Source organism: Lepidothrix coronata, unplaced genomic scaffold, assembly GCF_001604755.1.
Source record: "Lepidothrix coronata isolate B3197 unplaced genomic scaffold, Lepidothrix_coronata-1.0 Scaffold25, whole genome shotgun sequence".
Taxonomy (NCBI): Eukaryota; Metazoa; Chordata; class Aves; order Passeriformes; family Pipridae; genus Lepidothrix; species Lepidothrix coronata.
The window spans coordinates 1,128,762-1,200,850 of NW_016690205.1; the positions used below are offsets into that span (position 1 = coordinate 1,128,762).

A 72,089-nucleotide genomic window follows, 5' to 3' on the forward strand; every position below is an offset into this window, starting at 1 on the left:
GGCATGCAGCACAAAACCACTCACCTGCCTGGTTTTGTTTCTTTGTTTGTTTAGTTCCCTGAAGCAGCTCACCTGGGGACTAAAAAAAAAGAAAAAATACAAGAGGCACCAACACCATCACTTTGAACACCAGTTGTGCAGTAACAGTGAATACAAAGCACCACTTAGAGATGCTGATGCCCACAGAGAGACCCTTAAGGATGGCCCTGTAAAGAAGATCTGTACAAGAGCATAAACAGGAATTTCACACATGGAGTTAGGACAAAAGAGGAACAGAGACCTGTTCCATGAGGAAACCACACTGCCTGCTATTGCTTTCACACTGCAGGCAGCAAGGAACCCAGCAAGGAGAGGATTCAATGAGTCCTTGCATGGGATAACCACAGGAAAACACTCAGAGTGTGGAATTTACAGGGGTATGTAGTGATAGGACAAGGGGTAATGGCTTTGGGATGAAGGAGGGTAGGTTTAGATCAGATATCAGGAAGAAAATCTTTACTGTGCTGATTTTGGTGACCAACTTCTGTTGGTGACCACATCACAGGAGATGAATACCCTTCTCCTCCAGGCAGCTTCATCAGAGACACCCATGGGGGCAGGCAGGGGTGCACCAGTGGTGCTGCTTCTGCAGCAGTGCACACCCAGGGCACCTCTGACAGCAGAGACTGCTCATCCAGCTCCTCAGGGCAGAGAAATGCAAAGGTTACCCCATCTTTCTGTTTGTTTTAGTGCCACAACCCTGTAGTTTTGTCTCCTTCAGCTACACCCAAAGCAGAGCTACAGAGACAGACACCTCCTCAGAGCCCCACTGCCACCCCACGGGTGCTCACAGGGCACACAGGCAGGGAAGGCACCAAGCCAACCAGGGCTGAACATCAGTGATGTGACAGCCCTGACAAAAACCCTCTCCCCGGGTGTTGGAGGGCACTGCAAGGACCTGCCACGTCCCTCATGCAGGTGGGGAAGGGGCAGCTCAGCACACAGTGCCTTCCTCCAGCTACAGAGCAGGAGGCTGCACTGGGGGGGCCCATGAGCTGCCCAGGGCTGGGCAATGTGCCCACCAGCCTCCCTGGGCCCCCTGTCCTCACCTGGCACACACTTCTGGGAAGTTCTACTGGCAGAAATTACACCAAGTCCTCTTAACCACCCACATTGCACAGAACAAGGAAGGAACAGCTTGTGTGGCTTAAGACCTCCTGGTGTCAGGTGACTTTTTTACTACATTGGTCTAAAACCTCTGGGCAGCAGCCAAATCAAGTGGGCAGCAGGAGGAACAGCAGAGTCAGGACAGGATCTGTTCATCTGGCTGCAGTCACCACCTCCACATCTGCCCCTGAGGTGGAAAGAAAACATGACCCAAGAAAGGCAATTCCAGCAAATGAAGCCACTGTATGAACCAGCCAGCTGTGCTGTACAACTGCTCCTCTGAAGGAAAGGGACACCTCGTTGCCAAAAGCACCATTTCTGGAGACTGAGCAGCGCCAGCCACAGCTGGATCTGCTGCCAAATTTAGGGGGTGCAATCAGAACCCTGCTGTGCTTTGGAGAACACACTGCCTCAACCAGAGAACATGAGAGATGGCAAGGCAGAGGACATAAAAATCCAACAAAGACTAGCTCAAGCTTGTAAATTATTTAATGAAACAAGAGCCTCCATGTGCACTCTGTGCAGGGTCATCTAGGGGGAAACATCCCATAGGGCTGGCAAGACAACAGAGGCATCCTGAGGTGAGGAAAAGCACCTAAATGTCCTCTTTATGGGAAAGGAACAGAGGCCTAGTACGACTGAAAGTCCAATTTAATAAGTTAAGTACCTCAATAAGTGCAAAAGCATCTAGAACATGAGACACAAGTGGGCTAAAAAGTGTCTGACACTGAGCTCCAATAATTTCAGCAGCATTTTCACATTCAAATGGTTTTTTTACCAGTTGAAGTGGACACCAAACTGACTGGGTATGGCTGAGGCACAGCAAGAAGCGAAATACAAGTTTTCAAAATTACTGGCATCCTCCCACCCACAGCCTACCCTCCTCTTCCCCCTCTTCTCCCCCTCCCCCCCTTACTGGACTTCAATTTCTCTCCAAAAATTATAATCCATTTTCCATAATCTGTGCAGATTCAACAGATTCAACAGTTTGGGACATCTCCAAAAGATGGAGAAGGGGCAGCAGAAAAAGCACAAGCTGAGAGATTGCAAAGCATAAATCACAGAGCCATTGAGGTGGGAAAAGACCTTTCAGATCATCAAGTCCAACTGTTCCCCCAGCACTGCCAAACCCATCACTAACCCACGTCCCCAAGTGCCACATCCACATAGCTTTGGAATCCCTCCAGGGATGGGGACTCCACCACAGCAGGAAAACTACCATGGCAAGACCAGGGCTTTCCTACTTGACTTACTCCAGAAGGATTCGTGGAACTGTTGTGCAAGGGTCTGTCAGACCAGCAATCTGTGTGAGGAAAAGCAGATATGGTTATTTGGGTTCTTTTCAAACTTACAATTCTGTCCTAATTGTAAGAGCTGAATGCTTTTTTAAATTGTTCACAAATTGCATTAGTCCAACACGCACATTAATTTTGATGTTCACGAATAATTGTACTTTGTGGAGGTCACTGAGTTACACCAAGCAAAATCTCATTTTGAGCAAAGGAAAAGGAGATCTTGAGACAGGGACAAAAAGTCTCCTTGTGCTAAAGCCACAGCATTATTTATCCAAAGTCACTGAGGGTTTTCCCACAAAGGTACATGTTTTCTAATACAGAAGGTAACAAACAGCTTTTGATCTTGATGCAATCCCTGGGACTACAAGTAACTTGTGTTGGGTAACTGCCCCTGAACCCCCCCTGAGCACAGCCAGCCCCTCCAGCTGGAGCCCAGCCCAGGGATGAGGGCAGGGGCAGAGCATCCCTTCCTGCAGAGCCAAAGCAGAGGGATTGCAGAGTCCTTCACAGGGCCAGGGCACTGTGGCAATCTAATTATAACTTCAATTATTGTAGGTGTCTGTCACTGTGCTTGAAGAGTTGGGGACAGGGAAGGGACCAGTGATAGACCTGCTCAGAAATATGATCTTGAAACAGCAGCCACAGCACTGGAGCAGTGGAAGGAAGGGCTTCAGAGCAGGCAGGAGGGGGAAGGCTACAGAGAAAAAAGGTACCCCAAAGCAAATCCTTTAGACTCTCAGAACCCCACTCCACAGCAGAAGTCCTTTAAGAACCCCCAAAGTAAAGAATGCCTGTTTCTCCCCAGAAGTTCTCCTGGCAAGACCAGGACTTTCCTACTTGACTTACTCCAGAAGGACTTGTGGAACTGTTGTGCAAGAGTCTCTCAGACCAGCAGTCTGTGTGTCACCTTGTTTCACTGTTTTCCTTACAGCTGCTGCTTCGTTTTGTGGTGAGAGTTTTGCTTGCAGCTCTACAACTTAAAGGAACTTAAAATATATTTTCTTATTAAAATACAGACAAGAAGTTACTCTGTGGTGAAAGAAACCTCTGACATACTGAGGTGATGGTCAGACACATCCGTCTTCAGCACACAGGAATCTCTCTTATCATCTTTCAGTAATCAGGCAGATTGCTGAAAGTTGGGTGTTTTTATCTCCTCAACTTCCAGGAGTTTTTCCCCCAAGTGGGAATAAGCCTTTCTGACAGCTCTGACTCAGAGTGAAAGTCAGAAAAAGTGACAGGTTTGGATGGCTTGAAAATAAAACCAGAGAGAACACATCTGCAACTTCATACATATTGAAGTAGGCTACAAAAAAAGTGACAGCAGAAGAAAATCACACATTGTATGAACCTACAAATCAAGAGAACCTGATTGACAGCACAGCAACACCTAGAGAATAACAGACTAGAATTGCTGGTAGAAAATTTAAATGTATTTAAATTAATTCCCCCGTTCCCGAGAAAGCGATTATGTTGACACTAGAAGTACCTAAGATTTCAATCTGTTTTGAAACATCAAGCTGTCAATATTTTCGTCTTTTTTGCAAATAACCATTAGGGGGAATTAAAATGCAACATTGCTCAAGGATTGCCGGTGCATCATCCACCCAGCAGAGAGATCAAAGCTGCCTTGAGGGCTGCAGCCTCGCCCAGCTGCAGGAGACAAACGGAATCTGCTCCGGAGCAGCACCCAGGGAGAGGAGCTCAGAAGGAACTGGTGCAGGCAGCTTTAACGTGTCTAAAGGCTCTTCAGAGCACACCTGGACAGCCAGAAGCACAGACTGCAGTGGTTAAAACAGGCAGGATTGCTAAACCCTCATTGAGGTCCTGCTGTTTCTCCTCGGAGGCAAAGGGACCATCTCCCTGGGCTGTTGTTCCTCCCTAACAAAGCAGTCCTGTCCTGATCCAGCCTTTCTCCTCACACATGAATAGAGTAGCCCAAAGGTTGTGCTCTAGAGCTGGGAGGGAAGATGGGGATGTGCAGCTGTTCAGCATCACCAAGCCAGAAGACACTGGATGGCCAAAACAGAGACAATATTTGACAACCACATGAAAAATTACAAATGTCAGACGCAATTCAGGTGACACAGTGGACAGGCTAAAAAATGCTGAAATTGTGCCTACAGGGGCACACACAAGTTTTGCACAATCTTAGTATGAGGTCAGAGATAAACAATTCTAAGTGTTGAAGTGCTCCCTCTGTTCTGTTCATGAGTTGTCATGTCCAATATGACCCAGGAGTTTTATTATTAGCTCTTCATGATTCCGAATATTCTCAGAGATTAATGTTGAGGGCCAAGTCAGTTGTTTTCAGAAATTAATCTAGCCAAGAGAAGAATTATTTCTTCTGTATGAATCTCTCTCTTTTGCTTTAAATTCAGTTCATTAGCCTTAATTTGGCTGATATAAAAATCAAATAAGTTACATGGCTCAGTTAAAAGCAACCAGATATGCTGGGTTTTTTCCTGTGCATATGTAGCCCATAAACAAAGAGAATAACATAATAATGGCCAAAACATTTGTTTGTATTCAACACAAGATGAATTCATCAGACTAAAGTAATCTTGAACTAAGTCACTCTGAGGATGCAGACTAATAGAAAGTTAAATTAGCTCTGCTAGGAACAAACTTCACATGTATTATTTTTTCAGGATGCTTTTAAAAATCAATAGTGCTCTTGAAATTCTTTATATACAGTGAATGACTGGCTGCAAAGCAGCTAAATCAGCTTAAGAGTGGAGGTTTGTCCTGCCCTCTGAATAGCCAAATAGAAACACAAGCACCATTTGGTGGTACAAATAATTACATCCTTCCCAGCCCAGGCTGTGGAATCCTGCTCTCCTCAGCACCCCTGTTCCAGCACATAGCTCTAAACTTCAGAGCATGTGGAAAAGTGCCTTCTTCCAAGAGCAGAGTCACTGCTGCTCTGGTAGGAGGCTGGTTTTGTAGTTTGCCCAGCATGATTCAGCTTCCTACTCCGTTCTTCCCCAAAGTCCAAGGGAGAGTGGCCTTTTCACAGAATCCCAGAATGGTTTGGGTTGGAAAGGACCTTAAAGATCATCCAGTCCCACCCCCTGCCACGGGCAGGGACACCTTCCACTAGCCCAGGTTGCTCCAAGCCCCGTCCAACCTGGCCCTGGACACTTCCAGGGATGGGGCAGCCACAGCTTCTCTGGGCAACCTGTGCCAGGGCCTCACCACCCTCAGAGTAAATACTTTCTTCCTATATCTAATCTACACCTGCTCTCTTACAGCTTAAAGCCATTTTCTGCAACACCCGCAGCACAGTCCTGAGGGTGCTGGGGAGCTCTGCACCCCCAGCCCGTGCCCAGCTGAGCACAGACCCTCGGGGCAGCCCCGCCAATCCCACCTGGGATTCGGGAACAGCCACAGTCTGGATTTCTGACAGAAGAGCCCAGAGCTGACTCGGTTCAGGAGGGACATGGTGGCTTTGGGCAACGTGCCTCAGAGGCCATTCCTGACATTTGCAGATCACTGGCTGTGGCTTATTTTAAAGTAGCAGTCAAAGAAGCGAGTGTGATGACAAGGCAGCCAAGGGTCCTGGAGATGGAACAGACTGCTCTGCCTCTGCTCTGCGGATGTTAAACCTCAGCCACAACAGCTGAGGCTGCTGGACTGCTCTGCTCAGTCTCCTTCACTCAGTTGGGATCTTCAGATGCAAACAGATTCTCAGACAAGTAGCTGTGCTGGCAAAAAACAAGAGGACCTGGCAAATTATAAACTTGCTCTCTTGTCCTCTCATCAGCAAATCATGAAGTGGCCGATGACCAGTTAGTCCAAGTTCAGAGATTTTGCAGCAGATTTGCAGAAACTCTTTGCTAAATCAATTAAATATGCTCAAAGTTTTCCTTTTTTCCTTCTACCTAAGGGAATCATCTTGATAATCCCCAGTTCTTCAGCAGGATCAGAGCGTGACTCCACAAATTTCCATTTGAACTCTTGTCCCCTGCGACGTGAGAGATCAGACACCTGAGTCTGCCCAGCAATTCCTGTGTGCTGAAATGGTGAGCAATAAAACATGAGTGATGAAGGCTTGTTTCAGTGGTTTATAGCATGGACCCAGGGCTTCACAGGACAGCAAATGTGGCTGAGTTACAGTACAGCAGATCAGTCAACACACATGTACCAAGTGACATCCTTTGGTACAGATTTCCACGGGGTGTTTGGAGAACTCTCTCATCTAAAGCTCTTTACAAAGCTACCACGAGACAATGGAGAAGCTTTTCCACACAAAGAAATTGCCACTGGAAAGTTATGGAGCAGGAACTGAGAGTGCTCACAGCAGAGAGGGGTCACCCCGAGAATCCCACAGCACCGGGGTCCTGCTGGTTGCTGTGCTCACACATCTGAAGAGGAGGTGGAACATGAAGTTCAGGTGTTTTCATCCAGGAAGGTAAAGAAGAACACTGCAGAAGTACAAAGAGCTACAGGACTTGATTTCATCAAGCAATGGGGTGAGAGGTCCAGACTACATTACGTGGACCTACAAAATGATGCATTAGGAAAACGTGACCCTAATTCTGCTTTCACAAGGAGGAGCTGCTACTACCCACAAATGACATCTTGGCACTATAACAGATAGCTCCAAGAAGTGTCAGCTTAATATACAGCAGTTATTAAGGCAAATTCAAAGCTGGGAATTATTAAAAAGAAAGAATATAACATTTTTATGGCAGAACACGAATGAGGTGAGTGACTGCATGTGCAGTTTTTTATTTCATGACACTTTCCTGCAGGGAAATATGAAAGAGAAGTCTGGAAGTAGAATTTCACTCTACTCTATAGGCATCTGTCCCCTGCATATGTGTACTCTGTAACTACAGCATCTCTGAAGGAGAAGATTGGAGCCATAATGGAAAGCACATTATCACTTGAATATACATTCAGCAGTTGTAACCGAGGGAACAAACAGGATAATGAGATTATTTACAAAACAAGTAGATAACCACCAGGTCTGACACTTCCCTGTATTTTAAGGGAAATGATTCTATAGCTTGGATGAAATTCTGCTTCAGATTCATTCCAACAGACTAAAATATCCAAACTGCATGCCTTGAACAACTCAGGCTATCTAAGCAACTGGGAACAGCAGGTGCCTATTCAGTAAAGACTTAATACAAAGGTCATTAAGAAAAAGAACAAAACAGGCCTGTTTTCCTTCTGCTCCTGCACAGGTAGAACTAGTCCTGTGTGCCAAATTCTGCTTCCATGAGGTGGGTTCAAGTACCAGCAGGCCACGGCTAGTAAGAAAGACCCAAAACCAGAACTCTTGGAATATATTTCTTTAAACTTAAGAACTGTACTCTTATCCTGGAAATGCACCTCTTCCACAGGGCAGCATCTACCGACCATCCTAAGATATTAATTTATAAACTGCTCTCTGTACAAAATCATCCAATTTGCTGATAGATGGCAAATGGTGCAAACCATGGGTAACAACACATAAATCACCTGCTGCTCTCTAATTGAAACCGAGGATGATCCAGGTCATTGTAGAAACTGCAACAGTTTTTCTTAAGGAACAATCAGTTGAAAAACAATACTAATGAGGCAATAAGTGCTATTGCTAAATTCATTCTGCTGCCATCATTAGGGGAGTCAACATTCCTGTTCTGTGCTAATTAGGTCAGCTAGCAGGAGCTCAGAAACAGAAAGAACATTAACCAAGTGTATCCAGAGCATTCCAGAGACAGATGGAGACAGCCAGAAGGGATGCTGAGTACTCATTGCCTATGAAATTTTGGAATCCCCTTAAACCAGTCATTCCAGTTAGACCAAGATACATTGGTTTAATACTTTCACTCTCTCTAGCAAAGTAGAAAGCACTTTATCAGGGAGCTTTCAACTGTGGCCAAATCAGCAAGTTTGTCTTGCTTTGCTAATGCAATAACGCTCATCTTCTGCCCCTCCTGACAGAAGGGAAGATTCCCCCTCACAGGTGACTGGTCCCCATCCAAAACCAACCTATTTTGGTGCTGATAAGGACAAATTCCAGATTTTCTGACCTTTTCCTGTCAACAGGCACTACAGGTATAACAATATCTTCTTGGGCCAGTATCACTCCACTGGGGCAAACAAATACTGTCAGTAACAAGCCTATTTACAGCATCCAGCTGTGAATTTAAGTTTAAATGAGTTGTGAACACAAGACATCCCCCAAAAGAGGATTTTTCAACTTGAGTGGCATCAGCACAGTGACAATGCCCCTGTTACCACAGTCCCAGCAGAGCAGAAAGGGAAGGACCCTAAACCGAGCAGTGGCCATTCCTCCCTAGTAATACCTTTGTTTTGCAGTCAACTGATCCTAAAGGTTCACAGTGTGAACTGAACCACCTCTGGATACCTCATGCACCTCAAGGCACCACAAAAACAACCCCCAACCAAACAAAAAAAAAAACAAAAAACCCCAAACTTTGTTTTCTCTCTACTGGAGTTGGCTTGATGACAGGAGTCAAACTGAAGCAGTTGGTTTTTATTCCATAGTTCTACAAAATACTCCTTTCACTAGGGTTGTCAGAGTGTACACAAAAAACATTTTTCAGTCACTCAACACACAGCCTTGTAGCTCTCGGGGGTTTCGTTTGGTTTTTTATCCTGCAGAAAGTAAACAATCACATCTGTGGGGAAGAATTAAAAGGGGTGAATCTGGCTGATCATATTTCTATCAAATGACAGGAGTCAAAAACATTTTCTTCAATCTATTCATCTGTAAACACTTCCCCAACAATTGCAGAAAGGAGATCCAGCTGAAGAAGAGTTGAGTATTTTTCCAGTGAGCTCCCCCACCCTATCATTTGTATCAAAGACCATCTTGGCCATTTTTTGGCAATTGCCAACCATCCCAGAAGTCAGCAGGATGAACTTAAATATTTCAACTTCTCAAATCAAGAAATGCAATTAATCTAAAAATATTTTAATGTAGCAAGTTTGGCTGTAGAACCAGTGCAACATAGAGAGGACACCCATTGTATAACCAACTTTACTGCTTAATCTTAACAGAGTAAGCTACAGATGCAATGGATTCACCACAAGTTATTTGGTTAAATTAAATACTGCAGTTAGGATCATGCTGTTGGTAACTGTGGTTTTACAGTACCAATGCTCAAGTTGGCTGAGTTAGTTTACCTGTAAGTAAAATGCAAGTTTACAGAGAACCGAAATAATTTAGTATAGTATGCTGTATTCTGTTCCATGCTCAGTCACAACGATCATGTCTTCAACAGATAAACAATATTTCAGCATTATGTTGATAATGCCAAACCATACAGGAATTGTAATGCCAAATTTACAACATAACACAGAGCTTAACAAACAGATTTCTCAGGTAGGTGGCCAGTGGTGAGAATGCTACAGGACTGAGGAGCATCCAAGCACTCCTCAGTGCACACAAAGTGCTGACAGGAATGCTTTACCTTCGGATGGAATGATTGTTCTAGAAGTTTGTCCCAGAAACAACGTGCTGTAAAATGATTGTTAAACCCTTGCCTCGAACACGAAGCAAAAGCACTACATGTTATTTACAAACCTGAACCAGTAAAACCACTTTAGGAACAGAGCAAAAGTGTGATCACCTGACAAAGATGACAGAGCTTGGTCACTGTATTATGTGAGCTAGGATGGTAACCAAGTTGTAAACAAACTTTAACCAAATTAGGTTAATGCATCTATTCTTACCTCAAGAATATTGCCATTTCAGCAGACAGTGATTTTTAAAGCTAAGGACACTATCAGAGGTTTCATTTTTGTTTAAAGCCAAAACTTAAAAAGACCTGGAAGCTGGCAAATCATTTTTGTTCCCCATTAGCCTTCATTAACTTCACCACAGCATAATTCAGCAAAATTTTCAAACCCCCTGATTTTATCTAACTCTGCTCCAACTTTAGTAGCTGGTAGCAAAGTTGAAGCAAACACTATCAACACTGAAAATCCCTACTCAGAGTGGTTTGGTTTTCCACTACTGGGGATGAGATCAGACTGCTGGCATTCTGCTACACAGAAATAAAAACACTAAAAGCATTCGCTTTAATTTTAATTTTGAAACAAAAACTTCCTCAAAATCAAACAGGCTTTGCAAATACACCAAGAAATATATATGTAAACCAGATTTGAATCTGTCAATCCCAGCAGTGTTATCTTCATTCCTCTTTCCCCCCCACCCTCAAAATTAACAGCATTGCCAAAGTGGATGATGTGACACTGATGGAATTAAATTCACTTACAGGAAGCCTGGATAAAAAAAAAAAAAAAAAAAAAAGAAAATGAAACTTTGTCCCTGCCGCACCTATTTTTTTTCCTGCATTTTGTAATGAACCCATGCAAGCATAAAAGGAGCTGTGTTGGTATTTTGTTTTTCTTTAAACAGGCATAAGAGCTGTGCCAGACAAAACAGAACAAACTTTTATTTCGCTTCAGAAAGATCTTGTATTACCAACTCGTTTCTCTTCATAACTAAATGTGATAAAAAAATAAATCAATAGTAATGAAAAAAACCCAAACCCTGTAATCAAGCTGCTTTTCAAGTATGTTGATCCCCTAATGAGAGAGCTGCATTAGCCATACTACTGATTAAAACCTACATCACAATGATTAGGACACAGACCACAGGCCTGATCTCCTGGAATTGTGTCCAGCTGGATCTCCAGCCGAGTTCACACAAGCCTGGAGGCAGGAGGCCGATGGGTACACATGCACCCGTTACACCACTCCTCAAATCCCTGATTCTGGCTGCATCCACTGCCCCAGCCCAGCACAGCTCCTCCCCACACAGGGGAGGTGGCACAGGAGCCACACAGTGATCTTGGACAGGTACCGTAGTTTGCTGATCAACCCAGTGCAAATCTTGTGCTCAGGGAGATGCCCTTTGCAGACCTTCCAGACTGGAGAATTTTGCCCACAGTGTTTCTACAAAGCACAGCATAAACCCTATCTTAGTATTTCATTCAGTCTGGAATTCCCATCTCCACCTACTGCAACTGTGGAATCACAGAATATTCTGAGCTGGAAGGGACCCACAAGTCCAACTCCTGAAGCCAATGAAAAGTCAGTGAAGGGGGTTCTACAAGAGCTGGTCCCTGCATTAAACACTAATACAGATGAAACATAAAAGGGGACAAACTTCCAAGTCACTATTAGTGATGGTGATAGGTTCAACTTTTCTTCCTTCCTCCTTAAATTCACTTCCTATTTAATGCAAGAGAAAAGTGCAACTTTGCAGCATGTTTGTTCACATCAAGTTTTTCCTCAAGAACACATTTTGCAGTAACAAAATATGGTCTATAAAGTCGCAAAGTGCTCAAGCTGAAGGCACAGAGTACAAACACATAGGAAAACAGACTTCAAAATACCAAGTAACAAAACAAGAGATAAACCAAAGATCTGGAATCGAAAACTCCCTGACAGAAGATACATTTACATGGTGTTACCAAACAAGTTATATCTGTTTTATAAAAGGAGTCTATGCAGCAGTGGGGAAAGACGTTGGAAAATTCTTTTAACCTCAGTAAAAGTGTTTGATCCCTACATCTATGATTAATAGTCTTGTGCCAGCTATTGCTTCCTTATTTACCTGTATCAGTGATCAATATGAACTAGCAGATGTCTTAACTTTGGAGAACAAGGATTGTGTGTCGGAGCAAAGAATGATAAGAGAAGCACATTATAACCTGACCACATATTTGAGATATTCTCAAGGAGAAAAGATTCATTAGAAGATCTGGAACCACATCCAAATAAGTCCACGGAAATAATTAGCATATATGGATGTATTCAGGAAATGTAATGAATATGTAATAGAAACGTGATGAGTATGCATTAGTTCCATGAACATAAGCTGGTCTGTTAGGTTGCTGGTATGCATGCCTTGTGGAGCAATCCCCATGCACCCAGCACTGGTAATACAGTGATGTTGGCTTTCTAACCTACCAAATTGGTTGGAGAGTTTATTTCCCAATTTTCGGTGACAAAGGGACCAACTCTTAAAAGGTGACAATTTTTAAACTAACAAACAAATACTGCAAAATAATGTAACTTTATTCTTATTATTAAGTAGAAGCTCCAGAAAATAACTTGGAAGTTCAAAAACTAATACACTGACGTGTTAACTAGTTTTAAGAATGTCCTTAATATTAAGAAAAGAGTGCAAAAAGGATTCTTCCATTCTAATGCTTTTGGAAGCTGCTGATTTCGGCTGCCCACTTCCACTTTGAAAGGATTGTTTTTCAAGGTGCATTCCTCACAGAAGTCACAGAACATGAACTTGTTGATAGGCCAGACCAAGGAATCATGTCTTTCAAAGTCACCCCAACTGTAGCAGCAACTGACGTTGTACAAAGAAGAAAGTCCAAAACCCTTCTCTGAGGCAAAGTTCGTGTCAGAGCTTGAGTATCAGCAGTTGCCAAAGGAGGCTCCAGATACCATCTGTGCTCCTCCAGTGTCTGTTCTGGCTGGGAATAGAAGCTGATCCAGTATATTCACTATCTGTATCCCCTGGAGCTTGCACAAGCTGATGAGCCACCTGAAATTATAGAAAAAAGTTTGAGAAATTCTCTCATATTGAACTTCCACATTATGTCCCTTGCCCCCATTCCCCAAAAATACAGCCTTGCCTGTAAAACATTAACAGTATAAAGATAAGCTGATTTACCATATAAATGTCCATTCACTCATTTCAGCTTACAAAAAGAGTTCATCACAAAACTGTCTGGCATTTTATGGTAATAAATAAAGCCAACATACTGAGCTGAAAGCACCAGAGGAAACTTGGTGGAAAGAATGCCATAAAATGAACAAAAGTTAACAACAGTCCCACAAGAGATACTATTCCCCAATCCCCAAGGCTGTTCAATGACAATCAGGGCCTTGTACTTCAATCCTAACCTAGACTGTACAGGACTAGTCTTTCCTGGCCAAATGCTTAGTCAGCACAGAAGATGAGCAGAAGATGGATGAGATGAGACCTCTGACCGACTGCACCCAAATTAGGGCTGCCTGGAGTAGAGCAACCAACTCCTCTCTGTGTCTCTTCTCCTACACTGGAGGAAATTAAGGGAACAAAGTGAAGAACCTCACAGTCAATCATGCAGCAAGAGGCTTCAGCTACAAACAGAAGAAAACTTCCCTGCTGCATGACTCCAACACTTGTACACTGCCTTTAGTAACCCAGGGCAGGGGATCCCGTGCTGGATCAGACACATCTCTGAGGGTTCCAAGCTGAAAAGCACAACCCTCCAAACTCTCCATTCTGTCAAGAGTCAGAAACACACATCACCAGTGGGTGATTTACAGAGGTGGACTGGCTCACAGCATTGCCTGTTATGTGTATCCTGAGCAGGCAGAGACTTGGGAGAACTACGTTCTTTTTCCTCAAGACCTCAGCTTCCACTTAAATCAAGTGGAAGTATCTTGGCCTCAGTATCCAGGATAGTGGCTGTGGGACTCTGGCAGAGCTAGCCAGACTCTAGATCCAAGAAATTTGTATTTTTCCTTGGCGTGGTCAAGGTTACATTGCAAGCAGCTAGATACATGTGGAGGTGCAGCCTCTGACACATCACCACCCTGAACACCCACAAGTCCACCACCACCTGAGTCCCCACCTGGAGGGCACGGTCAGGTGCACACTTACTGTAAAGCTCTTCTCCAGGTCTCTTGCGTGACTGGTCACCTCTGGGAAAGAAGGGAGAGAAAGGTATTCTCATGAGAACCTCAATTAAAGATGTCCCTGCTCATTGCAGGGAGGTTGGACCTTTAAATGTCCCCACCAACCCAAACCATTTGATGATTTTCAAAACAACAGCAAAATACCTCAGCACAACCTCTACATCAACTTGTAGAGATTTAGAAACAAAATTCGAACATAGTAACAATAACACTACTGCAGGATTGTCAATTTACTAAAACAAAAGGATAAGCTATATTTTGTAGACTAAATTAGCTCACCTTTTTGTTACAGATTTCACAGGATAATGTTTGATATCATAAGATAATTTTTTAGAAAATGAAGATGAGAAAAACTGCTCATATTCAGCATGGTCTGAAGTCACACATAAAATTGTATTCCTTAATTCAAACTCCTCAACCAAACTTTATAAACTACGTGAAAAACTCTGTATCTATCAGTCTGAAAAGGTAAGATGCTCCTGGCAAAGCCCAACAATCAGACTCTAGGCAAGTCTGAGCTGACCATACTTGCTCTTTAAGCAGATTTTAGTACTTAATAGTGGTGATAAACTTCCTTCTTCAACTAGAGCCTGACATGCAATTAATGCTGCTGAAGACACCTCACTGTGCTGTGTTCCTTGTGGTTATTGTAGCAGGAAATGCAGCAGCAAAAACATCACCATTTTCTGGCACAATTAAAAGAGGACAGATGACATTTAATACTAACCCTGAAGAGACTTGGCATGCTTCTTGATAAAAGAGAAAGCCTTTTTATACATCTGTATGTGTAGGAATATAACCTCAGAAAAATTCTGACAAGTCATAAACAAGCATAACCTATGCTCGTAACAGGAAGAAGCATATTACATCTTGAAATACCTTTCAAGGCAAAATGCATTTCAAATACCACTGAAAAATGCCATGTAGCAAATAAAACTGAAGTAGAGATAATATCTTTTGCCTGTGTCCCTTCAATGATGACACTCAAATCTAACACTTTCTATAACCCCCATGTTTACCAGACTGCACTGACTCACCCTCAGCACAGCCCTATAAAACAGACTGTGCAAAACACAGTCATCAGACACTAAGTGCCATCCATCAGTTATTCCTCTGCAAAGTTTTAGTTTGCATTTTTATTTCCTAAAGTGAAAGCAAGCTACACAGAAACTGCAGTTACACAAAAGCATGAGCTGGGAGGGGGGCAATTTTGTAAACCTACAAGCAATACCAAAACTCTCCACATGTCCAACACCCAGCAGGTCCCATCCTCCAGAAAGCCAAAAAGAAGAGTCAGAATTTAGACTCTGCAAACAATATGTGACACAGAAACCTTTACTCAGCTCTTGCTTGCGTGACTGCCCTCAAGCCCCACTCTTTTCTTTGCCCACATCTATCACACAGGACAGGAACTGTTTCCTACAAATTTGCATTAGTCCCACAGTCAGAGAATTTTCTGCATAAAACCAGCAGTTGCTAAAATACATTCTGAGGATCCCACAAAGTCTGTAACAAGACAGCACCATGTAGGCATTTAGTCTTTGCAATGGTCAGTGTCCCTTACTACCTCTCCCAGCTTTTTATAGTCTCCTCCTTACAGAACCAGCCAAAGAACTGCACAGCCAAGCTAACAAAGCCTCTCATTTTCAGGTAACTGAAGAAAAACATTTTTGAAACCGATTGCTTTTGTGGATGTAGACTGTTACAACTTGAAACCTCATTTTTAATTCCCTAAGAACTGTGAAACTGGTGAAATGCACTTGTAAGCAGAACTATCATTAGCCACCCACAGAATTAGCAAGATTGAAAGTTAGACACAACTAAATTGTTCCTTTTTTTGTTTTGTTCTGTGCATTGTATCCTTTTGTCAGCATTATATTCCTACTCAGTTTCAAAGTGTCAAACTCCTATTTCTTGAGCCATATGCACTAGTTTTCTCAGCTCAAGCTCTTATGGCTTTATTTTTATGCATATCTCTCTAAAAAATTCCATTAGTCAACAGAAAGCCTTACAAGGAGAGTCTATACCAAACCATTTGCATTTGGGTCAACAGTAGAGCTTTGAAGCTCAATAATTTACCAAGCTTTGAAGACAGAGATTACCTTTGAGGAAAACTACGTGGGATGAAATCCAGAAATACATCTGACACTAAACACGCCCACACCTAGAGGGTGTTCAAACTACAGCACCAGATTTGGAGCATTGCACAGGTAACAGGAAAGATGAAGAGCAACAGGCACTGCCCAGAGTGAACAATGCACAGTATGAACATTTTCTGCTGGGACTTTTACTGTTTGTTCTGCCTCCTTTTGCCCCTCCCAGTTCAACACTCAGAAGAGAAATGCCTATTTAAAACAGACACCTTGTCTGTACGAGTAACTCTGAAAGTGGAATAAGGAGAAATCATCAACTGACATTTTCAGAAGCATCAAAAAAAACCAAAAAGGAGAGCTTATAAAAAAACAAACAGCCAAAGTAAATGCTGAAGTTGAACAAGAGCATGACCAGGCAGTAGAAGCACAACCAAAACACAGGGATGCATGAATTGAAAGCAATCTGTTTCATCAAAATATTTCAAGTCTTCCAATCATCTACTTTCTGGTACCATCTGCATGGTTGTTAGTGTTCCAACACATGGAAAATAAGGCCAATATTTCATATGGATACTGAGTTGTGGAAGTTTTTTATGAACTCTAAAATTATTTCTTCAGTATTTTTAGGTGTATCCATTTTTACCATTGCAGCAGTGTCCAGAACAATCACTACTGAAGACTAATAACTATTACCTTGTAAATCCATTCTGAATAAGCTCTCTTTGAAGTTTCTGGTCTTGAGCAGCATATTCCTGAAGCTCAGATTCCACAGCAGGGGGGAGAACATTTGGGATGAATTTAGAAAATAAAGCTGGTGCCATCTGTACCCATTCTGTACAAACACAGAAAGCAACAACAAAACATGTGGAAGAGATACGTTGTAAAAATTTTACTTTCGGCAAATGTAACTTTACTCTATTTTAAATACATATAGGTATCTTGAATTAAAAGAAAGAAAAAACCCAAAACCATCCCTAAAACCCACAGAAATCGTGTCTTAAAGCAAAACAAATAATCAGACTTAAAATCAGATGTTTACATGTAGATAAAGGAATCCACATCAAATTGAAACTTGGTTCCTGCTGCATCTCACAAGACCTTCTGAGTCTCTGGACACTCTCAAGGACAGGCAACTGAGGATCAGCAAATTCACCTTGATAATCAGATAATTGTAGACCCTTTACTCCAGGAAACTCATTCACAAAATGTACCTGAGCCTTACTTCTAAAAAGCACAGCAGCAGCATCACACAACCCTGCTTCTCCACTCTCCATTTTAAATGAAATAATGCACTTCTCTCCCTGCTCTTCCAAAGCTTAGATGAACAAATGCAATTCTAACCTGTACTAGTTCAGCTTCAGGACAGAAATGTGATTTAATTTCACTACACTGAACATTGCCTCACAGGAGCAAGACAGTTTACCTTAAAACTGCTTCACACCATTTCCATACTCCTTTATACAGATCTGCCCTTTGTCTCCAGAGCAGAGGGTTGGGTTGGTATTTTTAAGTGTATTTGGTATTCTCATGGTACCTTGTGCAGGGCAGATGGGCAACAAGAACCAGGGCAGAACTGAGCATTATAATGGACAGAACATAACACACATTGTTTTGTTAACTGTGCATTAAATAGAGAGCATACACACATAGGAAAAAAAAATCTTTAGGGAAACATATCACAGTATGAGACTAGCACAAGCATTGTTCCTTTTTACCTGGTCGTAGTGTATACAGGCCTTTCACAATATTTGCCATGGTTGAAGGAGTTATTTGAAACGGTGTTGACTGAGCTTCCAAAAGTAAAGCTGAAACAAAATTAAGAGAATCAGCAATTTTTCTAACCAAGAAATACAGGATCTTACACATATATTTTTCCATCAAAAACACGGTAGCTGTGCTTTTTTTGGTATCTTGATGTCCTCACAAAGAAAACCATCTGAACCTGACAACTCAATTCTCTAGAGTAATAAAAGATCACCTCTAAATAGAACTATCCTGTTCAAATTATGTATGACAAAAATGTGCAATAACCTATTTTTCATCCACTGGAAGCAGTAGGAGCTGTTAGGCAAAATTCAGCAAGCAATGGCTCTAAGTATTCAGACACAGAACTGAAGTAAACAATTTATTTTTAGATGCACTCTCAAACTGAGGGTGTTAAACACCTGAAAATCCAGAAATCCCAGCTCTACAGCATTTAGAATCTTGTACATAAAACCAAGGATGGATTGAAAGTCCGTGCACACGTAGTGTAAAAACTGTAAACATCAAATAAGAAAAGCTGTTCTTTTAAACACAAATTGACAATTTAATCTCATTCTTGGTACCTTCTGCAGTAAATATTGCAATAATTGTGTCTTCTTGTGGAAAAACCTGGCAATAGCACATTTACAACTTGTACTATGCTATAAGCTGGCCTTTATCCTGATGATGACTTATATGAGCTTTCTGAATTACAGAAACACACACACAGAAAAGTGAAAGAAATCAGGAAGATGTGAACCAACTGCTGCCTCTCAGTTTTCATTTGTCTACAAAGGAGCTGAGCAATACAGACACCTTTCTGTACACCCATTACAGAGGAGAAATGCCTTATAATTCTACCTAAAAGGCACATCTCTCGGGCTCACATTGTAGAAATTCTGCTTTTTAAGCTTCAGAGCATCTCCAGTTCCAGCTTCAGCATCTGCCACTCTGGCACTTACCATAAAAAGAAAAACCTTCGGTAGCATGTTCTTCTTTTCTGAAGCTGTTTAAGTGGCTCATGTCACAGGGAAATCAAAACAAAGTATTTTTTCTAACCTTCAAGTAATCAAAGTTGTTATATTTAACTGTTAGAGATGAATTTATTTTATGAAGAGCCATCTTAAAAGTGCTCGCTCATTTCAGCTGAAGCCTTGAGGGCATGAGAGCCTGCGATTTGTTTTGTAATGACATATTTACAGCCCCTTCCCTAAAGATGTTTCAAACAGGCTCTTTCCTAAAGATTTTTCACACAGCCTCTTGGCAGCCAACTAAGCTACAAATCACAGCATTAAAATGGGCATAATGCTTTATAATGTGACAGTAATGCACAATCCAAACAATGTGTGTGCATATAAAACATGTGTGTCTTTAGTTAGACTGTGGCTACTTCAGGCTAGGCTTCACCAAGAGATTTGCAAAGTGGCCAGAGAACTGTGAATTTGCTCTTTACATACAGACAGTAAATTAGATTCCTAACATATGTAAAACAAATTATTTTAAACAAAACCAACTTCTTCATCACTTTAGTGCAGCTTCAGACATTAACATTTCTTATCTTGGTTTCTGCAAGTGCATACATATCCTGCTACAGTGCAAATGTAAATCACTTGCTCCTGATTTACAGTCAGTAAACACAAGCAATGTGTTCAACAACAATATAACAAGGTAATGGCATATATTTCCCATTTCTCAATGAAGAAAATTAAAGAAGCATACAGTGTAAACTAGCCCAGTCTACACCTTTCCCAAAAGCTGGACATCAATCTCTGCAGAAAGAATAGCACTGCTGTAGGATTTGTGTTTTCAGAACAATTCCCACAACAACAAACAAGACTCCTCTCTTTGGACAGGTCCGAATGACCCCAATGCCAGGTTTAGACACAAAGATGTTAATAGATAAAAGCTGTAAAAGTGCTCTGCACACAAATTCATGTTCACCAACCCAGACATTCTACCCTGTGTTACTTCTTGAGAGAGGGTCACTCAGACTCAAGGAATAGAAAGAGCTGTGCCAGACATACTGAAGTCACCTCTGTTGTTATTTTACAATCTCACAAAAGACTAAGACTAACAAATGCTAAGGTTTTGCCTCTTGCTTTGTTAGCATAACTAACGAGACCCTAAAAGACAGAAGTTGTACAGACTCCTACCTGCTCCCACCTGCGGGATTTACAAAGATAGAGGGGGGTGAGGCAGAATCAACCTAAACCTCAGCTGAATGACAGTGGTAATGACACTATGATAATACCTGAACACCTCCACAGTGTTTATGAACTACCATCACATTCTACAGAGCAAGTAACTAATATGCAAAGAAGTTAATTAACCTACAAATAGTCTTGAAAATAACTCCTGGCAGAATCAAAGAAGAGAAGTGTGGATTCCCACGATGAAATGCTCTAATTGCAGAAAGATACAAGAAGCTCTGAAATGTTCTTGAGCTGAGGTAAGACACGATACCCAAAATAGCTCAAGGATTTCTGAGGAACAGTGGATGAACTATACTGGAGTAAGTGAGGAATGAACCTGCAACACTTCAGGTACTCTGCAGTAATCGAGTTACCCCGTTATCACACAGGAACACTGAAGAACCTCATCCTTCAATGAATGTTCAAGCTCCTTCCTAATTACAGTGGGGCACTTGGGGCAAGATCCAGGACCCCAACAGTTCCAGGAGTAGCAAAGTTCAAATTCACTTGGTCATTACTCAAGACTGACTTGCAAAAACTAACGGGTTAGCTGTTCTAAAAATCTTTTTCTATCCCTCAACATTCCTTTGAAAACAGATTTATTTTGCTTAGCAAAGATGTAACTTTTCTGGCAGGACAGTGAAACTTTCTCATGTTAATTAAACAATGGTTTTTTCCCTCCCTTTACAGTAGCTTCAAAGTAAGCTATTTTAACAAATCACACATAAGTATGACCTAAGCAGATGTGTTCAAAGCTGTAATTATTCAACAATGCACTTTAAAAAAATATAAACCATATTCCCATTAAAAGCAACTCCAGGAGCTTCCACAACTCAGGCCTTAGTCAGCTGTTGGCTCTTCAGTCTCCAAGAGAAGCAGAACCCATTGCTTAATGAAAACAAGCATGTGCTGGAGCTCTGTGTCCCACTGTCCAAGCTGTGCTCTTTGGGCCTTCATTCTTTCAATTATTGTGCAGTATAACAAGTTGAATGCTGCCAGGGCACTGGGCCCTCCCACAAGTGCCCGTGAGGTGCTCAGGGATGCCCAGCAGCAGCACCAGAGCTGTCAGCAGGGCACAGCCCCAGCAAACCTGGGCAGCACAGCCCCACTGGCCCTGCTGCCCTTGGGGAGGGTCAGCAGGTCACAGGCAGTCAGATCTGCCCTCTAATAAATCACCTTTCTCTCAGCTGAATTACACACAAACACTTCCACTTGGCTGGGATAAAATCACACTCACCTTGAGGATGATTCCTTTATCCCAACCTTCACTCTCCAATCCAGCCCATGCAAAGCACTGGCTTGGAACCCACGTGGCAAGAGCAATTAAACAGGGAGGGAACTGCTACTCCTGGCACCCAAGATGTGGCTGCAGGTCTTTGTTGGTGCTGTTTTGGGCTGAGGTTTTTTGTGAGGTTGATCGCGTTTTTGTGATTGTTTTTTACTGTTGTTGTTTGGCATTTGGGGTTTCTTGAGGGTTTTTTGTTGTTTTTCTTTCACCTGCTGCCTATTTTATTCTTAAATTTACTGCTGAAGCTTGATCATATATTACCTTTTCATTACTTTAACCTAGGTACAACTCCTACGTGTTAATTATTGATCTAGAACTTCAAAAGCCTTTTGCATGAAAACTGACTTTCCCTTTGGCTTAATCCTCACATTTGCAGTTTCATCCACCTCCTTATGATCCTGCATTTTCATTTTCCTTTAAACAGAAGTAAAAATAAATTTTTACTAACTTAAATTCTTTATAAGTTTGTAATGAATTAAAATGGAGATCAGAAAAAAAAAGATATAAAAAAGTTGTCTTTATTATTTATTACTAGCATTTGCCACTGGGCATTTAATAAAGCCACAGATTACTTTTAAAATATTCATTACCTAAACCAAAAGCTTTATTAAGTATCTCATGAAAATGATACAAAACAAAAATTCTGAGTCTTAATCACATGGAAAATACTCAGTGCTGTAAAAAGAATAAATATGAGAAACAAAGCTCTAAATGTAGAAATATATGCTTGTGGACTTCTATAATTGGAAAATAAGGTGGTATTTTCACGTTTATAATTTTGTGAAGGCTTATTGAAATGGGAACATTATTCCTATTTCTTTGCCAAGGAGGCAGATTAACCATGATAGCCATTATTTGAGACTGTATTTTCCAACTTAATCAACATGAAACAAGGAAAATAAGAAACACAGCTGCAATTTTTTAAAAATGACCTCGCTCTTTGATGAAAGGTTTAGTTCAGAGACAAAATTTGCCTGCAGATTGTTACTTAAAGAATTTGAGGGTATTCTACAATACCTGCTAACAACATAGACTGTCTCCAACGTGGTTACAACACAATTAGCCTTTAGCTGTCAAATTACAGCTTCTTCAATATAAGTGAGACCACCCTTACACTGCTGTGTTATTCTTGATTATTCCAGCAGATCTGCAGAGCACAGAGGGTATAAGAAAGATTACCAGCTACAAAAGCTGTCTTATTTAGCCCTTGTGAGCATCCAGGGTACCTGCTGAGGTCTAAGAAAAGGGTTGACATTAAGTGTGACAAGTTCCTACAACAGCATCCCAGCACACTCCCCAAGGGCTGGAAAAGAAGTGGAACAATAGTATAGCTGATTTTCACTATCAGTTATCTATGTCTACCAACATTTGCAAGGAAAGAAGGAAGGACAGGAAGGAAAACACTGGTTTTGAGGTCAGAATTGGAAATTTGAAGGGGTGGTAATAAAATTGAACTATTTTCCTATGCAAAACAAGCTAGAGATTAAACACTGAACAAAGTCACAATACTACAGATGCACAAAAATCTTTAAAAATTACTTTTAATGAAGAACCTGAGAATAAATAGATCCCTTCTCTACATCTCACAAAAGGACTCTTTATGCTACAGAACCCTCTTGCCCCCCCAAATCTGTCAGAAGCTGGTATTTCTACAGCTTCGTAGTTGAGGACAAGGGTACATCAGTTTCTTGTTTTAGAAGAATTCTAACAGAAATCACCCTGCTTTAGGCTGGCACAAATACAGTGGAATGATGCAGTATTTTCTATTAGTGCTTTGCTACCTTGCTGCAGTTTTAAGGCCCTCAGGAAGGAATGTTCTCATTTCATTTTCCCTATCCTGACATGTAGGCTAATTGCAAAGACAGAGAGCAAGTCACTCCACAGGCCAGTAATTCTGTCTTTTTACATGTTTATTTTTCTACCTTTTTTTCCCCCTGTATCATTCTTAAGCTTAAAAAGCAAGAAACAGTTTGTGAAGGTGGCAGAGTGAAGCTGTACAGATTTTCTTCTCATACTAATTTCACATACTTTTAGGAAAAAGCAAAGCAGTGTCCAGGGGCTGAGTAACACCCAATATATTACAGAAGAGCCTCAGTAATCAAACAGGACATTTTTAAACATATTGCTTCTGTCATCACAGTAGTCACTCTGTGTCTCAAAGAAAAAAAGAACAGTGATTTCAAATGCTTAAGGGCAGTTTCTATATTAAAGCTTTAGTTCAGATTAGAAATGTGATTTTGAAGCAAATTCACCAATCATCCCCACTTACTGCTCCTTGGTTGGTATGACAGAGCTGCCTTGGAGCATATTACTTTAATTCCTTTTGGGCAAGATTGAACCAGATGTGCTTGAACTGCTGCTAACTGGAATTCTCTCCAAAGGACCAGACAGTAGCAAGTGCAAAATAAAACTCTCCAAAAGCACATAAAGGCCAATACTGGGTCCCAACACATAGGTGTTTCACCCTTTGTAGATCTGCTCCCTTTGCAGCACACCACTTACTAATGCAGATGTAGCCTAAAGGATGCAATGAAACCTCAGCTCTTCCTACAGGGCCCACACCTGCCAGATACGAGCCTGTGGTCATCAATCTTCTGTGGCACCAAACCTATAATGATGCTCAATGCTTTTTGTCCAAACCAACTCAGAACAGGCATTCAAGAACACGTTCACTTAAGAAAGTAACTGCTATTTTCTTATGAAACACAGTCATTAGATCTGACATGGAAACGAGAAGCACAAAGAACGACTCCTTGAGTGTCAATCTGAGGGGCAGCAGCACACAGGAAGGGTGGGGGCAATGCTTTCTGCATGGAGCTGAAAAATGAGGAGTGTTTTCTCCCCTTTTCAGGGGATTTTCTCTGCAGTTTGCATGTCAAGACAATGACAGGTTGCTCCTCATATCCAGATTGTTTGACACAGATGTCAAAATCGAAGGGGAGAAAACAAATGCCACCTCAAGCAGGGTAAGTGTCAATCCAATCCATCTTTTTCTTGTCTTATCTCTGCCAAAGGGTGAGGCATAGGGAGTGAATAGAAAAACCCAGCACATATCAAAATAAACCCTGTGGTCTCTTGTAGCTGTACAGTCAGGCCATGAACCTGGCATCAATCACAGTCCTTCTCTCAGCCTTTTACACTGCTCTTCTCAAACAGAGAATTCTGTATCCACAAACAAAGGCTGGATATGGAATTTATTAACAAAAGGCATTGTGTCATAGTAGCACAGCCAAAGAGATGAGGGTCCCTTCCTTCACTGACATCAACAGGCTTCTGGAGGTCAACACAATAAACACATCTGCTAAATACGTAGGGCTGGGTGCCCACAGAGCAACACACTCCTGCTTACCCACTGCACCAACAGGAAAATCCCTGCTCAAGAAACATGTTCCCTGCTACATTTATCAACCTCTAACTAGATTCATCCTCTATGATTCTGCGTTAGATTTCTACCTTCTGAACTGAAAAGGACAGTTGGGCAACTTCATTGTTAGGACATGCTGGCAATCTTTTCCAACTTCCACATTTTGTGGTGCTTTTTAGAAAGCAGCAATGCAGTAGAAATATCCTTCCTGATGTCTTTATAAAGGAAAAGCTTTTCCAACACAAACAGTCCTCTGTTGAACTTTAATACCCCTCCAACTAAAAAATAAAAATTAAGAAAACAGAACAACGGGATCTCTTCATCTCATCTGAATCCAAATGACCTATCTAGAAAGGAACAAAGCTGTCATATGCAAGAATCTTCAGAGCAAAAACTCTCTGTGTAAGTAACTAGAAACTGCTAACTTAATGAAGTAGGCTGTGAGTGGTCTCCCTCCTTCAGACTTTTTTCAAAGAATTTTTTCTTGGAAAACCATGAGAAAAACTTCTACTTTGGTAAACATCTGTGATATATTTTTACACTGTGTTTTAGCTCTGAACTCACACAAGCACTGACATGGAGAACTACATTCAGCAATTGCCTCTGTACCGTTAGGATCTACCCAGGGTAGCACTCTGTATGCTCAGGCTTCAGTAGCTAATCCTGTAATCACCCCAGTCAACAGGAACAAACTCAGAAGTGCTGAAGAAAGCAGTTTTCCCTCTGATAAAGTTCACCTGACTTCCTAGTTGAGTAACTACTGTACAGAAGTGCAGGCAGATGCTTCTTTAGGAAGAACCATCTTGTACTGAATGGTGTTTACCAGCAGATTGCTCTTACAAGAGTAAATACCACTTCCTGCACTCAAAATACTAATGTAAAAGGAAAGAAACAGCTCCTACACAGACACAGGAATGGCTGAAGTGCTACAGTGATGTGCTAAGGCTACCACTTATCTGGAAGTGCCATAATCCATCTGATACATCCTTACTTCCCCCATAAACACCACTGTCAGCAAAGAATTAGTAGAACACTCTACTCAGGCTGCCCTCTAAAACAGCTTTCAACTACATGACCAGTCTTAGCTACTGCTGCTTTTTTCTTAATATGGAGGTGCTGAGCTCCTCATCAATCTGCCCGAGCAGGACTCCAGCCTGGAACTCTTCAATTTTCAGGCAGAGAACAGGGATAATTGCAAAATCTCATAATTAGAAACCAAGTGATCCACCCAGGAGACACAACAGTGCACTGTTAATAGCTTTGCCTTCTGTCAGAGTCAAAAGCAACCTTGTTTTGGGCACTAAGCTGCCAATATCCAAAAAGGGAAGAATAGCAGCTACTTGTAAATACTCTCTGCCATTGAATTTTTACCTATTGCAAGTACTAGAAGTAGAGTTTCAGGAGCTGTTATTCACTTTCACGTAGTAGTTGCCATTTTGCTAGACAAGATTAAACAGGCAGGATGTTTCCAGGGCATGGAGATTACAGGGCAGGACTACCAGAAGAGACAGTGGCTACATAAGGAGAAAACACACCTCTTTCTGAGTTTTTCTGGTTATAAGTCACCTAATGCAGTAGGTGGAATTAGGTGTAGCAGGAACAAAGACAACACTCTCCACCACCCCTTCCCTAGTGACATGGGGATATTATCTGCATCCTCCCCTACTGCCAGTGCTCATTTCTGAAGCTCCTTATAAACAAGATGCTGTATCTTTGCTTGTTACATTCAGTTAAGTAGTTCTGCACACAGCAACTTCTCCCAAGCCATTGAATACAGCAGTCTTATTTACAAGAGCCAGCTTTGCCTTTGTAAGGAAAATAATCAGGTTATATTCACTTAGTTCAAATGTACCCTGTTTAATTTGAAGAGCGCTGACTTGATAAATATGTGTGAGGGCAAAAGTGTTTCACAAACACAACTATGTTCATGAATTTGTGCATGGTATAATTTTTGTTATATATTTACTTTATCTGATGAGATGCAGTCTAGATAGGAGAGAGCTGATTTAAAAAAATTTCCTCTATCAAAACCAAAGTGGAACCAATCAGCATTTGTGCAGGAAAAACCTGCCCAAGTAATGTTCACTCAGGCAGTGTTTCCCCTGTAAGTAATGAATTCCCACTCCACTCTATTTTTTGCATCTCAGTGCTCAGAGAAGTGCTCCCAGCAGAGACCATGGTAGCAGGCACTCATCCTGCCCCTCCCTGCCTCAGCCCCCCAGCACAGGCACCAGGGCTCACTCAGCCTGGGGGGCTTTGGGCAAGATCAACACTAAGGAACACATCTGTGTTGCACTGCCCTTCCGACTTCTTTTGTTTCTCTGTCTTTTTGAAGTGGAGCAGGAACTTTTTCAAAAATCAGATGAACCTGAAATGTACTTACAGTCCTTCCTGACCACAGCTTCAAACAGAAATGCCAGCTTCTGGGCTCTGAGAGAATGACAAGCTCCTGTAAACAAAACCCACTTTGCACAGAAAAACATAGCAACTAATTTCAAGAGCAAGAGCAGATGTTACTCTTATCCTCCAGTCTAGATCACAAACGGATTAAGCCAATTTTGTAATTTGTTTTTTCGAGCAGAGGGAAGGCATGCTTCTCCTCTCACTGAAGTGGCAGTTGCAGCACCTCTTTAAAAAACAGCCCCAGGATTCCATTTCTCTCTACAGATCATAATTTCCTTGACTTTAATTTCCTAATCAGATCCATTTATAACAGTATTTTTTCCTCCTCATAACGCAGAAACTCTTTTTTGCTCAACCAAATCTGTATCAAACATCAGGAAACAGCACCACAGACTAACATGGGGAAGTAAAGTAAATAACAAACACTGACTTACATCCTATTTTCATAGAGCCCTTACACTTCTGAAAATGAAGGTAATATTCTGATCTATTATGGTCTGAATTTTAGCAAGTCACAAAGAACAGCTGAGAACGGCAGAAAATAATACAACACAAACTTTTTCAGCACTTCTACAGTACTATATCATGTGCTAGGTGTCTTCAATTATTTCCCAGGAATCTGTTAGCAAGCTTAGAATTTTACTTAGGCATTCTTTAACTCAGTTTCAAGATCCTCTTATCCAAGATTTAACCAATTCAGACCACAGTTAGTTCATACCTGTCAGTATTTATCGTCTTACTTCGGAGTAAGATAAAACCTAAATAACTTAGTTTTAATAAATTGACAGTCAGACTGAAATGAATCCAAGGAAGTCACTCATTAAACAAGAAACTCCATATACAGCAACAGTCAGTGACGCCTTACTTTTATTTTTCAATGTTTTCTTTTCATTTTACTTCTGCAATTAACAGAGCTGGGAAGAAGTATTTCTGATTTCACACATACACACAACACCACAGGTCTTTTCCTTTCAACAGTTCATCTGCAATTTCTATTGGAATATGCTATTATCATCACAGAAAGTTAATTACATAGCAACACACATCTGACATCACTTATGTCAGAGGTTTGATCAGCATTACCTTTGCATTGGCATTGGGGAAAAAAAAGAATTCTTTGTCTGAAAAACGCACACACAAAAGTTATTTAATTTTAAGGCAATATCATCTGAATTTTCCATGATCCTGTTGCAACAATGATCTTACTGGGTTTCATGACACTGTTAACTCTCTTTGACACAAAATAAAATGTGAGGCCCATGGCTGGGGACTCCTCATGGTTCTGCTATTTCCAAGGAGATCTGATCTGCTACCCAGCTAAAAACTCTTAGCAACACCTTTCCACATGGCAAGAACAAGGTGGCATCAGAGCTCAGGATCTCACATCATTTTAGGGTATCAGGCTCCCTGACATTGTAGTCACTTTGTTTACCCATTCCTCTCCCAGGATGTCAACTCTCAGTGACCCTAAAACACAGAGTAAAGTGTGTGCTCTCACTGGAGAGAGCAGGGCATCACTGCCCAAGGAAAGACAAAAGCAGAAATATCCTCCACTCCCAATGGCTCTGCTGCTTTGCCACCTGCCCTCTGGAGGGGCACAGCAGCCCATCCACAGGTCCCTGTGCTCACACAAGCACCCCCAGCAGTGACAGGGGGAAGGCAAACTCTGGCTCACCACAGCAGTCACACTGCCCGTTAAGTGCTCCCGTGGGTATCATTTGAAGCACATTAAATTTGCATTAACCCATTAACTTAGGAACTGCTGTCAGCATGATGCAGTTCAGAGAAGAGCAGTGAGGCTGGGGAAGGGACTGGAGCACAAGTGCTGAGAGGAGAGGCTGAGGGAGCTGGGGGGGCTCAGCCTGGAGAAGAGGAGGCTCAGGGGAGACCTCCTCACTCTCTGCAACTCCCTGACAGGAGGGGGGAGCCAGGGGGGGGTTGGTCTCTTTTCCCAGGCAAAGATCAGCAAGACAAGAGGGCTGGGTCTTCAGCTGTGCCAGGGGAGGGTTAGGTTGGATATTAGAAAGAATTTCTTTCCAGAGAGGGTGCTCAGCCATTGGAATGGGCTGCCCAGGGAAGTGGGGGATTCTCCGTCCCTGGAGGTTTTTAAGATGGGACTGGATGTGGCATCAGTGCCATGGGCTGGACAGTGGTGGATCAAGAGTTGGACTTGATGATCTCGGAGGTCCCTTCCAACCCAGCTGATTCTATGACCCTATGATTCTATTCTAACTGGCAGGGAGGACTCAGGTACATCATGACAACAACCACGGCAGGGTCACAGTTCTTTGGCCACGCCACGTTCCTACTGATACCTGTCAAGATTTTGATAATGAAATTAAAGAGTAGCAGCAGAAGCAACAGAACAATAAAGCCTTCATTATGTCACAATCACAAGTCATATGGGAAAATAAATATTGGTTCCCCCACATCTCAGGACAACCATTACTTTGTAGAAAGTCACATTTTTGAAAAAAAACAAAAACAAACAAACAAACAAAAAAAGGTTGAAGTGTGCCACATTTCCTCATACCTTAGAGGAATTCGTATTCATTTGCAATTTTTCCCTGTTTGTTGTGGATTTCTGCAAAATCTGAAAGCACTGTGGTTTTCCACACTCCCATTGTAAGAAAATCAACAGGTTTACTTACGCATTAGGTTGTAAATGTGCTTTTCTGCAACGTGTTCCGTAAACAGCTTTATAAGGTCATCTTTTAAGTCTCTGTTAAGCTTGGTTTCTATGTAAAATTTATTCTGGAAAATAAGACAGAAGTTTTCAACTTTCTTTCTCACAATAACAAATAAAGCAAACTTATTTTTTTCCCTGAACAAAAACGGTTTGGAATTTTAAAGGCGTAGAATAATTCACCTGTAAAATGCTGACTTGGGTATTTTTTCCAATGTCTAAAAGTGATTAAGCCATTCAAATAGGTAGGTTACAATAATAAATCATCAGGACAACTATCCACTTCAATGGTTCATCAACAATCTCAAAGGATAGCTACTCAGAACTAATCAACTGTGGAAATAAGTGATATATACAAATCCATGCAAAACTGAACTACATTAAAATTTTTAGGATTCCATTATCTTGACCTACTCAGCACTAATAATACATTTACCTCTTTGAAGAAAAAAAAAATCAAAGAAAATTCTATTAATGAGTTCCTTCAGAGTCCCTATACCTAATGTACTATTTAGTATTACTCCTCAGTTCCCAGCCTACAGTTAATAGTAAGATTTTTTGCTGTATTTTATTGATAGATGTGTTTTAAATGTTGGAAAAAAAATAATTGCTCCAAGATAAGTCTCCTCTTATTAAAATGCTAACTTTGAAGTAGAACAGCTGAATTCAACTGGACAACTTGTGTAAGAGTTAAACAGATTACCTAATAGAAAATGAACTCAAAAATAACTTGCAGGAACACTTATCTGACAGATTTACTAGAGGAAGGGCTATCTTAAGGGAGAAAGGTTTTTTCAGATTTTAAATCAAGTTGTTCTCCTGACGCATTTAACAAAATTGGAACAAACTCTCAGAACACTATTAGAGCAATCTTTACATTTCCCTGTAAAACTCATTCTCTTCCCCATTAGCAAAAATATAAACACACTATAACACTGTCCATGCAGAAACCACTTAAATGTTCAAGGCAAGCATTCAGCAGCAATTACTCATGTGTAATAATAACTGAACCTATCAGAAACAAAGGCCATGTGAGGGCTGAATCCACGTCCCTGCTGCAGTTTAAGTTTGTTGCAGTGATGGACAACCACCTTAGGAAGATATTTTTTTTTAATTTAGTAAACTTCCTGCTGTTGGTTCCCCCTTGACACTATCCTTACCTGTAGAGGTTTTATCAAGGGCTATTTTATTACTCAGTTGTTTCCCCCCTCACCTGGGCCTGTTCTTTGAACAGAGGTTGAGGGAAAGGCTCTGCAGACAGAATAACCTGTTTCATAAGGAACAGACTGACTTCACTCATGGTGGTTTTGGTCAGTGGTGATCCACAGCAACTAGAGATCCATGGCTCCCAGGAAGTGTTCAGATACACACCCTACTTCAGTCTTTTACCAGACTGTTTTCCTAAACCATTTTCACCTCGAGGTTCCTGACCAGAAAACACCATGAACCCACTGGTGCAACACACAGGAGTGTCACACACAGTGTCAAACTGCTCATTCTGATGAGCTGGCAGATGAGATGCACCCAGCTAGGGATATAACCTACTCTAGTCCCTTCCCAGTCTCAAGACCGCTGGACATTAAAAGAAGCTGGCAACAACAGGTGCAAACTCTGCTGCTTCCTTTGGTTTATGAGTTGGAAAGCCTATACTTTTAAGTTTTGCTACTGGAAAAGCAACATAAAAATAATTTAAAAAAAAAAAGCAAGCCAGTAGCTACAAGACAGTACTTACACACAGAAGAAATGTAAAATACTCTTCACATTTGCTCACTTTGAAACACCTTTCCGAAAAGATGGTACACTTGTGTGAGTTTAAATAGGCAGTGAAAAAATCATCTAACATAAGTACTCCATTTCCAATCCACGCTGCTGAAAGGAGATGGCAGGAGAGCTGTCACCTTCCCCATTCTTGTTAGTGGAAAAACAGGAAGGTTTTCTGTATAACATGCCACTACCTAGGCTGTACCAGTATTTCTTGAAAAATGTCTCAAGTCACCTAAAGGTCTAACTGACAATCAAAAGGGAAGCAGACACCAACAACTGAGAAAGCCAGGTATGACACAAACACTTATTCTACAAAATAATTCTACACTGTACCACAAAGCAGTCTGGCAAATCTTAAAAGACATAACTGAGTTAATATTACTAAGAGGAGATCAATAAATACTTGAAAGGAGAAAAACCCGTATATAAGAGTGCTTATCATCTCATTCACACATACATACTCACACGTATTTGTGTTCACAGACACACACAAAATGCCCTCTAGCTGATAAGCAACAAAGTGCAATACCACCCAGTAAGAATAATAATGTTTTAGAGGCAATGAAAAAATTCTTAACTATCCTAAAACCACAGTGCTCACAAATGTTAAGCTCATATAATGCACCAAGATAACAGATTTTCCTCTACAGCTCTAAGTAAAATGAGCAATTGAGAATCTATAAGAAAAAAATATATTATCTAAATATATAAAATCTAAATGCTGATTTTAATTTTTATTGAAGTGGAAGTATGGTTCTTATTCATTTATGTGTGTAGCATAATGTGATATGTACAATCTCTAAGCATCCAGAACAGCCTCATTTACATTTACAAAGCAAACAGTTATTCACCAGGAATAAAGCACTGTGTACTAAGCTTACTTCCAGCTTAATTTGCTTTATCTGCTGTTACATTCCAGAACTTTTGAAGGAGCCTAAACCCACAGAATCTTGCAGGGACCAAAGTACTTTGGGTCTCCATGCTTTTCTGAAAAGTCTGCTGTAGCAGCATAAGACTGAAAAAAAAAAATCTATTACCATGTGAAAGGAGAAAGTGCTCCCAGCAAAAGAAGGAAGAAGAAAACTCCCTCAGCTGCAAGGTCAGCCCTCTCAGCCATCACCCAAAGTAAGCTTTGGAACATACCCTGGTCACTATAAACAGCCAGGGTAAGAAATCACCTTCCTGTACTCCCACCATTCAACATATGGTTTGGTCCACATCAGGAAAGGAAAGAAAAAGTGCTGCTGCTCCTATCAACACACAAAGCCTAACACAAAATGCTATGGCATGTTCCAGTTTTACAGAGAAGCTTTAGTTTTTCTGCAGCTTCACAGATTTTAAATTACTTAAATGCATATTAAAAGCTTTCCAAAGCAGCAACGTAATTATCCTTTCAGAACAAAGTTCTGAAGTGCAATTCAACAGCCTTGGAAACTCCTGATTAAAGCAATAACAGAAAAGGAAAGCTCTGCCACCTCTGATATAAAGGCAGAGTTCAACAACTTAGTCCTCCTCACTTAAAAATGCATCGAAAGTATCTATTAAAGTAACTGCAAAACTGTAATTTATGCTGTAGAGCAATTAGGCTTTCACCTCTTGCAATTGTTTTTTAATTGTATTTTTTTGTCCAAACAGAGGAAACTGCTGCTGCTGTATGAGAGAAAACTTGACTGGACACTACAATGTAAGACTGCAAGAGTATCTGTACATAAAAGTACTTGTGAATGCCCACAGGAAAACCTAAGAGAGGCAAAGATTTTTCATCCTGACTTCTTTAGAGGTATTGTCCACATCATGCACAACACTGATTAGTAACTTATTTCAGTGAAAATTGATTTGACATTAGCCTTATAAGCCAGCATTGTGTTTGGCAGCAACAGGAACTAACAGTAAGTCACACCTCTGATTCAAGGGGCTTGTAAGAAAGATGGGGACAGGCTGTTTAGCAGGGCATGTAGTAGCAGGACAAGGGGTAATGGTTTTAAACTAGAAGAGGGTAAATTTAAACTAGATAGAAGGAAGAAATTTTTTTAAATGAGGGTTAAACACAGGCACAGGTTGCTCAGAGAGGTGGTGGATGCCCCATCCCTGGAAACATTGAAGGTCATTTGTGACCTGGTCTAGTGGAAAGTGTCCCTGCTCACTGCAGGGGGGTTGGACTAGATGGCCTCTAAAGGTCCCTTCCAACCCAAATTATTCCATGATAACTCTCAGGTCTAACTTGAATTAAGCCACTTAAAAGATAAAGTGTTTGCAGGAACAGTTTTACAGCCTGAACAGAGCACTAGTCATGCTTCAAAGAAGTTTTTTCCTTTCAAACAATAGAGCACTTTCACTCTTCTCTGATGTCAAATTAAAAAGAAAACTATTATCTAACTATTCATTTTACAGGTCTGTTTAATACCCATTAATCATTTCTACTATGTTCAGGTATCAGACTCAAACTCTAATATGAACAATGGGATACAGACCACTCCTCACCTGTACAAAGATGTGGAAATCTATTTGACAATTACACTTCATCTGGTCATACAGAAAAACCTTGTAATGATAAAACCCACCTGTTTCTATGTGTGTCATGAACATTTTTTCAATATTAGCTACTGCAGGCTTAATTGTGAAGGACAAATTTTGACTTCTGTGATGGAAGAACATCACAGAAATGAGCATTCAGTACAGTACACACCTGAACAGCTTATCTCCTTCTGAAAATGGATATTAAATTATGAGGTCATGTAAAACACCAGCCTGCAACAAACAAGTTATGCACACACAGGTCACAAAGTGGGTACCATCCAAAAATATCTGGATTTAATAGGGAAAAAAGTCTCCTCCTAGTTTACCCCAGCATTTCACAACAGGAAGCAAGAGAACAATTAAAAAATCATCAGAGGAACACATCCCTTAGCTTAAAACTGATGCTGGAACAACTGGATTTCATTCTGTATTAACCAGATAAAAGAGCAGATTACAGCCACTCAGTTCAATAAAGGCAAATTCCCCTTTTAATGCAACAAACCTGTTTGGCAACACTATGCTGAAAGTCTATAGCAAGCTACCTAAATTCACTGAAATGTAGGAGATCTTTGGTAGTTTCTCAAAGATCTGAGAACTCTGAGAAACTACCAAAGAGAATCACTGTGAAGAGTTTGAGGTTTATTTAATGTAAATCAGTTAAAATTTTTTTTGAAAAGTTTCTTTCCCAACAAATATATCTTTTTTAAATTATTTCTAAGTGAGGCTAATGCAAGGACAGTTTCTGGGAGGACAAATTTCAAGCTTAAGTTATTCATTACCACAGAAAAACCCTCGACCAATAAAAGTCTTGGCACTTTGACAAAAGAAACTCAAATTATAAACGTCTTCAGAGGTATAAAAGATTTCATAAACTATAAAAATCTACACAAAAACTCTTAACCAATTAATCATTAACCATTAACCAACGGTTTCTGAACCTCTCCAAGTATTCCTGACAGTGCTATGAACATAAGTTTGTCTTCATCCATCCAACACTCTAAATTGCTTTATCAAATGACAAAGACAGCTCCAAGATACATTTCTTCCTGTATTGTCTGAATCTGTGCTATTTAAAAGCAAGAAATAATCATCTCCATAACCTGCCCAAACTAAGAAGCCAAAATATAACAAGCCAATAAATGATGTCTGTTCAAGAAGATATAAATAATGAATTATTTGGGATGGCTTTTTTTCCTGATCACAATAAAAACCACTCTTCCCACTCCCAAGAAAGAATTGTTAGGGCAGAAATGAACTGCAAAACTCTACATTTAAAAAGCCCAGCTGCCCTTTCCTCTCCTCATACAACTTGATCAGTAGTGTTAGGCAGGTATGAATCATAAGTTTTACATGTCAAAAATCATTATAGCTCCATTTTATTCTTCTCACTTTCAGTCAGCATCTTATGTATGGACATATTTATTTGAAAAGAATTTTCTAAAACTTACCATATATATGAAAAGAGGCACAATGCTCTGCAATGCTCCCATATACTGTCCAAGAGCTATGTTAAATCTTTCAATATAGAGATCTGGAGGGCTGGCCTGAAAGAAACCGTAAAAGTCAGGTTGTAATTTGAACAAGAGAAAGATCTGGAACAGCATGGGCTATGCTTTCACAGCAAACTCCAACAGCTCCAAAGTATTTGATACACTAGGTCCACACAAAGCAAGCCACACATCATTCCAGAGTTTCTGCTCTAACTCCCTCCAGCACAACCAGTCTTCCCTCAGTGAGCAGTTTTTGCCTGGGGCTGTGTCAGTGCCCAGCACAAGGTCCATTCAACAGGAAATAGGTATTCCTGTAACAAACTAGCATTTAGCACATGCAAATAAAAACACTTCTCAAAGATCAGACCTTCATTTAGAAAGCACCCCCTGTCGTGCTTAGAACCCCTCACCAAATCTGAACGAGTGTGTGCCCCAACCTCCCCGAGCTGCTCCTCCACCACAGAAGGTGATATTAAGCTCTGCTCTGCACCAAGCTGGCAAGTGGCACACCCTGCAGCTGCAGGGAGCACTGCCCTCCACACTTGGAAATCTGAAAGAAAATATTTTGACATTTTTGCTGGGTCACCTAAGGCAAGGCAAGTGTTCAGGGTATTGAGCTGGAGGGACCATGACGAAGCCAGACCTTTAGACAGAGCTGTGCATGCAGGGTCCTCCTCAGCTCAGGCCTAGGAAAGCCTCCTGCTGTGCTCCAACACACTGCATCACCCTGGAGCCCCAGCAAAGCTTTGCTACACCACACCTGAATGTGCCAACCTCGTGATAGGCTTTGGAGAGCTATTTTCTGTGCACAATACCCTATTTCCCAAGGAAGGAGATAAGGAAGCTAAAAAGGTCTGCAGCGAGCTGAATTAAATTGAGAAGGGAAGCAGAAAAATGGGAAGCATTAAGCACTGTTTCTGTTCCAATGTTTATTTGGAGGCAGGCAGGGGAGCTGCACTGCAGCATTCAGATGTGCTCTCAGACACCCACTGCTTTGGTCTTTGGCTGCCTGAGGTCCTACTGCTCCCAGACACACACACCTAAACACACCCAGGGGCAAAGTGCTGCTTCCTAGCGAGAAGCAAAACTGTCTTCCCCTCTGACATTCACAAAGCCTAAAGAAGAAAGAGAATACAGCAGAAACTGGGACCTTGCAAGAAAACAAGCCCAAAGATTTTCCTAAATCCAAAGCATCTGTGGCCTGAAAAACACTCAAGGCTTAGGTGCACCTCAACCATCTTATCAGAACTTAGAGCTATCTTCACATAGCAGATTTTTCAGCCTTTGTATGGACATTCACCAGGAGCCCCAAGAGAACAGTTAAAATTTATGTTGATATTTTGCTCTATTCTAAATTTATGAAAGTTTTTTTTTGCCTTTAAATTAGCTTCTTTTGCCTACCTTCTTAATATGCTTAATGAACACGTGGGTAATTTTCACAGTAAACACCAATACAGAGCAGAGAGTTTAGAAAGGAAAGCAAAACTGGCAAAGGAATAAAGAGCATTATTCCATATGCAGTTGCCAAAGGTTATATATGGTTATTCCTCATTTTGATCATAAGGTTTTAATCTTATTGCAGATGCAGTTCTCAGGGGTGGCCAAACAAATTTTAGTTGAAAATGCCAACAATGTACAAAAGTAGCTATGAGCTCCAAGGACTCCCTTTCACATATAATTACATATATAATTTGTTGTAAGTAACATGCAATGAAATCTGCATTTCTAAGCAGTATGTATTCCTGCTTCACTCCCTTTCAACCTCAACTTTAAATATGGTGATACCCTCGGATTTGTAAAGACTCGGCATACAGCTTCTAAGATTAAAGAAAAAGGAAAATTCTACTTCAAAGAACACATCAGACAAAAGGAGACCACAGCCTGACACAGTGCACCACTCTTCTCTCACTGGTAGATTGCCCTTTTTATTTAAAAGGAAAAAAAAACCAACAAAAAAAAAAAAACCCAACGAGAAAAAACAGAGACAGAAGCTGTCTGAGCAGTGTGTGATTTAATCCCATGAACAGACTGCAGGCAATGTATCCCCTCAGTCTGCCACTCTTTTTTACAGGGGACATTAAGGACTCATCTCTTTTTCCTCCGCTGCAGATGAAAACTCTGCCAGCTCACCTCACAAAGCCTATGTCCCAGTAAGAGAGACATTTTATGAGGGGACAACAACTGCACAACTGCCAGAGTCCTTTAATGGAAGGACACTGGGAAGCTGTCACCACCACCATCACCTTGCAAACAAGTGGAAACAACTGCTCTATAGACAAAGACAAAAAAAACCCCTAAGAAAGGTCCTGACAGCTTTAGAGGAAGCACTCACTAGTGTCAGGCAAATATCAGGCCTTGGTTTTAACCTCTGCAAAACAGAAATTATGGTGTTCACTGCTTCATCAGCGTGAAATGGCACCTTTCAGTTTTATTCTCCTGATAGTGCTTCATGTCAAGTCTCGACAGTCAAACCACTAACAGGGAAGGAAAAAAAAAAAGCAAGCTTGACAATCAAACTCGCCTCAACTATTGCTTGACTTGTAAACTACCAAAATAGCCAAGCCAAAGAGAAATCAATAGTATTTTCACAGCTCATCTCTGAATTATCGTGACCTGGGGGGGGAACAGAACCATCTGCTGCTGTTCATCCTGGTGTTACTGTGCAGCTGCTCCAAACTGCCACACTGAAACCAATCACTTGTTTGAGCACAGGAACCTTCATCATATCTCTACATTAACATTTATAATACAGTAACTGGATTAGCTTTATATACACTACTTGAATTTTATAAACTAAAAAGCAGTGCATGGCATCAAATTCAGGAGTAAACAGAAGTTGCTGCATTTTATTTATTAAATGGTCATCACTAGAATACAGCTTCCACTTAAAATCTTTACTTATTCAGCTATAGCTATTACAACAAAAAAAAACCCAAACCAAAACTAGAAAAAAAAAACCAAAAAAACTCCAACTGCTTAGCTGACACTTTTCACTCCTGGTCTTAGTCCAGAAAAAGAGAACACATACATTCAGCTGTTTTAATTACAGGGGGAGGGTCAGAATTAAGGATGACATTTACTTCTTACAACTCCCCAGACACTATTAAGTCTTTAAATCTACTCCTATCTTACCTGAGGGATCTATTACAGCTGTTCAAAGAAAGAAAAAAATACACACTGATAGCCTAAGGTTTTCCAGGAAGGAAGAGGATCCCTCGTTCCTTCACTCTTTCTCCTCAATTCTATCAAAATGTTAATTCAGGGTTTTGGGGGTCTTTTTTTGTCTGTTTGTTGGGTTTTGGTGTGTTTCAGTTTCTTTGTTTTTTAAGACATTCCATACAGGGAGACAGCTTAAATCCTCCCCTACATTTGCTCTCATCTGCCACTCATAGGGTTAAGAACAGTTTTCCAGTAACAACTCTTGTGTCTGCCCACAGGAGCACTGAACATTGGGTTGGGTTCCTCAAAATGGGATACAGTTGCATTTGCTTATCATCTTCAGCTTGGCTGTGAGTCAACTACTTGGCATAAAAAACTATGGTGCTGTTTAAAAGTTGATAATAAATCTCCTTACACATCACAGTGGACATCTCAGCACCAAGAGAAATGAAAAGTAACAAGAAAACACATTTGAGAAAGGATGACATGCAAGATAAGACATAGTCAAACAAAACAAGCCATTGGAAATCCAGTATACTACATTACCCTTCCCTTATTTGAAATCTAATATCTAGGCATTTCAATGAACTTGTGGTCAAGAAACTGTATACATGAAAATGATGGGGGTTTATGCAGCTTGAAAAACAGTTTGAATATTATTCTTTAACTGAACACACGAATGAAAGCAGAAGAGGTGCTGCTGGCTCAACACAGCTCAGAAACGGCTTACAAAAAAGAAACAGAGACAACAGTGCTTGAGGAACACAAAGTTACTCTGTTTATGATCTGTCTGGCACAACCAGCAGTGTACTGAGCAAAGCTGACACTCCTCCGTGGAATGGGCAGCCCCATTTTCCTGGGAACACGCTCACTGCCACGATGCCAGCACATGTGCTGCAGCAGCTCTGCCACACCTGCCCACTGGAAAGGGGGCACGGCCACGACTACACAAATTAACCTGTTATTCACGTGGGTGGTTTGAATCTTCTAAACTAGTCTTTGTTCTTCCTTGAGAAAATTTGTTTACCTTGCCTTAATATAGGTGATGCCCAGGTCTGCCTCCTCAGACCCAGGGATTATTGAAACCTTTCACAAAAACCAGCCATCACACTAAAACACAACTCTTGCAAAGGCTGACTGTGTCTTCCTAGTCCAGCCTGCACTCAAACCTGTTCAAAGCTGTGCAGGATCATGACATACCCTCACCTAACTGTCTTACAGCACGTCAGCAGATGGAGGCCGTGTTTCCATTTCCATTTTACACGTTTGTCAAGCAAAAAGACATTGTATCTAAGGACCATCCAAACCCTGTTTAGTAACAAGTAAGGTATCTTCAGAAGCTTTTCCACCTAGCAAATGCATATTAATTTGTGCTGTATTTACTTATAGCTTTCTGTAATTGTATCAGGCCTTGCAGTCCCAGCATATCTAGAGCTGCAAGAACACAAACCTTTTCAAAAAGCTGCAGGTAAGGATGCTTTTTAAGGTTAGCTTGCTCACGGCAATGTCATTTTTAATGGCAATTCTGGCAATATGGTGACCCCTGTATCTTCTTCATTCAGATGCCAACATTCTGATGGCCACACAGGAAGATACAAAAATTTCTAATGCTTCTGGTTCCTGCCATCTGAGTTCAAATTTGATGTGATTCAGTTCACTGTAGTTCACAGCAGTGAAGACTTTTTTCACACACAATTAATCAATGTTCTCCCAGCAAAACTGATGGATAAATGTCTACAGCTACAAACATTGGAGTTTTTTTTTCCCTTTTAAATATTATGGACCAGATAAATGCCCAGTTTGAGCCCCCTCTTTGAAAAATGAACTGTTGATATTAACAAATCACCCAAAAGGACTCTAAGAAACACCAATGATTTACATAATTAGTATGAAGAGTCAGAAAATGCGAGTTCTCAATTTCCATTCCCCACCTCTATTTCTGATCTTCTCTAAAGGCAGAACATAGAGGAGGCAGATTTGTTTTCTACATAAGCCTTTGAGAAACTACTTCAACTTTCAAAATTATTTCAGGGAATCAACTGATTTCAAATTAACAAGAGCTAATTTCAGTGTTACTTCTATGCTCCTTGAGATGAGCATGACTTGTGAAGTAGGCTCCCTATATTTCTTATTTAGCTACCAGGTCAGACTGAGCCCACACAGTGTAATAAGAATGGGTTTCTTCACCAGGATGGAGCAAATAACCTGGCTTCCCATAAGTACATGACTAAAGCCTAATCATACCTTTATTAGCAATCTGATTTACTAAGTCTACGCAAAAAGCAGCCACAAATGATGTTGTCAAAAGCTGTATTTTACAGACTGGCATAGCTGTTTAATTACAATATAACACTACATAAAGGTAATATAACCATCAGTGTATCTTGGAAGGAAAGCAAAATACACCTATGAAATAATCTGGAGTAAAATTAAAGTGTAAATATCAAGAACTGCTACGAGATGTTACCCAGTACATAACTGTCCACAGTGAAAAGTTCAGTTTTACCAGTCCCTCAAAGCACTACCTGGATGCATTTTTCTACCACCCTGACTACATACAAAGCTCACAAACGTGACAACCCACTTCAGCTTCATTACACAACTGTTTGTAAGGAAGCTGAGAACCTCATCTGAAGTTTGGAATAAGGAATTTGTATTAATCAGATTAGTGCTTCAGAAAGAGCAGGGGCAGGAAATTACAGGCTCCTCACCACTGGATGAAAACTCCACATAATCACAGGGTACAAGAGGAAAGTAAATGTGAGACAGAAAATAAGAAAGGAAAAGGCAAGGAAGGGAGAGATTGTCCACACAGATATTGCTAACCTGTATCTGAAAACAGATGACAACTGACAGTGACATGCTCCAAGGAACTCAGTTCCCAGAGATCTGGCAGTCCTCAAAGCAGTGGAGTGGCTTTGACAGTAACCTGATGTGGTGGTTAATCCCCCTTTGAGCTTCCAGGACCACCATGGGCTGCAACCAGCACCTCCTCCTGCCCGGGGCCTCTCAGAGCCAGCCAACTCCCACGTTTGCTATACCTGGACCTAAAGTGTTGGTCCAGTCCGAGGCTAAGTTTGGTAAGGAGGTCCACTCTGAATGTTGTGACTCAAAGGGAGGGTTCTCCCTTATTCCTTTTTATCCTTACCCTTTTCCTATCCCCAGCCTCCACACAGATCATTTTTGTTGATTTTAGCTTTAGATTGATTGATTTTTCTCTGTGTGCTTTACCCCTGTAGCAGTGGGTGCAGTGAACATGGCCAATGAACTTTGTCACACTTTGACATTAAACCCGCTTTTTCCAATAATTCTTTGAGCACCCTAAAACACTCATTCCCAACACCTGACTCCACTGCACACTGTGCCAAGGAAACAACAGGAGAGATGATATTTTCATACACTGCACTGACTGGTTTGAGAGCTGACAAGACAGAAGGTTGAGAAGTTGTAAGGATTAAGATCAGGCAGGAAAACTTGCTGGCATTGCACAACAAAGACTCTAAATCTGCAGGTCCTGGGGCCAAACAGCAGACATGCAAATTATCTACCAACACCAGCTGGTATCTACCAACACCAGTTCAGTCATGTTCATTGTAAAAAAACTATGTAAAAAAATATAGTTCTTAATGAAAAAAAAACCACCACCACAAACAGAAAACAATAGATTCCTTTTTCTCTTTTATCTAAATAAAAAAAGGTGCAACACGACAAATAACTGGTTTTCAGTTCTCGGTCATTTCATAAAGGAACTTGTGAAATTATTTTAACTAAAATGAGAATATTACACTGCACTTGCACAAAAAAAAGGTATTTTTGTAACGGGCCAGCTCAAAGCTACAGTGTATTTTGATTGCCAATGCTTTGAGTACTTTCCGGTGTCTTTTGCTGAAGAGGTATGTAATGGGTAGAGTACCTGATTTTGAACGACTTTATCAAAGTACATAAGTTAAGCCAGTAACACTAGTGCCTAATGCAAACACATTTTTATTAATTTTAAAGGGAGGTGTATTGAATTTGAAAGCATATGCCTGTGTATCTACTCTACCTCATACCTCTGAATGACTCAGCACTTACCCACAAAGCCAGTTGACATTATTTTGAACCATGACATAATGAACTATGCCTATTATCAATAAAATGTTTCCAAGTAAAGCATCTTAGAAAAATCATCTGTATACTGCCTGTATATTTCACAGACCAAGACAACAGGAAACAAGTTAATTTGTGTTTTCTGCAGCCACACATTTCTATTTTAAGCAGACAAAATCCCAAATTCCAATCAACTCAAGAATTAGGGAAATTTAATTCTCAATTACTGAAAGCTCCACATGGCGAAACTCAGTCTTAACTAATGCAGAGAAGCTGGTCAGACATTGACTGCAGGGAAGGAAGGCAATCCTTGCTCTGTGTCTCTCCTTAACAGTCTGAAGAGAGGATTATTTACTTACAGACATAGTAATGAGGGAGCTAGAAATGTCTTGGGATATAGGATATACAAAAAGCTGATGGCCTGGTGACAAGCAATTCATCTCATCCAAACATACTATTACTGAGCAAGCACCACTCACTGCTCTTCACCCAGTGTGTGACACACAGGAACACATCAGCCCATCCACATTTTCACATCAGCTCTGCCACCACTGCAAACTGACCTTTTTGAGGTGCAAACCTGCAGAGCAAACCTTCAGGAATGCACGAGGCAAAGACACAGCAACACCACACGGGTGTCCTGCAGTTTGGAAAGGCAGAAGTCACACGGGATGACCAGGGAGTGTTTGAGTGTCCTGGTGTGACCACAGGGCCAAAGCTCAGTTCCCGGGACATCCAGCCCAGGACACCTGAGTGCCACCACTCTGCTGACTCCAGCTGGGGCCAGCTGAGAGCTACACACACAGTTTGGGAGGGGTGTGTGTGAATAAATACATATACAGGGAGCTTCTGCAGTGAATGCCCCACAGAAAGAAGCCAAACTCCAATAAGATCCACACAAGAGCAAGTCTGACCAGTCCCCTGAGATGCTCCTGCTTTTATTATTTGGTACCTGAGTTTTACTGCTTTTGCTGTTGATACGTAATTCCTGTAGGAAATGGCTTGCTCTGGCATGCTGGTTACATGCAGATATTCTGCAACCCACTTGCCAATAAACTGTTACACTTCTACACAAAGAAGCTGCTTGGCTTGTCCAGAAAAAGACATTGCATTTGCCTGCCAGTTCAATTCATAATCATGTTTCTCACAGAAACCAGCATTCCTGCTTATACTGGGCTACATTTGCATCTCTGCATGTAAAAAAAAAAAATACTTATCTTGCATCAAGACACACCTTGCCAACTACATAGAACTCTGCAATTCACTTAAATGTTGCTGGAAGGTAGAATGAGTTCATGTCAGAGAAAGCAAAATACCACATATCGTGCATTAAAAGAATTCACATATATAGGGTTTTTCATTGTTTGCCAGCGTGAACCAGAAACTTCCAAGCAACCAACATTTACAAAGTAATTTGTTGTTGCTGCTAAAGATCTGGAACTGCATTTTCAACATAAATCCCGAGTGAGTGAATGTCACCAAAATGTATTAAGATCAAAGAAGTATCAGGATAATAAAATACACTGCAGTAAAGTAATTCCTTAAAAGCAAATTTCACAACCCACAGCTAAAAGTTTCTTTAGAGAATAATTTTCTGAGGCACACGAATTTTACTTCAAGCGGCTCAAAAAAGATCTTTACCCTCCAAAAGCAGAGTCACGTTCGTGTCAGACAAAACTCATTAATAACACTCAAAGATGATACCATGTCATACTACAGGTGTGTCTAACCTACATAAGGAGCCTTTTGCAAGGCACAGATTGCACTAAACAGTTGTCTCAATTATTCTTTCACCAGGCTGATGTTCAGAAGGCAGCCTTGCTTTTAGGTAGAAGCATTTAACGCTCCCATGTGCCAAAGCAAACTTTCAGAGGAGCTGCCTCAGTTCCGGAACTTTGGAGGAAACAGTGAAGGACTAACACAGAGTAAAGAATGTGGGGTATTCCCAAATTCACAGCAAAGTAATGCAGTATATTACCACGGGATGTATGAGAAGAACTGGCCAAACCTGTATAGCTGCAATGAATCACAGTTCTCACAAGAAAAACGTACAGGCTGCACCAGCTCAGCAGAACCAAGGAAAGGCTTTATTTTAAATACCATGTTCATCTACTCTGACCAATTTTTACAGAACACTGAGGCTGTCATTCCATAAGGAACAAAGAGAATGTAAAAGAGAAAAGAAGAAAGAACCTAGCTCAAGATATTTCAGTCCAACACCATGCCTATGAAATGCTGGGTGGTTATTTCTCTTTTTATAAGGAAAGCCACAAGAGGAAAAGAGTGAAACCAAAAGGACAAGAGAGAGATCACAGTGCTATGGGAATGCACGTTTAGCCAGAAGTACCTGAAGCAGTAAGACTGCTTTTGACTGACAGAAATTAATTATCAATGTGTTAGAACCACTGAGGGAGCTGCTGTAGTTTAGGGTTCCTTTGTATTTGGCATCTCTACTTCATGCACTGCAAGGCAGTACAGAACTCAAACATCTGTTCTGGAAGTGACAAAAGCTGTAGGGAAAAATCAAACAGTGTTGCTGCTACAGCAATAACAATTTCAGGTAAGTGCCTGGAGATTCCAGCCTAAAAGGAATGTTCAACAAGGAACACACATGAAAACAATCGTGGATGCACAAATAAGATGCAGAGAAGGATAGGGATATACAAGCATTAGGACTGCTGTAAACCACTGACATCTAGAGATAGTCAAGAAAAATGCAGAATAAACTGTAACACAAGACTTCATATGCAATAATTCCTAATTTATATTTCACAATCCATATTTAATTAATGTTATTTTTTCCTTTTGTGGTGCACAAGAACCATGAATAGTTTCCACAGACTTACACAGCAATGGCAGACATTGATCCCACATGCACAAATCATGTTTGGCTGAAGTATTTACATCCCAGATTATGCTGTAGATTTCCCATTCTCTAGGCCTTGATTCCATATAACATATTCAGGTTTAGCCACTGCTCTCCACATGGCTCAGGTCACCAAGGCTAAGGCAGTGCCACACAACTGGATCTAGCAGTTGGTACTCTGACAGCCCAGTAGTGAATGAAGTAGTCCCCAATTTAGTAAGCTACTGTAAATCAGTCTTAATGGCTACCTCCTCCAGAGGCCACCTACATGCTGTTCTGATACAATCCCAGATCCCAGGAAAGACAGAATTAGATTGTGCAGCTTCTTACCTGCAGCTCCTTTGAGACTCTCTCTAAGTGGTTAGTTATCTTTTTTATTAGGTCACTATACATCTGCTCCGAATGTTGCTGGCATACACACTTATACACACAACTGCAGAAACAAACACAGGAACAAACAGTGAACCCACAGCAGTTTGCAAAGGAGGGCAACAGACTTCAAAATCATTTGTACAAGTTGCAATTTAGAGGATAATAGAGTTGAGTGATTACTGAACTTTTAAATACAGTCCTAAGCTCGGAATGAGCTCCAGCAAACTCTTAAGTCTCTGGAAGCTCAAGGGTGTCCATCCCATTCCCCCTCCCCAACCTCATTTTTACTCACAATGAGCTCTCCTCACAGGGCCATTCAAAACAGCCAGGACAATTCTGTCAACAGCACATTCCTAATTCTGGCTTTTGCCTCTCCTATGTCAATTAAGTGCCCATTAAAACAAGCAAGTTTAATGATTGTATGAATATTCCAGACAAGCAGTCACAGAAGTTGCACCAAAACCCTGATAAGTTTTAAAAGGATATAGTAAAAGTTCTAAAATTACAGACCCAAGCACGTTACTCCATTCTTTGTTACTTCAATTCTAAGAAAATCCTACACTTTCATAACAAAGAAAGATGCAGAAAAAAAGCAATAAAATTTTAATTCTACATTCCATGGCTTGGCTGTGTTAACACTGGTGTTCAGTGTTACCTTTGTTTTTTAAGAATGTTTTATTCCTCTCATACTGTAATATAAGATCTGCAAAATAAGGCTGTTTATTGAAAACATATTTACAACCATTGTAAAACAAACACATGTGGTTACTTTCAGCAAGAGGTTATTAAGGTAGTCATCATCATCAGGACTAACACAAACACTAATCTGTACCAAGCAGCTTTTACTCTTCTTGAGTGTTTTTATTCTTTGAAGTCAGCATTTTGAAATCTAGCTGTCAAAAATCAAGAGGCACAGGAAGACTTCACCTGGTATCTTGGGCAAGTCCAGGACTTGAATTGTGCAGGCTTTTAATGGCCCCAAAAGCCTAAAGCTACAAGACAGCAACACTGTGTCTCTGTAGGGGAACTATGACTTTCCAGTTCTCCACTGAGAAGGTGGGACAAAGACAGGCAAACTACAAAGATGGCATCAAAGCAACTGTGGGCTACTGAAATCTTCTAATGCAAGTGAGAGGTTAGGCACCAACTTCAAGCCTTCAGAGACCAAGACAATGCTCTCATTCAACAATTGCAACTCTCAAAGTCTTCTGGAGGAGGCTTTTACGAGTGAATTAGCAGTAACTCTAAGAAGTCTGTATTTATTGCCTCTGACAACTTCAAAGACCCCAAAATACAGCATTCATCCCTATGCAAAGTCTGCTCATTTGGTGAACAATGCTATTTCTTAAAAACCAAAAGACACTCCACACCTCTCCCATTACTATATTTAAAAAATAACTGAGTATCTGCCATTTGATATTATTTAAATAATACCAGTCAAAGTTGTCCTTTTTCTTCCACATAAAGTCTACCAATAACAGATTCTATTTTGGGACAAGCAAGTGCAAAAGACATTTTAGTATGATGCTTTTGGTAAGAATCAATTTAATTTGGATCAAAGAAACACTGATAAGAAAAGTAGACTGGCTTTTGTGATGTCTCACAAATCAGCCAGCTGGGTAACCACAGCAAATGGCCACATGTTTGGTTGCTCCATAACTAACCAAATACAGCCACTTCCACAAGCTGACTGCTTCACTGGCATGTAACAAACTGAATTTTAAAGTACACTTCTGCTTAGTGTTACACACACTGTTGCTGCACCTACTTCTGCAACACATTCTGTAATCAAACACCAGTCTCTGTATGTACGTGCAGGGTGTGTTTACATCTTGGGTTTTGTGTTCACTTCTATTTAGAGGCTCCTTCCCCATTTTAAGATCCTGTTTTCAGTTCCTGATTGTGGGCTGATCCTGTGAATCATCCTCACCCTGCTATTACCCAAAAGAAGTCACCAGCCTGTCAGTTCTGCAGCATAACCCAACACCTCAGGAAAAGGAAGACCCCAGGACACTGGAAGGTAAGCACTAGACAAGAGGGATGAATATCTGATATCTCTAAGTTGTCCTGAGGAACAGAAAACTGCCTGCCCTGCACCTGGGAGCCAGTGGAGGCTGTCAGAAGTACAACCTAAATGTTCACCTTCTCCTCATCTCAAAGTTCCCTTCACATCTCTCTGCCAAGATATCCAACATTTTATAACAGGAAGTCACTGTGCACAGACAGGCTTTGGACCCAAAGCTGAAAACAGCCATTAATGACACTTTGATACCTTACAGGTAAACTGATCCATAGGAAACATACCTTGGAAGTTACCTCCTACCTTTCACTGCTGGGGAGTAGACACCTACAGTTATCACTGACCATGGCAAATATAACAGTTTGGGTGTCTAATAATGTATTTTGAGTTTGCATTATGGAAACCCTGACTCCTTTACTCAGTACAAAGATGACCAAAAAACCCACTGTATTTTCACCTTAGTTTTACTTTAAAAAAAAATATATGTAGCTGTTTGAACTACTTCAAGAAACATCCTATTTTTCAGACTTAAGAACTGGCCTAGTTCTTTAGTCTGTTCTTCTAGTTCTAGAAGCAGAGAGGATCTAAACTCCCAGTCTGCTACAGACTCTCAGTAATACTCCAAGCAAGCATCTTTATTAATCTCAATTAAAAACAAAATCAATTTTCCTTCCCTTCTCAATCTATCTTGTCCAGATTGTCAGTCAAAGGAATAGCCTAAAAATATATAAAAAACAAACAAACAAACAAAAAAATCAATCTTACGATTGGAAGAGGCTGTGTCAGAATAATTACAACCAGACATAATTTTTAAAAGAAAACCGACATGTAAGTTTTCCCAGTAACAGTAAACTTTAAAAAAATCTTAGTAATAGTAAAATACATTCAATAGACACCCGTGCATCGGTACAGTCCTGCATCAGGTGTCCCAGATTTGTCAGGGTTATCTAAGAGAAACCCCAAACCCATTATTTATTCAATAAATAAAACTTCTGAGGAGTAAAAAGGTGACAAGGATGGACTGCACTTATCTGCAAACCATAACCAGGTGTAGATCTACTCAAGGTATTAAACCACTAATTTTGCACATTTGCTGTATGTCAGAGATGACTTTCAAGACATGTTGGTTTAACTCTTATGAAGACTGTTTGCACACTGGGGATTTCAAGCTGGGAAAGGATTTTGATTACTTGCACCAAAGCTGTCTCTCTCAATTCAAATGACCCTCTAATTATTTATACACATGATGATATCTGAGTCCTGATAATAGCAGTTCCAAAAGTCTGGAGATGAAAGCGGAAGTTTATTAAAGTTTTCAAGTGGAACTAAGAGGAAAGACTGAATACTTGCCTTTCTTTTATCTGGTTCCCTAATCCAAAGTTTCAAACCACAGAGGCAAAGTGGCTGAGAGCAACTGGGCACGAGACAACAGAAGTGAAAGGCTCTAAGAAGGGCAGTCAGTGACTGAGCTGGCAGCATTATTTCATAGAGTGCAACACTGTGCTAAAGAAAACCAGCACAGCAGTGCTACTATAGCTGTGCTGCTGGCAAGGGCCAGTGGTTTTAACAGCACCTTGGCCAGTAAATGCAGCAGCAGCCACCAGTTTCCATCCTGTTTACCAACACCCTGAATACACCTTTCCATCCTATTTACCAATACCCTGAATATTTACCAATACCTACAGAACAAAAATCTCCATTTCAGTAAATCTCTGCAGACACTGCCAGGTCTCTAACACATCTGGCACTTTGGTTTGGAGCAGTGGTGTGATTTGGAAGCAAATCCCCTTTGAAGGAAGGGGTGTTGAGTCTTTGATACATTTCTTATTATACTACACTGAGCAGCTGTGGTGGAGCTCATTGTAATGTTAGTGCTCCAAGCACTGATGCATTTTAATTCTTTAGTACTTATTCCTGTTAACATGGGACGACAAGTTATGTATTTATTAGTCATTCATTCTGACCATTTAACAATATTTTATTTCACATAACCTTCCTGCTTTCCTCCTCGAGGATACAAAGTAAGACATATGCATAGGTTGCAAGATAAAACAAACATTTCACTTTAAAGAAGAAAAAAAAAGTAACACAGTACTTAAAATATCTCCTTACCTGTATATTTGTTCATAGGAAATAGGGATGTAGTCACCAGGACTCTGAGTTAAAAGCTGATCTATGGCACTGTCCAACTTTGGCCAATATGTGCTCTTATAGTCTTCAATTGTTATAACATTCATCACTGCAAGAAAAGAGACAAAACTGTATTTAGTAACTTCATCTAAAAGATTAGAAGCAAGTGAATGTTCTGCAATTTCGGATCACACCAATATGCTGGCCAAAAAAACTGGGAACAGCTCACTTCCACTGAGAGAACCTCATCTAAAACTCAAGCCCAGGCTTGAATTTGTACCTTTTTATTTACAGAAAATAAAGTAAAATCGGAAACTTGCCCAGTCAGTGCTTGGATATGTCTCTGGGGCTCAAGTAGCAGGAAAAAACAAATTTCTGGGATTTCTACCACGACAACAACAACAACCTAATAATAATTCATTTATTTATGTTAAAAGAATAGCTCAAATTAATGAATTAGGCAACTTTGTGGCAGTCCACAATCAAAAATTAGCACAGGGTCCTCACACGCAGAAGAACAAGCTTTGGCCAAGACTGGCAGTTTTTTAAACCCTCCTTCCCAGCAGATTTATTCATTTCACAAGTCTCTGGTGGGACCAGCAGATTCCCTGCTCTAAAAGCTGATGCAATTCCCTCTCCCTTCAATTGCAGTTAGGCTTCCAGGCAACTTTTTTGAATCCCTATTACAGTTCCTCTCTAGCAGGCACAGTAATACTCCTTTTCCAGACAAGAATCAACACAGGGAAAACCAGGAGGTGTTTGAATTAGCATTCCCCATCATTCCCTGATCTTCCTCCTGGCTTCCCAACTGCACCTTCTTGGCCAAGTGATTCCGTGTGCCTTCACAGCCACAGAAGGGGTTCAATCTCTGTCTTTTCAGGGAGGATTTCTGAACTAACCCCACGTGGCTCAGTTCCAACAGGTTAAACACCTTGTGTTCAGGGCCATCTCCCAGGACTGCCTTGTCACACCAGCACAGCTTCCCAGTACTCACTCCAAACTCCCTCAGCAACCCAGAGCACAGCATTTACTGCACAGCAAAACTACCCAGCCCAGGAAACCTCAAATCAGTCCTTCAGCTGAACTCCACAGGTGAGTCTGGGCTATATGGAAGAGAGAATAAAGATACTTCTCACCCCACACAATCTAGTTTAGACACCACACTGAAAAGAAACGTTTTTGCTAGGGCTGTGTAAATGTAGATTCACTGTTGGCTTTGAGGAGCAAGATTTCTGAATTTGTATTTTCACAGGAGGTTGAAAGGAGCTGGGTAAATCACTTTTGGCAGCACTGTGAAGAACAATTCTAAGAAAATACAGGCAAACCAGTTAACAGACCAAGCCTTGATTTAGGATTTCCATGTATAATCACATCCATGTTAATGTGGTTTAACATATTAAATGAGCCCTACTAATTTGAAAGAAAGCAGTCACACAGGAATTCAGAACACTGAAAAATCATTTTTAAGGCTGTTGAGATGTTAACTTTTTTTTTTTTTTACAGTATGGACAAAGAAAGAAGCTGCAGACAGGAAGGCCTGCCCATTAGACACGCTGCACAGGTAAAGGACAAAACACTTTTATGAACAGCCCTGGGAGACTTGCATAGAAAATACTGATAAATTCACAGCAAATTTCAGATAAATCCTAGAAAAGCTTCACTCATTCAAAAGTCTCTTACAAGTACTATGTAATTCGATTTCCACACTTCAGTTCTGAAACTGAGCCAACCACAATATTTATATAGCTAAAAGTCCAAGACTACACACTGAACAATCACTACTTTTATTCTTCCAATCCAGAAAACAAATTATTTTAAAATTTTAATAACTGTCACCAGTTAGTGAAGTCCCCTTTTCCTGGCAGTGCTTACACACAAAAAAAGTGAAGGATGGCTTAAAATAGGACCCTCTGACTACAAACTCTGCCAGAACAAGTTCAAGACCAGGAAGGAAGGAATCACACAGATCCTCAGCAAGAAAAGACAGGCTGCATCAGCCTTTTTTGCTTTTTTTACTTTTCCATCTTTTTAGGATGCCATGCTTAAATGCTTATCCCTGCATTAGGTACCTGAGATGTAAAAGGAGTTGCCCAACAGCTTCTGCTCCCAAATCACAAGGAAACATTACTTTCATTTTGTTCAAATTTCGTTGGTTTCTGGGAAATGATACTGATATTCTGTAACCAAACATGCTACAATGCACTATTTTATCCAACGGCAGCAAGTTTGGGGTGGGGGTGGGAGAGAAATCAGCCTGATAAAACAGAAAGGAAGTCAGTATTTTCCAGAGAATAAAAGACTTCACAAGTAAAGCTTGAGCAGCAACTGCTGCTTTTCCATATATAAAAAAAGTTCAAAAGAAAAAGTGTTTAAGTCAAATGCAACAGTGAAACCATTTAAGTAAAAAAGAATATGCATGAGCTTCCTATCATAACCTAGATATATCAGTATCATAGCCATAAGTGAAACACAGCCTGCTCCAAGCTACCAAATTCTTTGATATCAACTTCAATGAAAAGAATGGCAAAAGCCACTAAGATTAAAAAACAAAAACAAACAAACAGACCCTAAGAGCAGGTATATATCCCCTTGAAATTGATAATAACACTTTACACACAGCTCAAAAGAGATGCTGAAACAGTAATGGCACAGGATGTGAAGAACAGAACATTAATTTTAGAACAAAAATAACTGACTTAGATGAGACAAGCCGAAAAACTACTCAACACACTTACTATGGTCACATATAAAAAACAACCTTATCTATAGTTAAAAAGCAAGGGGACAGAGCAGGATGGCTAATCTGACCTACTGCCAAGTGTGCAGACATCAGTCTGACAATTACCTGTCATTTATTCTGCCAATAAAAAGGAAATAAGCAGCTGAGCATCTTTCAGAAGCCGCATTTCACAAAGTGACACATACGAAACTTTTCTGCTTTATTAGCAGCGCACCCTAAAACCCTGAAATATTTTGTCAAAGTGTGCAAACTCTTCAGGCAGATGTCTAAGGCTAATCTGCAGACTGGGGCTCAGTGCCTTCCTTCTTCTCAGCCCTCATGCTCATGTTTACACATTAGATTTTGCTCTACCCCCTGCCTGACACATCCCAGCACACATTAGCGAGTTCAGGAGTCTGCCCCGTGGTTGCTTTCAATTCTGTTCTATTTTTATAACGTGTTTCTCAGCCTGCAATAAGACTGGCTAGAAAAAGGAACTTTCTCTTCATCAGCCCATTTGCATAGGCAGGAATACACACACTCACTGCACGGTGTTATGTGCAGGGAAGGCAAGAGATTTCAGGGATGTGCCAATGCACACAGCCACGTGTGCCTGTCCTAAACAGGTACTGATGACATTTATAACCATCCTTGCTTGAAAAGGATGTAAGAAACAAGAAGAAAACTCTTCGCTTTTCACAACAATGAGTTATGCTGCAATTACTACTATGGAAGAGTTTTTCTTAAAGTATTTAAAGTTCTTACTCTTCTTTTCTCCCTCGTGGCCCTTGCAAAGTACTTTTCATCACAATATAGCTTTATAAATCTGTAAATACAACTGAAGCTGATCAACTCTAAATATTTAGTTATAAGTTTAGCACAACACTGAAGATTTTTTAAGTTGCTTTAACTAGAAGGAAAGCTATTACACAAATTATGCACTATTCTATCTGATTTTAGGTCTCAGTCTCACCACAATCTCAAGGAAGGTGAACTGGATTTGACCCTTTGGAAGACATGAAGGATGACCTGTCCAAGACAGTCTCTGCACCATGAAGCAAGCAAGGCACAAGTCCTTGCTCATTCACCTGCAGAACTTCCTTGTGCAGCAGAGAACAGACAAGGTTTTCATCAAACCTAAGACTGACAATCAGCTTCTCTACCCATTCTGCCACAACTGAGACAGAGCAGCGGGAGAGGATCCAGCACATGCATCGTACATTTACATCCAAAGTGACCCTTCTCCTTTTTTTCTACACGTGAAAATTAAACAGAGGATATGAAGGGATCCTCTGTCAGAGCGAGGATGAGAACAGGAAGCATCCCAACTCAAATCCTGTACTTCCTCAGTCAATACTACTTCACTAGACTTGTTCTGTTCACTTACACGCCTCATCACAACTATCCAAAACACAAAATTCCAAACAACATAAATTTGACAACTTTGTACTGTGCAAGAGAATTTTTTTCTTTAAACCAATACTTAACATCAGTAAGATACTGTGTTGGGATACCAATGCTGGAGAACTCCAAAACTACATCCTAAGCAAAATCATGCTCCGCAGCTTCTTCTCCCCCTCAGACATAAACTGTGGATTAGCTGGAAAGTCACCTTCCCATTTGGGTGGAGATCCAGCTTGAAAACCCTTTTCATTCTGAAACAGAAGGAAGAACTAAGATTCTAAATTTCTGGATTGGGAATTCAAGAGCCTGGGTCAGCGAGGCTGAACGACATCTCACTGCAACGCTCTCAGGTGTTCAGAAGCTACCCAAGTACCTGGAGCCTGACAAGCAAGGCACACTGAGTGCCAGGGAGCCCCAGCTTCAAAGGAGTCAGGCTTGGCCATGTGCCTAGAGCCATGAGAGCCAGGCTGCCAGAGGAGCAGGGATCCAGAAGCCTGAACTTCAAGCTCCTGATCAGCCTGACAGGTGAGCGAGCACTGGGGAAAGCAGGCAGGACAAAGGAAGAGAATTGTGCTTCCCAGCAAAGTTTTATCATGGCAATTACACAGCTAGGAATACTTCTAACCACCCAAATCCAAGTTTTCCAATAGTCCATTAGAAAACAGGGCCCATTTTGCCCACAGGGGTGACTTATGGAAAGAAAAGCAGAACTGAAACGTACAGCAAAAAAATCTTCCTTTCCCTCAACCTTAGCTCAGCAAAACAATGAAAAAGTTTGCCATTCCTACTAAAAGCTACATGCAAAGGATGTTTAGGAACCCTGTCCCTGGAGGTGTTCAAGGCCAGGCTGGATGGAGCTCCAAGCAATCTGCTCTAGTGGAAGGTGTCCCTGTCCATGGCAGGGGGTTAGAGGGACATGAACTTCAAGGTCCCCTTCCAACCCAAACCAGTCTGTGATTCTATTCTGGGGGGTGTAAATTAACACTCAGTTGTTTTCACCAGGCCTGTACAGACCCATTTTAGCTCTCAGTCCCAACAGAGTCTCAAGGAAGGTGAACTGGATTTGGTCCCTTTGAAAGACACGAAGGATAACCTGTCCGAGACAGCCTCTGCATCATGAAGCAAGCAAGGCACGAGTCCTTGCTCACCAGGGCAGAACAGCCCTTCCACGGGCTCTGCACACAAACAGGTCTCCAATTCACCTCGGGGTTTTTCAGACAGAAAGAAAAAGCCTCAGGGAAAGCAAAGAGAAAAACCTTCAGGAAAAGCAACAGTGCCAAACCCTGCCCAGCTCTACTGTGACAGCAAGGCAGGAGAAGTTGGGGTGCGCGCAAGAAGCGTTATTTTCTCCTTCCAAGGCGCCTTAACCCATCTGATTTCGCTTCGAGAAGGCTCTCGGGGCGAGACCCGCGCAGGGGTAGGGCAGAGCCAGGGCAGCGGGGCAGAGGGGCAGCGGGGCAGCGGGGCAGAGGGGCAGCGGGGCAGCGGGGCAGAGAGGCAGCGGGGCAGCGGGGCAGAGGGGCAGAGGGGCAGAGGGGCAGAGGGGCAGAGGGGCAGAGGGGCAGAGGGGCAGAGGGGCAGAGGGGCAGAGGGGCAGAGGCCGCGGGTCACTCACGGAACTTGGACGTGGAGGCGCTGATGTTGATGGCGGCGATGGCCCCGGCCGCGCCCGCCCTGCCGGCCGTGCCCGCCGGCTCGCAGCCCCGCAGCCCCCCGCCGTTGTGCTCGGGCCCCGCGGGGCGCGGCGGCCCCGCCGCCGGCGGCAGCAGCCGCTCCTCCAGCAGGTACCGCCCGTAGACGCCCGCGCCCCAGTTGTTGTGGTTCTGGTCGTCCATCATGGCCTCGCCGCCGTCCTCCTCCTCCTCCTCCTTCATGCCGTCCTCCTTCATGCCGTCCTCGTCCATGGCGGGGCGGGGTCAGGGCCCGCCGCCCATGCCCGTCCCCACGGCCGCCGCCTCAGCCCCGCCGGGCTCGGCCCGGGCCCCAGCCCAGCTCCGGCCGCGCCGCGCGACACTTCGCGACGCGCGGAATACGGCGGGAACGCCGCGCGGCGGCGCCGCGGGGCACGCTGGGGGATGTAGTCCGCCGGGGCGGGGCGATGGAGGGGCGGGGCGATGGAGGAGGCGCGGCCGGAGCGGGGTCCGTCCCTGCCTCCTCCCCGCCGGGGGTTCGCGTTTGCCGGTTCCTCGACGCCAGGGAGTTTTCCCCGGGGGATTTTCCCCGGAGCGCGGCCGCTCCGGCAGGGCCCGCGCTCTGCTCCGCGCTCTGCCCCGACGGGAGCGCTGGGCCCCGGTTCGACAGCGCCCCCTGGCGGCGCCCGGCGGAGGCCGAGGGCACCGCTGGAAAAGGGATTAAATGTGGATTGGGGTCTTACACCGCCCTTCCTGCTCTTCGTGAGCAACCCGGGACAGTGGGAGGTGTCCCTGCCTTGGCTGGATGTTGGAACCGAACGGTCTTTAAGGTCCCTTGCAGCCCAAGCCGTTCTGTGAAGTGCCCGCACACGCAGCTGCTCCCTTACGGTGTTTCCATTCCCTTGTTAAATAGGGGGAAAGCCTGCACCGATAATGTACGAACCCACTTGTCCTGCAATAAACAACGGAACCCTTAAAAAGTGTTTTTTAATATACTCTTCGTCAGGAACTGTGCTGATAGGACAAGGAGTGATGGGTACAAACTGAAACGGGTTAGGTGTTAGGGAGGTTAGATATTGGGCAGAAATTCTTTGCTGTGAGGGTGGTGAGACACAGGCACAGGTTGCCCAGGGAGGCTGTGCATGCCCCATCCCTGGAAGTGTTCAAGGTTGGATGGGACTCTGAGCAACTTGGTCTAGTGAAACGTGTCCCTGTCAGGGTTGGGACTAAATGATCTCTAAGGTCCCTTCCAACCCCTTAACATTCTATGATTCCATGATAATATTGCCCAGTTGCCTTACATTGTTCTTACTTTGGGTGTTATCTTCATTTGCACCTGGATGCTATGACAGAAGAACGGAAATTAATAGTGGGTTTTTACTGAAAATAAATTTCCACTGTGTGGGTTTTTTTTGCTCTTTCTTGGCAAGCAAACAAAAAAACAAAACAAAAAAAAAGGTGAAAAATCTAGATAAGATCAGATTCTTCTTTCCAAAACATCTCATAAAAAGTGAAAAGTGTGTCATTTGTTTTCCAAGTTGAAACACAAACTTGTATTTCAGCATGAAACAAAATTGTCCTGGTTTATACAAGCAGAAGATGCCACTGATTTCCCAGCACTGTGGAACTGTCTCGAGTTGCTTTGATAAAGACAAGTGATTGAAACAGTTTGTCCTTATTGCACGGGGTTTTTTCATACATATTTTAAGTGAACAGCGTTTTTCTTAGATGTGAAGATCACGCTGTGAACATCAGTGGTCTGTTCAAGCCAATAGAGAGTCTTCTCCATTTTCCATCTGAGTAAACACCAGTGAGTCACAGTTTTGTCTCAAGAGTCCAAGAGCTGATTTGGCACATCACTCATAGATCTCAGTTTGTGGGCTCAGCATATTCAACACACCTGCTTTGGCTGTTGATTTATTTCTATCTACACCTTAACCACAGCTAGAAAAAGAACAGACAGGACATTTTTGTTCACTTCTGCTGCACCTTTGCATTTACTGAGTGGGATGTGCAATATAATGCAAGTGTCAGTAGAGTCATCTATAATGGATATTAAACTTGGAAAGCTAAAGCAGCAAAACAATTTTTGGCTAAGTAAGTGTTGGGATTCTCTGATAATCACAAAGAAATGAAGTTTGTGTAACTTCACTGCTTCAAGAACGAAATGTTTGTGTTGTCAACACTCAGAGCAACTCCACTGTACCCTCCTGCTCATCTGCTCCCACTCAGACTTTGCCACTATTTAAAAACACTGTGACCTGAGGAAGAATCAGAAACTTACCTTTATCAGCATAAATTTATCTTTGTTTTACTAATTTCAAAAGTGCTTATATGAACACCTAAAACCAGTGGAAAAGTAAGACAAGCCCAGCATTTTTCAGTTCTAGAATTCTAGAATTTCTTCTTTTCTGTTTCATGCTCTCCTGTTGCACAGACCTATTTTTGTTACTATCTCTGTAATTTGCTGAGCAGCTGAGGTCTCTGGTTTGGGTTGGGGTTTTGTTTGTTTATTTTTCTTTTTTTCCCCATGATCTTTAAAGGTATGTTGCCTTTCTAATCCCTTTTCACAACATTCCTTGCACTGTGACTGTACTCACTGCACTTCCTTGTGGCAGGAATCCAAAAAAGCTTAGGAAATACTTCACCAGGCATTTCTGCAGAGTCTCCTCCGTTGCCTTGTGCAACAAGCCAGCTCATCTTACAAATCAAACAAGCAGCTCTTTCTTGCCTCCCATAAGGCAAATGACAAGCTGCAACAGTCATTTCTGGCTCATGCTATTTAAAATATGACTGCACGCTGATAAAGGCACTATCAAACGGTTCATCATTGAAGCAGCACTTGTTTTTGCAGGCACTGTGGAGACTTCTCAGCATTGTTTCCTTTTTTCCTCGTCAGCATGTGAAAATTTGACTCAGGCTTTAAATACTGCCTTGGCAAAATAACATTTTGCAATAGCAGAACTATAATTATTTCCACTATTAGCTGAGAATACCACTTAAAAATGCACTTCTGACAAGACCTGAGGATCCTCACGTCTCCATAACATCCCTAGAGATCTGAGACTTGTCTCAATTGTAAGTAGCTCGTCAGCAGACTGGAGAAATTCCGGCAACAAAGTAACATGCAGATGTCACACTTTCATTTCAGTCTCCTGGATCTGTAGGTAATTACCCAGACAAGCCTTCCAAGCGTTTGTTATGTCTTCATCTTTTGTTGTTTTTTTTTTTTTTTTTTTCAAGCCTTCCAAGCGTTTGTTATGTCTTCATCTTTTGTTTTTTATTTTTTTTTCTTTGGCGCAGCACTTTTGATAACCAGGTCACAGCCACAAGCTTTGCTACAAATTAAAAGGGAAGATCAAGATTTCCTAATAGTACCCATCCGTGGAAAGTGTGAGCCATATTTTCTACACAGAAATTTACAGAAATGAGACTACAAGGAAGCTTTTCCTTCTAGGTTCTCAAGAAGCAGGTTGTGACACTTGATTCTGCTGGATGTCATTTCAACTTCACATGAACATTTATATCTATCAGACAAGGGGATTTTGTTTTTCTCACACATTTGTGCTTATAAAGTAGAGTTATTGGGTATTATTAGTGCAGCTGTTTCTGCACTCTGTGTCCCAGCTGGGTGTACGTAAGTAGCAGATAAATGATATACGAGGCATGTTGGTAAAAGACATACATAACATGTTTGGGTTTACTTCCTGCTATTGGTAATAAACATTATGGCATGGATACAACTCTTCTTATTTCAAAACAGACCATTTTTCCGTATTTCCCAAGCGCCCAGTCCATTGAAGTCAGCAGGAAAGCTTTCATTGATTTCAATGGGATTTCAATCAAGCCCTAACACAGCATGTAAAACGCTTTTCAGATTTATAGCTCTGGTTCTAAATACCAAATAAAATAATTCCAACAAGAAAGAAAGATGAATGCTAAGCAGAGCCTTAAATAGCAGTCTGTCAGGAGGAGCATGAAACACAGCTCTTTCAATGGCAAATAAGACAGCCCCTTGCAGAGTGCTGGCAGAGAGCAGATAAACCAAAAAGGAGGCTTAGGTGCTTGTTATTTTTGAGACACATTTTGACAATCGATGACTTGCTCGAGCACAGAGAACCAATAGTCCCTCTGCAGCCTGGCAACTTGTGACATATCCCTTCCAACAGAAATTACCACTTAGGGCAAACTGGTTAGTGTAAAATTTTCTTGAAAATGTGCCAGTGGTGTGGAGAGACCACCCTTAGTGTTTCTTGGCTATATACCCTCTGCAAACACAGACTATATACAGTGTGTCTCATTATATTCTGATGTCTCAGTTGGTCTCCCCCTAGGAAAAGTTAAAAAAAAAAAAAAGGAAAACAAAAAATCCCAAATAAAAAGTACCACATCATATGCAATAATTCCTTGGGAAAAAAATCTGTTAATGCATTTTACCAGCTGTATTGATTTCTGAGAGTTCAGAAGGTGTTACTCACAGCACAGGCAGAAACCAGCTGCCTGAAAAGGAACAATCCCTGCCATCCTCCACAGGGAGAAGCTCTACTTGGAACAAAGGAAATCCCAACTACCCCCCACCAAGACAGCAGGAGTGTGCTCTTGCTGGGTGCCAGCACAGTGCCTTTGGTGCAGAAGAGAAGCACACAGCTGCCATCCAGGCAGGGAACAGCAGGGTAAGTGTAAGCTGCTGAGCAAAGCACAGGCACTCCAGGGATGTCTGTCCTGTGCTGGACATACAGCTGCTTTGCAGGGCACAGCAAAACACATAGTCAAAAACCAAAAAAATACAAAAATACGTAGTCAAATCACACCATATTCTCCTGAAATGAACAGAAGAGTCACACCACAGGCTGCTCTGTGCTATCCCTGGGTGCATATGTAGCTCAACAATTTACATTTAGGGTAAATGGGAAAGTTTTACGAAAGGTTCAAGTGCATCCTTGCTTCTGTCCTGCAGTGAGGCTGTGTTCCTCCTCCCCAGCCTTATAAACAGAACAGAACCCAGAACTGTGTGAAGCTGTTTAAAATGGAAATATATTTTCAAACCAGCTCCCCTTTCTCTGCCTGAACTCCATCACCAGTGAGACATTAAAAGCACAACGACCACAGCAGTATCTCCACTGAAATTTTTCCAACTTCCCCATTAGTGGTCACATTCCCACCATCATCTGTGCCTGGTGTGAGGGCCCTGAGTGCAGTAATTTGCTATAATTAACATAACCAGCCTCACCTAGGCGCCCATAAAACGTGTGGCCTTTTGTCCACAAGCTCTCTTTAAGCCCAGAGCTTAAGGTTCACTCCAAGGTTCACGTCCATGGGACGTGCTGTGCATGTCCCATCACCTTTCTCTTCCAAGTCCTCACATGTTCCTCCCTCATAAATTATTAAACAGGATTATCTCAAGGTCTGTGTCACTCAGTTCCTGCATATGAGAACAACTCAGAATTTGGCCCATGGGAACAGAGAGATGAGACAGCCCTGCAGAGCCACGTTCCCTGGGCCAGGTACTCTGGGTGCTCTGTCTCCTCAGCCAGGCACACAAAGCAATGCCCCAACCAGGCCCCAAGGGCAGCAGGGTGGGTGGGATGTGTATCCTCTAACACAGGACATGTATTTTGCTCGTGTGGGTTTGGGTTTGATTTACCAGCACAAAGCACAATTCTTTCAGCATATTTGTACTACAAGCATTTTTGTGACATGTGATAGGGGTTAATCCTTCTAACTATGGGCATGATCAGACTATTCTGTCCCATAAGCCAATATCAAAAGGAGCTCACATTAAATAATAAAATATATTACCTGGTGTTCATTGGTAACCTCATTTGGGCTGTTTTCTGGGCCAGTCTCATGTATCTGGACAACACTGGGTCAGTGAGAGCAACAGAAAGGAGTCTTTGAAACTGTGTTCAGTACTTTACAAAACCTCCAGCCTGCCTCCAGCACAGGTGAAGAATCTGGAGTGTGATCTATCAGTGCCTCTGCACTACAAAATCAGAAGAAAATTGAAGATAATTCCCTACCACCAGGGAAAGCTTCAGGCATCTGAAAGTCCAGGATGCACACAGCCAGCCAGCCACGGGCTCTGCTGAAGCACCACCTCTTGTGTGCAGCCACAATACAAGGGAGGTTTTGGCCACATCTGAGCTCCCCATGGCAGTTAATACCACGCTGGAAGGACATGTGTGTTTGGCTATTGAGTGGCAGACACCACAGAAGGTGACACTCAGCTCAGCTGGCACTGCCGTGGTCTCAGTAGGGGCCAAAGTGGGTACACCATTCTGACTCCCCAATGGCTTTAAGTTGTTTTAGAGGGGCCTGATGCATTTAATGCAGTAAGGGGCTGCAGAGGCTGTTTCCCCAGTGCTGCTGTTGCAGCCCATCATCAGCTGCCAGCCCACTCCCCGGGGAGCACAGGGCTGGGCAGGTCATGGGCACATGGGCACATCCAGCCACACGTGCTTACAGGGCAGCACTTGGAAACAAACACAGAAGCCCTGGTTTTATTAGTGCAGAAGGAAGAAGCAAACCAGCATGTAAATTTTCTGCTGCTTCATCATGTTTTCTCATTTGACTTGCCCCATTATCTCCTGGTAATCTGCTGCCGAGCCTCCGCCTCCGCTGGGGTGTGCAGCCTCTTGAAAGCTCTCTAAAAGTGTCCCATTTATCAAACAAGTGCTCCTTGACTAAAAGGAAAAAGGAAACTCTAGACTTCTCAGAGCAGATTTTGGGTTTTTTATCATTAAGTATTTACTTTCTTTCTCAGAATGTACTCAGAGAGTATGTGAGAGTCCACGAAAACGTTGGTTCCAGTAAAATAAGGTTACATGCATTAAGTAACATTTTCAGAGAATCTGCCAAAGCCTTTGTGCTTTAATCTTCAACTCAGATATCCCTTTCCATTTGTTTAGCTGAGAATGCAAACATAAAGGTGTGTTGGGTATAAAAGCACAAGAACTTTAGTAACTAAAAAGAAAAAACAAAAACAGAACAAAATGAAAAGTATTTTGATATTAACTGATGCCAGTAGGATTCTCTCAGTAGTGAGGAACATTTTTTAAAGGGACATTACCAATATATTTAGACATAAAATTTAGAAAATATTTGGGAGTTTTTCATAATGAATAGAATGAATAGAGAATAATTTCAGAATGAATAGAGTGAAAGCTTTCACTCCTCCTAGACTTTTCACAAGTAAGTTTAACAGCAGCACTGTGCAGGTAACTGAGAGCCACTGAGGCAACAAAACATTCTGGTTCTATTTTTCCAAAATGAAAAGAAAAACCTCAACATAAGCAGCAACGGGCAGATCACCCTGCAGAGCCAACTGTAACTGGCCTAGAGGTGGAGCCAGTCATCTGCAGGGCTGAACACAGAGGAACAACGTTTTCTGAGCAATAATGCAGGAAAACTGAAAAACAGGAATAATGTAAGTCATGTGTTTGCTTTAATAATGGCCATGTGTGTCTGACACATCCTCGCCAGTAGTGAGCAGCAGGTTCCTGGAAGGTTCAGAATACATTTGTGATATAACCACAAGAGAATTTTTCAGGGGAAAATCTGGGAAGGAAGAATCATTGCACAAAAGAAAATCATCTATAAAGGGGAAGAGAATAAGTAGCACCTCTCTTACAGAGTAATTCTTTGCTGCCCTACCATACAGAGCCCTGCTCCTGATCACTGTCTTGCACAACGTTTTTAGGTGTTGAGCAGCAGCTCTCTTGCTGTTTCAAAAATAGGTCTTTCTAGCACTATTTAATCAAATAGTAGCAAAGCTTTCTCCACCACACCTTTCATTGGCTTTCACATCTAAGACATTCTGGTAAATAATTTGCACAGCACTTACCTGGGCTGGTGTGAGCTGCCAGCATGTAGCAACAGCAGAGTGGGCTGTTTTGTCTTTGTTTTGTGTTGGATACTGGATATCGACTTCCTCACTCTTTGTATTTCCTCAGAAATTGGAAAGATAGCATCCACAGTTCCTCCTGCTGGAAGATAATGCATGAATTCATCATGCCTCGAGTTTTAAAGTGGATCATTGTGTTTCCAAGGCTACAAGAGGGGACATACTGTCCATTAAAACTCCTTTCTCCCCACAAGCTGTCACGGTGGGGAAGGCTTTAATGAGATTCTATCACACGGTTTCTTCGTCTGCTTTTGATTCAATACTCAAAGGAAGGTCCACCCACGTGTTCTGCAGGACTTGGTGCCACTTCCCACTTTCTGTTCTGCATTGTCAAGGTGTCCAGAAGTTGACACCTGCCTTTGGTTCAGTCCAAAATCTCAGCTGGCCTAACTAATGTCCCCTCTGGAAAATATTTTAGGGTGAAAGGAATTACACAAATGCGAGAGGCTTTAGAGATAAAGTTAAGCACAGAAATAACAAGTGCAAGAGATTTTTAAGTGCTGTTATTCAAGGGCCAAAGGTACAGAGATACCAGCCTCTAGCCCTCATGATTACTGCTCTTCCCAGCACAGCGAGTGGTCTTATCCTAATCAAACCTCACAATCAGTGCTCCAGCCTCATCCTCTTCAGTCTGCCCAGATTTTGGCATCATTCACCACCCACAATGTTGTCTTGCTCAGATTCACTGCTCAGTACTCTCTAATTTTCTTCCTACTTCTTCAGTTATTTCTCCTTCAGCCTTTCTTCCCCCACCTATGTTGTGTTTGCATCTCTGGCTTAACCTTCTCTCCTCCCTTCCTTTCTGGCAGTAATACAACCTCAACATAGCAAAAACTATAAGCTCAATTTCAAAGACAGCTTTTACTCTCCCTCCAGACTCACTGCCTTATCTCCTTCCCTCACCTCTTTTCTTGGGCACAGCCCTGTCATCCCACCCGGGTGCTGCCCTGGCTTTGGCCTTTGTGTCCCACATCCTGCCATTCTTCAAACTGGTTCAGGTAACATTTTGGCAAACACCTCCTCTTACACATCCAAAGGTGTGAGTTTCCTGAGCAGATTCTTTCCCCTTTCCTCAGTTACAGTGACCTTTATTTCACTGCCCCTTAACAGACGTGGTTATGTCCCCCCTTATCCACCAAATCGAACACGTTACAAAAACATCTCAGACTCCTCTTGAGTTTCTGGACCCCCTTCTCCATGGCATCAAACAGAAGCTTCACTTTCAAGGTTCTTTATGATCCAGTTCTTGTCTTTCATTAAGTGTCAGGAAACCAACTGTGCCCTCTAATCCATTCAGGATAAAAGTCCTTATCTCCCACTTGTTAAAACACTCACTTAGGCACCTTTGTGCTTTTTCCCAAGCAGCTGTAAGTATCTGTGAAGCTATCCTCATTATCCTTATAATTCTCCTGTGACATTATGTCAATAAAATCCTTTAAGTGTTAGGCTGTGGGTTTGCTGAAACCCTCTGACTCAGAGTGGCTCATATGTCCTTCTGCCTCCCTCCCTGTCTGTGCCCATTCATTAGTTCTGTCTGACAGGGAGATCTCGGGCTCTGAAGGACAGACATTGCCTTTCTCTCTCTCAGCCCCCACCACAGTGGGGTCCTGCTCCGTGACCAGCTGCTGGGTTACAACAGTGGGGGGGTAAATCAATCCATAGCCTTTTCCCATCAAAATTATGCTTCAAACTTTCCTCCTAATAGCACACTCATCCCAGGCTCACCACAGACTGCAGGAATTTAGATGCAAATGGCACATATCACATTGCATAATAAAAGGAAGCAATGAACTAGCAAGAACATTGATGAGCGTTATTGAAGACTAATTCTGACTTCATACCAGGATGAAAGAAAAAATAAGTATGGAAGTTCCTGGCAGCATATCAGCACAAAAGTGATAACAACAGGCAAAAGCATTCCTAGGAGATTTTTGTATGTAGCATATTTTAAATTCACACCTTTGCTTCTATCAACCATCTGTACCTAACCACTGATAGAACTTATCAGGAAATGAGAATACAAGCGGGAGGCTTTTAAAGGATTCTAGAACTCAAGCACCTTTTAAATGTCATCTTCTGACATTACAAAAAATACCAAATCCCATCCGGTTTTGTAGTAGTTCCATGGTAATAAGTAACATCAACAGATTATGCTTCAGGTCAATTGGTTTCTCTGCTCTTGCCACTCCATCTTGCAAGCTGCTCCTTCCCTGCTTCAGGACACATTCACCAGGACAGATTTTATTCCTAAATCAGAGACCTATCTACTTGGCTTCATAGATGTTTCTCTTGAAGTGAGAGCAGAATTCAAAGAAAACATTCTTTTATATTCATATGGTCAAAACCATTCTGTTTTCCTGTTAGACAACAATTTCTAAGCCATAAATCTTTACCAGGATAAATTTTGCTGGCAGAATTATAGTGGCAGCAGAGCTAGCAGAGCATTCCTAATTTCAAACACTACCAGTTTGACATATGCCTGAGTCTAGAACAGAGGGACTAAGCTTTTAAATAGCTTTATTCATTGCCACAATTTCTTTGATATATATCAGCTGAAAATGTCACCCAGGATCAAAATCATCACGGAGATGGTACAAAACAACACAGTGAATGGAAAACAATGCAGGAGGAAACATCAACAAAATCAGTTTTATTTACAGTAAATAAAAGGACATGGGGACAATAATAAACAAATCCCTTCTCTTTATGTGTAGTCATTAGTGTGGCTTAAGGCATGTGGAAATTTTACTACCAAACTCACTGCTGCAATGCATAATTAAGAAAAGCACAGGGACTACTTACTGTTACAGCAAAATATCTCAGCTGTATCCAACCACCCATCATATGGTTTTCTTCAAACATTCCCTGCTGAAGTGCAATGAGAATTACCATATTGTAAGTGAACTTTTATGTGCTGCTTTATAAGAGAAGTTAACTTCTATGTGAAAGAATTAATAAAAAATAAATCATTATGGAGGAACTAGTTGAATTAGACAAAACAAATGAAATACTTAGTAATGTTACTTAAATAAAATACTAAGTAAGTTACTTAAATAAAATAGGTAGCAGGTATCCTGTTATATGTGTTACTTTCACAGATAGGAATTACTTCAATTTCTCTTTCAATGTTTCTTCTGTAAGTGAAATAGGTAAAGAAAAGCCCATATGACAATAATAAGGGGAATTAGGTCAGCTTCTGAATTCATCCATCAGCGCAAATGCAGCACATCTCCAGCTCATACAATTCCAAAATCATTTAAAGTGCTTGTTTTCAAGTCAATCTTCCATCACCCACCTTTCTTTTTGCCAGAGGCCAGAAATAGCACCTCATAATTTATCTTCTGTGTCAAGCTTTGCAACAGCTGCCCCCTTTTGAGCCACTGAACTCAGTTTGTTGCATCTGCTTTCAATATACTCACTGGAACCACATTTTCTCTATTGCATTCACCTGTCAAAAATGGTTTAAGAGAACACACTTCAGATAATGCTAAGAAATGCTACAAACACGAGACTCATCCTGTGCTTAGAATTCAGTGTGTTTGTGAAGGGCCTTGAAAAGATTGCAGAACTTCAACTCATTGCAATGAACGGATGCTGCTAATTTATGGGCTGGATGCCAGAGAAAAGTTGGCTGATAATTTTTACATTTAGAAAATCGGAAGTTGCCTCGGACCCAAACATTAAAAATTTCCACCTAAATAAATGCTGAAAGCTTCCACGTTCTTTTCCTGCATTGCAGCCGGTCGGGGACACTTGCCTGAAATAAGTAAGGAGTTCTCAGAGCTCTCCTGAGCCCCCAGGTCAGGGTGTGGAGTCCCTCCACGTGCTGGCTCTGTGAAGGTGAGTCTCAGGCACGACAAGCCCTTGTCCCTCTCCATCCTGCCCTTGATGCTCTGCTTTAACCAGAATTAAAACTCGGGTGTGTGGTCAAAAGCAAAGGCACTTTGGAGAGGTGGCTGCTCTGCAGTCAGGAGGACGTACCACAGCCTGTGTTTGCCATTCAGCACAGATGTACCACTGTCCCCCTCAGAAAAGCTCATTACAAGAGCCCAGTGCACCCAGGCTGCTGTGCACAAGCTCTTCCTTCTCTGCAACTTTGCCAGAAAGTCTCTCTGACTTTTCACACTGCCCCAGTGAAATTTGGCCTGATCTAACTGGAACAAAGCTGGTGGAAGGGACCACAACACTCCAGCCATTTATTGTCTGTTGTAGGAGTCTACCTGGAAACACATGCCCAGCCCAGGGCTCTGCTGTGCCAGGCACAAGAGGAGAGAGTAATTTAGCAGCACAGCTCTGCTCTGCACAATTTACTGAGCAGATGTTGGACAGGACAGAAAGAACAATCCAGACAATGGGAGAAGCTTCCTGAAGTTGAACCTCACCATACCAGGTGATTTATCTGTTCCCACACCCTCACAGCTCTGAAGGCCCAGATTCACAATTCCCTATGAACGTGCACAGTAAGATTCAAGTAAATGGCAAATGGCACGTGGCAGTTGGAATCCTTTTACGTTGGTATCTGCTCCTTCATCTTTTAAAAAGTGGAAGCAGCAGCTGGTCTGAACTGCAATGCAACAGCTTTGTGTTGAAAAGGGAAGAATTCCCTTTAAGAGGTCGGCATCCAACCTCAGCTTTGTTCAGCACCACCTCCTGAATAGCAAGAATTATGTTTGAAAGGTATGTTCCTTTGAGCAGCTCCTGAATAGGACAAACCACAGGAAACTGCACATTTTTACAAAGAGAGGATGTGCTCTTCTCCATTTACTGATCCCATGCTCAAAGAGCTCAGAAATCACCTCCTGCAGGTGCCAGGCTTTGAGAACAGAAAAAAAAAAAAAAAAGAAAAATGGATATTCTGGTAACTATGGAGAGGTTAAAAAAATGGTTTTCTAGGTCACTGAAAGCAGACAAAACAGAGAAAATGTTTTCTATAGCCACTCCACTCTCTCCTGTGCTCCCCACAAACATAAATAGTTCTGTGATTCATTGCAAAGCTGCTCTTTCCTTGTTGAATCTTGAAAGAGAATATAATTGCTTTTTCCATACACCAGTAATGATGAGAGAGACCAAGATGCACTTTTTACATAAAATGGTATGTCATTCATTATATTACTACTAAATTCTACCGTAAGTGTCATCTTCTCAGAACATGCACTGAAAGGAAGTCAGATAAACAGAAGTTTTACATAACACATTAAACTCTAGTTTGCAGCTTAACGAAACCTGTCTGCATGTTCTCATGGGAGCTGTGGGTTTGTTAAAATACCAGCCCAAAGCTGGAATGTACATATATCTATGTACATATATCCATGTGCGTATAATGCTAAAAAAATTAACCCTCCAGTATTCCAAGCGTGACCAAATCTGTCCATGGTGAAACGTTTAATCTTTTATAGTTCTTTGCATTGTAAGTGTATAATATTAAATAATTACAATTACATAAACAATAATGAAAGTTATATATTATATATTATGTAAATACATAATATATAATAATATAAAATATATAATATATATTATATATTATATACATAATACATATATAATATATAATATATATTATATGTATTATATATTATGTATATTATATATAAGTATATAATATGATATATAAATTATATATTGTATATTATGTATGTATATAAATATAATATATAATTTAAATAAATAGATAAATAAAATAATTATCATTAAATAATATTAGAATAAATATATACCATTTGTCACACCACTGCAACCAACAAGAGGAGAGCTGTATTAAGCTTAAGGAATATGTTTTCAGCAGTGAAGGTAAGTAACCAGCAGCTGTGGCCAGTGAAGGAAGCAGTGGACTCTGTTATGAGCACAAGCACCCAGTAAATCAGTGATGCATTCTGGCTTATGATGCACTGGTCCTTTCTAGCTTTAAAAACACGTAGAAGTTCCTTTTAGTGACCGTGTCATCTCCCCACCACTGCCTGGCACGAAGTACCAGCAGCAGCCCTGCCAGCCCTCGATGGCACTCATGCCAAGAGCCCTTGTGTCACATGGAATCCCAGAGCTCCCATGCAACAAAAACAACGGTGTGCCCTCGGTCCGCAGCAATTTGTTGGCTGTCTGTCAGGGCAGAATCACCCCGTGCCCATCACGCAGGGGTGCGGAGCTGGGAGATAAAAGGGAAACGTGCCCTCTGTTGCCGAAGCAGCCCCAGAGCAGTGCCCCCCTGTGCCTGCGATGCCCCTCGCGGTACAGTGAATGCAGCACGTCAGCGCTGATGGCATCAAAGGAAACAGCACTTCCAGCCACATGGGAAATATGTCAGCAAAACAAATGGATTCAAATAAACAGCAGCAGAAGGCGCATAGAAATATTGATTCACGGCTTTTTATCCTCTGTCCTTTTGAAATGGTCCCTTTCCAGCACCTCGAGCTGCTGTGATAAATGGATAAATAACCTCCTCCCCCTCCCTCACGCCCGACTACTGAAGACACACTTTGTGTGATTTTCTGAGCGGGGAGGAAAAGAAAAGGACTTTAAAAAAAGACACCCACACTTTGTAATGATTCTGGTTTTGAGCCACTAGCTTGCCCTGCACAATCAAGCATTGCTTTCAACCTCTCCCTGTTACAACAATGGCTGATTTGTATCAAGGTGCTTCTCAACAAAGGCAAGGCTTTTGAGAAAAACACTGAATTAAGTGTCATTAACAAAAGGTGAGCAGTAGAAATACATCAAAGGAAGCAAGATCAAAATTGCTATTAAGTGAGCAACTGAAGCAATTGGAAGTCCTTCCCATTCAGACAGGTCACCTATTCAAGTCCAACCTGAATCAAAAGTAAAAACGAGTCTTCTGTAGTTTTGGAATAATGAGATGAAGGATCTCTCTACTGGGTTTGACAGACAGCCCCATCACAAAAACAGCTGCTGTCAATTTTAGCAAAGGACAATGCAAGGTTGTAGGTTTGGCTAATTCAAATTGTTTGTAATAAAAAACAATACTATGCTATTTTTTTAAATAAAAACCTATACCAGATGAATATTTTTGCCACCTAACCATAAAAAGCACAGAAAAAACACACAAATTTGGTCTGTTGGCTGCTGGTTTGTGAATGGATAAGAGTGAGGCACAAAGCCCAGACAATGTCTGAGGGCTGTGAGCCCTCAAAACCTCGTGGTAGGGTCTCAACCGTGCAGGATCATCAGCTACCAGCAGAAGTGCCACCTCCTGCTTCCTCCAGGGAAGCACCATTTTCTTAAGGGCTTGCAGACAAATAGGATTGTATGAGGTCCCTCAGTGCCACCTGTTCTCAGTCTATTTAACGCCAAAATTAAGTTAAACATTTGAGAAATACCAAGAAAAGTTTAACTCCTGCCCTGCAGCATCCCTAATACCCTGACACCTCCAAGCAGAGCGGTGCTGAGAGCTCAGGTCTTGCCTGTGCCCCAGACAAGGCAATGCACGTTCCAAGTGGATGCAGCAAAGAGACATTGCTAAGCTGACCCCTGTGCCCTGAGTGCACTGCTCAGTGACTTCAGAGGGACAGGACGGGAAAAGAAACCCTTGTAAACCTGAGGAACTGTTTGTGCTGATCTCAGTCAGCTGGACTTGTTGGCTGGCACTGATCTTGTAACAGGACAATCCTTCCTGCTCCAGCTGGAGGGCTGAACTCCTGTTTGAGCTCTGGGGCTCATGGCCCACAGCACAGTTCTCTGGCAGGAATGTGGGCTTTTCAGTGAGTTGGTGCTGTTCTGCTAAATGACTTGCAAGTGCTTATTCCCCTCCTCCAACCTAGCTGTCCTTTTTTACTGCTATAAAAATGTTAGCACGACTGCCCCCGATGAATTTCAGGAGTTTCAACACACAATTTAAAAGCAGATATCATTAGCAAGCATCTATTTGATCACCGACAGCTGAAACAGTGAGAAGAGCAATCATTTAATAACAGTTAAGGTTAAATATATTGCTGTAGTTTATCATCATTCACTTTCCCTAAATGCATGACTTCAGGTGGGAAACACTGAGAAGGACTGTGAATTAAGTGGTGTGGCAGATATAACCATCAGCAGCAGGCTTGAACATCAAACCAATTCAAAACAAGAGCCTGACAAACAATTCCAGGGGCTCATCAAACGATATTAAAGTCCTCATAATACCATCCT

The 72,089-nt window shown here is 41.6% G+C and overlaps 1 protein-coding gene across 1 annotated transcript; it reads right to left on the minus strand.

Moving 5' to 3' along the window:
• Positions 1–9,359: 9,359 nt before the first annotated feature.
• On the minus strand, positions 9,360–56,391 carry CACUL1 (CDK2 associated cullin domain 1). The gene is made up of 9 exons (XM_017809303.1): positions 56,032–56,391; positions 50,276–50,402; positions 46,102–46,204; positions 35,616–35,711; positions 29,852–29,954; positions 17,926–18,015; positions 16,904–17,042; positions 14,083–14,123; positions 9,360–12,975 (listed from the first exon to the last, which is right to left on the minus strand). The coding sequence occupies exons 1-9, from the start codon at positions 56,318–56,320 to the stop codon at positions 12,935–12,937; spliced, it is 1,029 nt and encodes a 342-aa protein (XP_017664792.1). The 5' UTR covers positions 56,321–56,391; the 3' UTR covers positions 9,360–12,934.
• Between the last annotated feature and the right edge of the window lie 15,698 nt (positions 56,392–72,089).

Coding starts and splice junctions, on each gene's coding strand:
- CACUL1 (XM_017809303.1), bottom strand. CDS start 56,320: ATGGACGAGGACGGCATGAAGGAGGACGGCATGAAGGAGGAGGAGGAG. Junction 18,016..29,851: donor GCACATTTACAACCTAATGC/GTAAGTAAACCT, acceptor ATTTTGTTTCAG/CTTTACTTTTGGAAGCTCAG. Junction 14,124..16,903: donor ATTCAGAATGGATTTACAAG/GTAATAGTTATT, acceptor CTTCTTTCCCAG/AGGTGACCAGTCACGCAAGA.